The sequence below is a fragment of the Amphiura filiformis genome, chromosome 5 (genome assembly GCF_039555335.1).
Source record: "Amphiura filiformis chromosome 5, Afil_fr2py, whole genome shotgun sequence".
NCBI lineage: Eukaryota > Metazoa > Echinodermata > Ophiuroidea > Amphilepidida > Amphiuridae > Amphiura > Amphiura filiformis.
The window spans coordinates 17,534,166-17,606,254 of record NC_092632.1 but is presented as its reverse complement, the minus strand read 5'-3'; the positions used below and the strand labels follow the sequence as shown (position 1 = coordinate 17,606,254).

At 36.7% G+C, this 72,089-nt stretch overlaps 1 protein-coding gene across 1 annotated transcript; it reads left to right on the top strand.

Annotated features, from left to right (window-relative positions):
• Positions 1–12,189: 12,189 nt before the first annotated feature.
• LOC140152735 (uncharacterized) lies at positions 12,190–46,049 on the top strand. The gene is made up of 5 exons (XM_072175213.1): positions 12,190–12,633; positions 24,087–24,156; positions 36,172–36,237; positions 43,310–43,443; positions 44,878–46,049. Exons 1-5 carry the CDS (start codon positions 12,531–12,533, stop codon positions 45,027–45,029), a joined length of 525 nt encoding a protein of 174 aa, XP_072031314.1. The 5' UTR covers positions 12,190–12,530; the 3' UTR covers positions 45,030–46,049.
• Positions 46,050–72,089: the final 26,040 nt, after the last annotated feature.

Below are 72,089 nucleotides of genomic sequence, written 5' to 3'. Positions count from 1 at the left end.
CCAATGCTCTTGTACTTTGCTCATTTACTCTGTAGTGTATTTTCATACAAAACGTTTAAAACCCGACAGTTAATAACAAGTCCTGTGGGCTACTGGTATTATTTAAGATTTAGAGAGGCCAAATAGTGATTTTGAACTAATGTTGGACAAAGCGCCTTATGGTGTTAAAATGTATCTACACACTCTGATCTTTTCATCATTTTACCCGGCTGACATTTCTGAAAAGTGACGTGGGCTGAGATATTTCAGTTGAAAAATGCAGTTTTTGTGATTTTTTTATCTTTTTTTTAAAAGAAAAATGTAAATTATTAAAACAGATATAACTTTGAAAGTATAAAATATGAACTTCATATTGCTGTGGGGAATACATCAAGATACAAAGACGAAATTTTGTTGTTAAAAATATTGAAAATACATGTGACATGTATTCTGCACAGAAAATATGAAGTTCATACTATATTTACTTACAAAGTTATATCTGTTTTAATAATTGGCATATTTGGTAAAAAAAGGGGGAAAAATCACAAAAACTGCATTTTCAACCCAAACATCTCAGTTCACATCACTTTTCAGAAATGCCAGCCGGGTTAATCAGAAAGACGAGACTCTTATGGTTAATTTTAACCCGGCTGGCACCTTTGTCTAAAAATGATGCACAAAAATGTGGCCTCTCTACCAATAAGGGAATATCTAATAAACAGTTACTAGTAACACAATTAATATTTGATCGAGCGTCAGTAATTTTGACGACCGATGTATTTATCTATTTAATCGATGAAAGAAGATATCCAAATGTCAAAGGGTTGACATAAAATAAATTGGTTTAGAAACACCTCATAGATCTATGGACATGGGGACTTGTTCAAGGTGTCTTTTCCCCCTACTTCTGATCCAAATTGCTTCCTTTAGCATGTTTAGCCAGCGTGTTGTTTTGTCGGATTCTTGATCAATAACCTGAGCCTCTTCCCACCCAATAACATGATTTTTGTGTGCAACGTGTTCTGCAATAGCTGATTTGTGGATTTCTGAAGCGGATGCTTTTATATGCGACCTAGTGAATGACTCTATATTGGGAGTCAAATGACTCCTAGCTGTGTAGAGTCATTAACGGTGACTCCTTAGCGGAGTCAACAAATTATGACTCTTCAAGGGAGTCAGTCGACTCCCATTATGGAGTCATTTTAGGCATAGAGTCGCAGAGTGGCTGGTGCCTTTAGAGTCACGCTTGCTCCAGTTTGGCTATGTGGAGGGACTCTCTGAGAGGGTTTCTAGAGGTTTTGAAAAACATGGCTTTTCCACCAGCATGAAACCACACCGCCCGATACGTAACCCGGGTACGTAACATGTTAGTACATCCAAAAGACAAGCGCGGCCCATTACAATCGACTGAAGTTATCATACGTGTCAGAACTGTCCCAAAACTTACATCGGTGAAACAGGCCGCTTGTTACAGAATATAAATCAAAAAGTGAAAAAGTAAAGCACTAAGAGCTTCCATGATTCAGTCATGTCTACAGTAGAATTCATCTCGACCTTTGCAGGACTTAAACCCCATTAAAAGCTATTAAACCAAGATAACACTCATTGAAACAGCTCAACTGATTAAATCGGATCTTCTCTGGTTGTGTGCACATGTGTCTGTTTTCATGTGCGATATCGCAATAAAGCTGGTATTATAGCTTCAGTTGGGTAACCGATTATAAAGGAAACGAAAGGAAACAATGGTATGTGTACCTTTGTTCACGAAATGAGACAATGGCCTGCTTTTTTTGTAAACCAGCATTCTTGAAAATGAGCAACATAATGATTGTTGACTTAACACGGTTTGGAAATAATTTCTTCATATTTTTGGTGTTATCTGTCGTTTACATATCCTTCCTAAAACACAAAAGTGCGACCCTCTCCAAACACCTAAATTAGCTAAAAATTTAGGACATGTTACAAAACTATATTGTCTAGAATTTTAGAAGAGTACTTTTAATATTGGCCGGTTATTTTTCACACAGCGACGTTAACTAGGCAATGTACTATTACCTATAACATTAACTAAAACACCAAAGTACGCATATTTCCAAACATCTAAATTAGCTAAAAATTTAGGACATGTTACAAAACTATATTTTCTAGAACTTTAGAAGAGTACTTTTAATATTGGCCGGTTATTTTTCACACAGCGACGTTAACTAGGCATATCCCCATACTTTTAACGTAGGGCTATTTGTAGAGGTCACGCGTCAATGGGAAAGAGCACTGTGTATTGTGTATAGGAAAACGGACAGTAACTGCAGTATGCACTAGGTCGCATAGAAAAGCATCTACTTCAGAAATCCACATGATCAGCTATTGCAGAACACGTTGCACACAAAATCACGTTGTTGGGTGGGAGGAGGCTCAGGTTGTTGATCAAGAATCCGACAAAACAACACGCTGGCTAAAGGCCCGGGCTAAAGGAAGCAATTTGGATCGGAAGTAGGGGAAAAACACTAGGAACAAGGACGAGGGGGCTTACAGATTGGACAAAATTTATAACCAGGTCATAAATACTCGGCAACAAGAAAGTTTGGTGACGTCTTCAAAACCATACAGAAGTGTTGACGGTTCTAAAAACATCTAGAAACACCAGTACCAGAGTGAACAAGATTCCTGATAGGAATTGAAATATTTCTGCGTTAGTATAATTTTATTGGATCTGGAAAAGACCATTTCTCAAGTAAATAAACTATTAACAATCCTGATAAATCTGTTTCAAGAATGTTGGTGACGTGTTTCAGATTTAACCTATGTCCCCTTGCAGTGCACATAAAAACTGACATTATCATGCGATGTTAAAGGTGTGTGACCAGATCAACAGCCTCATCCCCCCTCTGTATCTCATAGCATCTCATCAAAACTGACATTTCTTTTTATAGTGGTACAAAAGTGGTGACCACAGCGTTACTTGTGTACTCTTCTATGGAACATTAATATGAACACGTTTTTGCCTCTATATTAAAACCGCTGGAGAAATATGCCTCAAAATCAGAAACGAATTGTTTTAATGGTTGATCTCAATGTAAGATAGAAACACAATATAATGGAAAAATCTGACCACACACCTTTAACATGACTTACCATAATAATGTGATCAGAATGCAGCGTCTTATCGTCTTACATTAATATTTGTCTTTTGCACTAAGTTCATGTAAACATCCGCGCGAATTACTGGCTTCCATTTTCCATTATTTACATAGCTTGGGAAAATATTGACCATTGTAAAGTCACGAACAATGGTTAATCACTTGAGATAGCAAAATAGGATATGGTAGTGATAATGTTTGGAAATGTCACTATGCATGTAGCAACCAATGCATGCATACCAAGACCAGTTCGTGAATAATTTGGCGCCCAGCTCACCAAAATGTGAAAATGTGATTGAAGGATTCCACGTGTCTGTCAAGATTGTTTCGAAATGTTGTTCTAGACCTGGTTCTTCGTTGCTAGGAACATTAAGAATTGTCTTTCTTCATTACATATCATTCGGGCAATGCCATGATATGGCGACATAGTCTAATAGTGTAACAATTATTCAAACATCGCCACTTTAATTGTTTATGTTTTAAAATACTTTTGTGTCACTTAGTCGTTGACGTAAATTACGACAATGGATATAAATCAAAGTATCTAACTTGAAGCTACTTGAGACATTTAGTAAGAGGACGGTGATTATAGAACTGAGTTGAGTACAATGGTTACAAAATGTAAAGTATACTTTTGACTTGGAGCGCGCCAGTAACCTAAGATACTTATTTATATTTATTTACTACCAGTCATGCTACAGTGTGGTGTAACAAAAGATATCTACTATGTCTGCAACTTAGCATTGGGTGTGTTCATCTTTGACCGTCAGACTAAAATTTGGATTGTGTTTCTAATCCAACTATACTCTACTTGTTATTTATCGACATTGAACCTGTGCCAGCGACTATTCTAGATAATAGTGATCAGTATTACTTCGCAACAACAGGAACATCGCGGCGGATATATTGGACATTGATGAATTGGAACTCTCACAAAATGCGGCTTAAACGGAAACATCCCCTTTGCCATTTCAATATGAGATTGTGCTACAACATCTGCAGACACCAATAAACGCAATTCAAGCATTCATCATGTTCATCACTTTATAAATACACACGATGTGATACATGGTTACCTGCACATATGTATAGGGCCTGCGTGACTAAGAGCTTGACTACCGCACTAACATGACTAAGCTATATAGTTCACTGTAGTATAAATATTATACCAAATGACGTTTGATTCGGACACTTTTCCTTAAAGAAACATGGCGGATAAAAGTTGGATGCTTCCCCCAAATCAGCGTAATAAACGAATGCATAATCGCAAATCTAGTACTGATTTTATGGCTGCCGATAGCAGGACACATGAAGCGGAGCTTCAGAAAACATACCAACATTTAGATGAAGCTTACAGAACTTTTCAACGGAAACAAAGAAGAGAAATGACGGAGTTAAGAAAGTTTATGCGTCAGGTCAAGACAGTAATTCATGTTGAAATGCCAGGGGATAAAAGAGACTCACTCAAACCCAAACCACTGACAAGAAAAGAACGTTATTTGGAGAAGATGAGACGGAGAGAAGCAAAAGAAGAGCAACGGAGACAAAGTTTGATAGATGCGAGACGTCCTAGTTTTGCGCACATGGGAGCTGTGTATGCAGCTACTAGTCTTTCTTTAAGCGCAATGAAACCTGAATCTACAGATGTACAAGGGACACTTGCTGATTTAGAGGAACTTCCTGAGAGTGATAATGCATTGGAATACCCAGGACAAGATGTATTGAATCGGTCACTGGGCAATAGAAAAGTGGCAGATAACACTCAATTAAACAACGAATCTCTGTCAAACAACAACCATGATTCGTATGATGAAGCTCATGTGGGAGAAACAAGAAGAACTCGGCGTCGTACTTATGCCAGTACTGTGAGAACCATGTTACCAGATTTAGTTGATTTGAATATATCGACTGGATCTAAGGGACATTCTGTCAGAAGATCACCACGCAACAAAGAACCAGGCAAGGTAATAGATGATCTTAAGCGAACACATGTCAAAGAGCATTTCTTGCCTCCTATAGAGCAAACTTCCTGAAGTACATATACCCGTTCTCATATAGTTCCAGTGCCACATCTGTCAAATATCTTCGCATTGTTCCAAAACAAAACTTTTAACAAGAGTTATTTTGCATCATGGAGTCAAATTACAAATTAGCAGAATTTCGCACAATTGTCTATGATTTTCTAACTGAAGCACAATCTTCTGCGATTTATCAACATTTGGCACAAGTTTTTGCATTTTATCGTCATTTTAGCATATTTTGTTGTGATATTTTGCAGTTATGATTTAGCAGGATTTAATATTGTAGTTGATTCGTGAACACTAAATATCACAAAAATGCAACATTGAACATGTTGAATACTCTTGAAATGTCCAGAATACATAGTTTATGACTTGTTGTTATACAATCAATCTGAAATTATTTGGATCTTATGTTGAATTTTGATGCGTTTGGCTCATCCATTATCAATAAAAACTGACGGATACCAATCATTTTGATACAGCTTGTATTGAATCGGTCACTAGACAATAGGCAAACGGCGGATAACACTCAATTAAACAACGAATCTCTGTCAAACAACAACACTGATTCGTATGAAGATTATATGGGAGACTCAAGAAGAACTCGACGTCGTACTTATGCCAGCAATGTGAGAACCATGTTGCAATATTTAGTTGATTTGAATATATCGACTGGATCTAAGGGACATTCTGTCAGAAGATCACCACGCAACAAAGAACCGAGCAAAGTAATCGATGATCTTAAGCGAACACATGTCAAAGAACACATCTTGCCTCCTATAGAGCAAATACACGTTCAGTCCAAGAGAACGCCAAATATGGATCAGGAGTATTACATAATAATACCCTGCTATGACAATAGCTGCACTAGGTTAATCGTATAATCTCCTTATGTGGTTAGCATGGCTGGGCCAGGAAATCCACAAGGTCAGCCAATGTATGTACATGTATTCGGTACATGTGCCATATCTTTTACTATGGGTGATAAGTTTCTGGTTTGTTTTATTTCAAAACGCAACAGTCGATATTCTAAAGCTTGGTCCAAATCCAAGAGAAGAACCAACTCTAGTATTTATGTGGTTTCAAATTATATCGGTCGTTGCCTTTTTGATAGAAATGGTGTTTGTTGATGTGCACAGTTTCCCATTAGATCATAACATGCTGTTGTACATCCAAGGTCAAAGGTCTTTTAATCCATATTTGGCGTTGTTCTGGGACTGACGTTCTCATATTTCCTTTCCTAGATCTTCATATCTGTTTTGCTTTGTGCCAAACGTTTAACAAAATGTACTTGTGTGTATACTGGGTACAATTGTGCAGAATTTGCTATTGTCTGTAATGTATCATGATTTAGCACAATATTCTGTGATTTATCCAAATTTAGCACAATTTCATTAAGTTTATCAGCATTTTAGCATCTTCTGCGATAGTTAGCAAAGTCTGCTGTGATTTAGCAGAATTTAATATAGTATTTGATTCGTGAACACAAATACTTTTTTATACATGAGTCAAGAATACAACGACACATCATATGAAAATGTTTCTAAATTTCGTATTAAAGATATAGATATTTTCCCAAAAATACCAAACAAATTTAGGTCTATCTAGGAAAAAATATGTATATCTTTAATGTGAAAGGTATAAATTTTCAATTGATCGTCGGGTTTTCATCCCAGCTACATATACATTAAGTACATATAATTAGATTTATAAAGTTTACTTCGAGAACTGTTTTAACAGTAAAAATATTAAAAATCTTGAAAATATCAAAAATTTGTATTATATGGCGAATATCAAAAAATTATTTGATATCAGAAGGCAATTTCTCGTATTCATATGCGATTCGATATGTCTGATGCATTCTCTGATCCCACAAAAATAATGTGCACATGTCATGCATGTGGATATCATATTCATAAGCACAATCTTATTTTATATTCTGTGCAGTCGTGTTCAAGTATGAAAATACTTGATCACGACTGCACAGAATTTGTTCTCAAGTGCAGAATATGACAATACAAGGCAAGTTAGTAATATTGATCATTATTGTACTTGAGTCATAAAAGGTTCCAAGTTCTAAGTTAAAATACGTTTTAAGATAACTCGAAAAGTAATATATGAAATTGAAAAGATTTAAAGGTTATTTTTAGCCTAATTTGTTCATAAAGTAAATTGGTAGCCTGTTTTATTTTACAAATTAATCGAATTCAGTCCCCTAATACATTTTAGAATAAATAGATCCTAGTTTTGGTAGCCTAGAAAAGAAAACGAGCAAGGTACACCAACTTGATGTGGGGAAACATGTAAAATACAGACTAGACAATATGCAGGGGGGGGACCAGCAAATTTAGGCATAGGAAGTAGGCAAAGTTCGATAGCCAAAAACTACCAGTTCCAAGGCTCACAAAAGTGCTAAACCTGCAAAAACAACAAGGATCAATGATGTAAATCACTGTGCACACTCGGTAAACCAAACAACCAATGTAGGTACCAAAACAGGCAAACTTCGATGGCCAAAAATTGCCAATTTCAGAGCCCACAGAAGTGTCAGCAAAACAGTACAAAATAACCTGGAGCAGACAAACAAAACCAAACAGACAAAAAACAACCGACGTTTGGAGCAGATAAACTGCTCTTCTTCAGGGACAGACAACATATACAGACTTCATATTTTGTATATTATATTTTCCCCTTGTATCATTTATTGATCCTTGATGTGTTTTGTGTCCTCGTCCGTTGGATTCACCATTACCACCTTTTTTTGGTAGCCTAGTTAATTTAACACACCCGGTGTCACACAATGTTCCTTTCGGTCACTATAGTTCATTATGCAAGCAAATATGTAGTTTTGAAAGAAATTGAAATTTAGATTGCATTCTGCATCAGACAGCATGATTTGTAAGAGTTGGATGGCCCAAGGTGCAACTTTCAAAACTGCATCTATCCATAGACTCTGAAGAACCATGTGACCGAACGCAACATGTGTGACAGTGTAAATTGGACCAGATGTGTAAAATAAAAAGGTTACCAATTACTTTTATAATTTTGTCATTTCCTGAAAAGTTTTTCGATTAAAAAAATATTAGGGGGACATCAATTCGAAAATTAGAGCTACCGATGGAAAAGTTCTTTCAGGAACAGCCTGTACAAGGTAAATTTGTAGGTGCTTTGAGTCGTATAGGACCGTGTACAAGATAAATCGTATTTTACTTGACACAGTGACAGTATTTGTATATTTTGTATATTGTTTTTGTGTTGTTGAGTCATTTAGATGAAATACTTATACGCCGGTCGAAGGAGAGCTTGACCGAGTCATGCTAGTGGTGTTAACACTTAAACATTGACACAAATAGAGCTGACACACAAAAAGAATAATATTGGTTCAATGTGCATCTTTCGTTGTGATATATTATTGGACTTAACTCAAGAACAGCAGGACTACCTATGGAAATATAAATGCGATTATTTGCTTCCTTGACTCATTTCCTGAACTATCTTTTAGTTAAACGGTTAAAACTTGCAAAATAATGAAAATATGGCTTATGCCATACCTGTTGACTTGAAATTTGTCTTGTCAAAGCTTATTGAAGACCTAGTAAATAAAAGAAGTTTCTATAAAACAACTCGTTCTGTTTGTATAATATCCTGCGGCTCATATGAAATGCACATGAATGGTAAATACATATGAAAATTGAAAATATACAAAACGTGATATAACTGATGACCCGTTCAAGACTGTTTATATTTTTGTGACATAATTGAAAAAATTACAATGATTATATTATGATATGTCATTAAAATCAATGCATGAAATGGTTTGGATATAATGCGCATATTGCTTATCTCAAAACCAGCCAGCGCTAAAATACGACTCGATATTTTCATTTACAGCATACATGTTTCACGGTGTATCATGAGATTTTTATCATAGATGGAGTAAGGAGTAGATTAGTCGCTTGTGACTGATTGTATCGTCCATCCCGCCATCCATAATGTCCAGTCCTACTTCTAGGTCGTTGCGAAAGACGAGGGAATCCCCAACGTCAACCAGAACTTCTCCGCGATTGATGCGCAAGAAATACCGCAATGTTTCCTCACATGTTTACCCAACATCTCCACAAGCTCCTAGAGCGTCTCCCAGCATGACCCGTAAGTTCCTCGATATCGGCTCCTCCCTGGACACAGCACCAACTTCCCCCTGGGCATCTCCTCGCATGACACGTAAGTACTTCGACACCAGCACCATCAAGGACAGCGCTTTAAAATCTCCCAGAACATCTCCAAGCATGGCACGTAAGTTCCTCGACATTGGCTCCTCCCAGGACACGGCGCCAACATCCCCCAGAGCATCTCCTCGCATGACACGTAAGTTCTTCGACACCAGCACCATCAAGGACAGCGCTTTAAAATCTCCCAGAACATCTCCCAGTATGGCACGTAAGTTCCTAGTTGTCGGCTCCTCATTGGACACCAGCTCAACATCCCCAGAGCATCTCCTCGCATAACACGTAAGTTCTTCGACAAAGACACCGCATTAAAATCTCCCAGAACATCTCCAAGCATGGCACGTAAGTTCCTCGACATTGGCTCCTCCCTGGACACAGCGCCAACATCACCCTGGGCATCTCCTTGCACGACACGTAAGTTCTTCGACACCAGCACCACCAAGAACACCGCATCAAAATCTCCCAGAACATCTCCCAGCATGGCATGTAAGTTCTTCGACATTGGCTCCTCCCTGAACACAGCGCCAACATCACCCTGGGCATCCCCTCGCATGACACGTAAGATCTTCGACACCAGTACCACAAAGGACACCGCATCAAAATCTCCTAGAACATCTCCCAGTATGGCACGTAAGTTCCTCGATATCGGCTCCTCCCAGGGCACGGCGCCAACATCCCCCAGAGCATCTCCTCGCATGACACGTAAGTTCTTCGACACCAGCTCCACCAAGGACACCGCATCAAAATCTCCCAGAACATCTCCCAGCATGGCACATAAGCTCCTTAACATTGACTCCTCCCAGGACACGGCGCCAACTTCCCTCTGGGCATCTCCTCCCATAAAACGTAACATTTTCCACGCCGCCTCCACACAAGACACCGCATCAAAATCTCCCAGAGCATCTCCTCACATGGCACGTAAATTCCTTGACACTTGCTCCTCCAAAGATACGGCGTCAACATCTCATAGGACATCTCCTCGCAAGATCCGTAAATTTTTCGACATTAGTTCCTCAAAGGACACGACGTCAGCATCACCCAAGACATCTCCGCGCTTGGATCATCAACATGATCAAAACTTACCAACATCTCACAGACCTCCTATGATATCCCCAAGAGCATCACCCAGCCCCAGTAGCAGATTCCTTTCTATCTTCCATCAAGATACCACATCATCTCCGAATACTTCTCCAAGAATATCGCCTAGAGCATCTCCAAGGGCATCGTCCCTCCTAGCCGGACCGTCTAAACTTGCTGAAGAGAGTAAGCGACGACGAAGAAGAAGAAAGCGGAGAAAAGTATGTATGATTATATTTTACTTACCCCGCAGGCCTGTAGAATCAGGTTGAAATTTCTCAAAAGTAACCGCTTTGGATAAATGCATGTTTTGTTTTAGGAACGTGATTATTATTCATATAAATATTAATATTTCGAGCTTACTTTAGTAAAAGAAGAGTATATCACTGAATATATCTTTTTAAAGTTGCATATTATTTATTTTGTATCATGATATTATACTAGCAGCATGTAAACTGGTATTGGGCTCTGTCATTCCAGGATCTGTGATCATATTGACATAAGCTTTAAAAAGTTACCTTTTCAGAGTCTGTTAATATTGAGCAGCGACGTCGATTTCGACGCCATCACGGCGTCTTCATTCAGCATAATAGATTACACTCCTCCGGTCACCTGACAAGTCACAGCAGATTATCATAGATGGCGGGCAGGTCGTATCCGACATCCCTGTGGAGTGTGGATGTTTGGGTCTTGATCTCTAAGGCTTCTCTGATCTTTCGGTTCCAAAAGTTATCCTCCCAGCCGACTGGAAGGTTGTTTGTTTTGGTTTTTCATCCATTTTTAGACTGGGGATGGTCTCCGTGGTTTAACCTTTCTACCAGTTCAAATGTCAATTTTTACAATTAACCGCTTTGGTTTTGAAATCCAATTTTTTACGTAAGATATTTTCCATGGATTCAATACTTGAAGTATCATGCACTGGTTGATGCACATTTGAAACAAGAACGGAGCAGCTAATTTTCAAAATTAAAAAAAATATGTGATAGTATGTGTTTTATTACTTAAAACCATACATTTTCCGTATTGTTTCGTGGTGGCAATAACGACGGAACAAATCTGTCAGAGGCACCCTGTATGTGTTGTTTAACTCCAACAGAAAATACTGCCAGAATTAAATTTGAAGAAAAAATGTGTTTCATGATCCAAGAGAGATAAGATTAACTCTAGTCAACCAGATAAACATATCTTGGAGCAACAACGTTGCGGCCAGAACCACTGACCTTCAGCTGAGTTGTCATGTTAACTTAACACCTTGACTCCCGATGATCCAATGGTTTTTTGAATTGTTGTTTTGTATTCCTCAAAGAACAATACACTACTTTTAACAATAGTGTGATTTGAAAAAAAGGACGGACACAGGTGTAAGTGCTCCCAATACTCTAATGTAAGTTTATCACATAGTTACGCCATGCCGTTTTTAAAAATGAATTACTAAAGGCATAACTTGACACGTTTATCTTTATTTCCTTATTTTTTCCTATGAACAATGTTATTGATTTCAAATCACGCAAGTATTGATTATGAGTGGTTCTTAAAACTGTCCTTAAATTGTTCTCAAATCTACCTTTTTTGATTAACTTAACTTTAAATAAGTGAACCCTTATTTATTTAGGGCAATCATGGTTATTACCCCTCCTCGCGCTATATCTACAAACCAACTCGACACACGCATGCACCCTTCCATTTGTAGCTATGATAATAGGATGCCCGTGTGTGCATTGATCGAGATATCTGCCTGACTTCATCTTCTATAGCACTGCATATCTTATCAGTTCTGTCGTCGATGCTCGGCTCGACCTCCGCATAAGTAGCTTCTGCTTACTCACGTGACTCACTGCTGTATTGGAATAAGGCTGAATTCATTATGACTATTGGTCGCGATCATAAACCTTAATCACTCGTTTGACGACTATGTGAATCCAAACAGCCAGAAATTGTATTTACTTTTTTCCCTGGATATATATATTTTGGCAAGCAGCTTGCCATATCACGAGCACGTAAAGAGTGCACAAACCATTCTGATAAAGCTTTGTTTCGTACAGAAGGAAAAATTGGGAAGAAAAACAACAATCAGTTTTTTAATTTTTAAGATGGCGGAAGATCAACCACCTGCAAGTCGGCGGTTTCCGAGTCAGTGTTGCAGCCGTCCATTTGTTATTGTGGCATTGACATGGGGTCTTCTTACAGCAGCAAGTAAGTAGAAATTTATATAGCCTAAATCTTTATTATTTTAAACTAAAAGCTCCATTTTGTTTTCCATAACATCATCCCATCCCATAGAGCAATACATGCTTGCAGATTATCATGTCATGACCATGGACGCGGAATGACCATGTTTACAAGGCCCTTTACGAGGTGACAGTTTTTAAGGACATCGCTTCTGATAAGATAAATTGCATGAGCAAAGTCCACTCTAAACCATCACAATATATAGCCTATACATGTATGCCATAACGGCTGTTACCACCTGGAATAAAATAATCAATGCGTTACCTTTTCAATATATGGCCGTATATGGTAGTTTTTAACAATACAGGTGGTACACTATTAGTTAATGTAGCATGTTTATTGAAAAGAAATGAGTGTTATTGCTGCATGGTCAAGGTTTACATTACGCACAATAGCTATTCATCAATATAGGAGCCAATGTATATACAAATGGTATTATAATACACCAAAGACCCTGCTGATGAATACACTCATCTGCATCATTTACAGATTTCAGTGCGAAAGGGCACAGGGCTCTGCACGTTTTATTGTGTCCGGTATAAGCTTTTTAGTATACTAAGAATGTACCCAGCAAACACAAAACGTTTTCGACATAATTCGCGAAAATTTATTAAAGGTTGTCAGAAAACGTTTAAATGTCAGGTTATATAAAGGGTGCATTAATGGTATAAAACGTTTTCATAACATTAAATAACATTTGTTGGTAATTTACTGCACAGCAAACACAAATGTTTTACAGAAAACATTTAAATGTCGGGTTATATAAAGGGTATAAAAACGTTTTAATAACATTCCAAAAACATTTTTGAAAACTTGGTACAAATCATTCTAAACAGAATGTTATTTTGGGGTTGAAAAATATTTTCACGACCTTTATATAACCCGACATTTAAATGTTATTAAAACGTTTTGTAAAAAACATTTTAAAAACATTTCTGTGTTTTCTGGGTGCAAATATTTTAACATAATGTTATTGAAGTGTTGACAAAATATTTGGCCAAAAATGTTTGCAAAAATAGTTTACAATGATATTTCGAAAACATTTTAAAAATATTGTTGTAGTGTGTTGTCATACAAAACGTTTTAAAACGATTTCATGACCTTTATATAACCCGACATTTTAATGTTATTAAAACGTTTTTACCTAAACCCAAACCCAAAATATAACTTATTTAAAACGTTTTAAAAACGTTTTTGTGTTTGTTGGGTAACTTGATAAAGTGACATATTATTACTAAATTCTGTTAAGTTCTCTTTTCTGTATAATGCAGTATATATTCTTTATGGAAAATGTGTCTGAAAATATGGAGTATTATGCTATAGAAATAGTCCCCATTATATATTCATATTTTTATCTGATCCATTTTTGGCCTTTATTCTGAAAAGAATTTGATATGGATCAATCATCTATAGGCTACGTCTTTATATGACTAGCCAATTCGCAAAATATAGATAAGCAGAGGAAAAAGAAGCAAACAAAAACTAGTCCCTAAGTTATAGTGAATTACCTTTAACTGTCTTTTAATTGAAAAACAATACATATACACTATATAATAGATTTCTTAATAATTATACATTATATAATGTATATATTATTGCTAACACTCAGTAAAACACAGCTAACATTTGCACATTGAACACATAATCATGCTAATCTTAAATATGGCTGTTATTTAAAAAGTTATATTCTCTGATATGGTTCTCATATTTTAAATTCCACTAGCGTTGCGTCTGTGACAGAAACAAGAACAATATAAATGCTATCGAAATATCCAATTTTAATTAAAAGGAATTATTGGAAAACAAAGCTATTTATAGACAACCTTTTATGTCAATTTGTGATTATTACTCGACCAAATATTGAGGACCGGTAAACCAAATATTTGGTAGCTCTTAATGCTTATTCAGTGTGGTTGACTTTTAATAATAGCGCACTGAGCATCAATATAATGCCCCTTAATTGCGAATCCATCTTTTGATTTTGATTTGTTTTGGCTAGTGTTGTTGAACTCACAACCTGATAGTTTTATTTACATCTTTAACTCCTCATATATATGTTTTTGTTTTCTTTTTTATTTCAATGATGCATATTTTCGTCTAGTTTAAGAATCATTTAATGAAAATTATTAGAAAAATTGCACATAATTGGATATATCACTTCTTGCAAAATACGGTGACATTATTATTATTATATACACAGTACAGATGCAAATCTTCCCATACGCTTTGAAATGAAAGATTGTACGCTTGAACTGAAATATATGACAAAGCTTATACGGACGGTATGAGCCATGACAAAATATTTAGACGCTTGTGTCAAATGCATACGGATGGCTGATACCTTCAAAATACGTCTAAGATAATACGCCTAACCTTAGACGTCTCTTAGACGCCTAAGATGCAATTAGACGTCTAAGAATTTCGCGGTAGACTTAAATCAACGAATGACAGGACCCGAAATCCCAAACAACCAATCATCTTAGGCGTATTCAATTATTGACCAATGAAATTCTTTGACGCCTAAGATTGCATCTTAGACGCCTAAGAATGCATCTTAGACGTCTAAGGTTAGGCGTATTATCTTGGGCGTATTTTGAAGGTATCCGCCATCTATAAATGCACATGTATCTAACACTGCATTCACTTGACGCCAGACACAATAACCATTTTCCAAATTCCATTGTACAACATAGTACAACATCATAACACTGATAATATTGCTCGATTGTTTTCATACAAAATCATTTCTAATATTGATATGAAAGTTCCTTGATTCTAAGCAGCGACTCGGCATATGAAATTGTAATTTAGAAAAACTATTTCAACTGAAGAGCGTTTCGCATGGATAAATGAATGCACAAACCATTGATCCCCAGTCGTATATGACGATGCTTGGTAAACATGTTTCTTTAAACATTCGACGAATTTTCTTTTGGATAATTCTAAAAATGCACACTTTTATGTCATTTTCGCAAATTTAATCTCTCCGCCCATGCCCCACTATAATAAAGGAGCATATTGATGAAAAGAGAATAATTCACATTGGTATATTTTCATGAATTTAACCTCTCGTGAAACTCGTGAAATTAAACTCTTCGCAAAAAGGTTGTTTTACAGTGAGGAACGCATTCCACCAACATTGAAATGCACACATTAACATGTATTCTCATGCAAATGACTGCACATATTATAAGATGTATTGTCAGGAAAGAGACGGTTTGAGTCTGGATTTAAATGAGTCACCCTTACATTGCTATAGCGCATTTAATGCAGATCGGAGATATTTGTGTCCAGCTCCTTTAATAATAATTATGCACACAGATAATCTGCAAAACACGTTTCATAATTCGATGAAGATTTTACATTTTTTCACTGTGTCAAGCAACTCATTATACGTTTAATACCCTCAAGGATGTACTCCACGCAATAAATGAAATAAGGCATTACAATAATATGCGTGTTTAATATTGCACGTACAACAATATATTGAATGATGCATACGAAGTTTACATTTGATAAGCACAATGATTAGGAAGCAGTTATGATAGGGTAGACGCGGTATTGTTGGTCGAAGTAGCCAAAATATCGATTTTCATTATTTAAATCAATATATTATTGAAAAATAACACTTTGATGTTTTGCCAAAGTTCATTCTACAACTCATATACTTTGAAATCTTGCTTGATATAGTGTTGTTAATGAATTATGTACGTTTTACAAAAGTGTTGTTGTTTCAACCCTCTTTACAACATAACTCAAGAACCACAGGACCTACAAAAGTATAGCTGTGATATTTGAATTCTTTTACACACTCGCTATGAAATGATCAATGTATTTATTTATTTATTGGAACATACACTTTTATATCAGTGGCACACGCCTAACCAGCGGTGCGTTCAAAAACAATATACATATAAAAACGAATTTTAAACACAACTGAATATACATGCAAAATTACAAGATAATAACAAAAGCAAAAGAAACTGCCTGTCTCAACCCAAGTTGACTTGAAATGGGTTGTAAGCATGAAAATAAAACAAAATATAAAAATATTCAATTATACAGTTTAGCTAGCAACGCAGAATTCATCACATATAAATAAATACATTAAATATCAGTAGCGTTCAAACTCAATTCGGATCTTGCCTTCCATGCTCTTTTCACGAAGGATTTGCAGAATTTATCAAATGTGTGATAGAAATCTTATGCCTTACTTATATTTATATCAAACAATTTTACACTTCCAAGGGTCATATTATACTTTACGTCTAAGTTACCAGAGATGAATAATTCCCAAATATCTATACCATTTAAATTAATTAGCTCTTTCTCAAGTTTACAGTAGGAGCCTATTCATCAGCCCTGATTGTGTTAAGTGAGTTACATGTGAAAAGGAAGTGTTTTACATCCTCGCGATCAATATTACATAATTTACAAATACCATCATTGTCTGGTGTCCATTTACACATTTTAAGGTCTAACGGGAGAGTGTTAGAGCGAATTTTGAATTTCAACGAGGCGCCATGAAAGTCAGTTGCATCTAAAAGATATGTCTCCATAATATGGAGCGTCTTTAATTGCTAAGTAATCAACGAGTGAAGATTTAGTTTGAGCGTCCTCTTTCCATTTGTTATTAGAGATGTTATACTACCTTTAAGGGATCTAAAATGAGCGTTTATTGCGTTTCGACAGTATTTTTGTGGCACTTGAGAGCACCTCAGACCTATCGAATTGTATTCTGAATACGAAGCATGTCTTTCTGATATCAAATAATTTTCATTTTTTGAAAATCACACTATAGTACAAATTTTATGACAAATTATAAAAATTTGATATTTTTCGAATTTTTGATATATAACAGTCCTCGAAGTAAATTATATAAATCTAATGATATATTCTTAATGTGTATGTAGCAGGGAGGAAAAAGCCGACGATCAATTGAAAATTTTGACCTTTCATATTGAAGATATGGATTTTTTTCCCAAAAGACCTAATTTTTTTGGTGATTTGGGAAAAAAAATCCATATCTTCAATACGAAAGGTCAAAATGTTCAATTGATCGTCGGCATTTCATCCCACCTACATACACGTTAAGTATAAATCATCAGATTTATAAAGTTTACTTCGAGTACTGTTAAATATCAAAAATATCAATTTTTAATGATTTGCCATAAAATGTGTATTACATTGTATATGTTTGATATCAGAAGGACATTCTTCGTATTCAGAATGCGATTCGATATGTCTGATGTGCACTAATGTCCCACAATAAATACTGTCCAAACGTTCATACCCCAGCCCTTAAGATATTTTGGACACTATTTAAGAAATTGTAACGCAGCTTGTTAGGCTCGATGTTTAAGCTCATCATCGTGTTCAAAAGCAATTTTGGCCAGCAATGGGATTCCAAATCAATAACACGAGCAAAATATTTTACTCTGAAATAATTCTGAATCGTGGAAATAGGGACCCATCCCGAGCGCTGCACGTGGTGTATTGCGGGGGGCTTTGAGAATGTGACGCGCCATCTGAAGCTGAAGATTTTCAAGCTTATCAATATCGGATTGACTACTGGGAATCCACACTGCACTAGCATAATTAATTGACGGGAGCGCTATTGTTCTCCATAATATATCACCATAATAAACACGATTACAATTGTCGAAATTACCTATTACAGACTTGATATATGCAATAATTCTGAACATTCTGAATACTATTATTTACAGCAGAAGAACTTGGTGAAATTAAAAAAGGGGCAGGCCAATTTTGACCTGTGTATTTTCAGTCTACTCTATTGATAAACCTTCATGGCCCCGGCCACATTTTGTACAATGTTACCTCTAAAGTTGCTTTGTATTTTCTCTTTTGGGGCAAGAATGTGACACTGAAGTTCATCTATATCAATAGTATCAGGATATTTTCATCTTTTCTGTAGACCATCATCATACAAAAATGACTATCAAATATGGAAACCTTGTACGTGTTGAATCATTATTTGCCTGTTGGTAACGCTGTGCAAGGAACATACCACTTTAAAATGAAAAAACACTTCTCCATGACCCTGCTTTCCTTCCACTTCTTGTGACTACAACATGATCTTCAAAGTTTTCCTCGTGCGCACTATCACTTGTGTCTGATCCTACAACACCATATACTTGATCACTCTCCTCCTCAATACTTTCACTTTCAACTTCTTCATGGTCACTGTCTTCACTCTCCTCCTCAATACTTTCACTTTCAACTTCTTCATGGTCACTGTCTTCACTCTCCTCTTCAGCATTCTCAGAGTCACTTCTGGGCGCATCTTCCTGATTCTGGATGTGCCTTTTAATCAGTTGTATTTTTGCCCGCTTATTACCTGTGGTTTGAAGATTGTGTTTCTTGAGATATTTAGTAAGTTCACTAACTAAAAGTGTGGAAAGGGAATCATTGCCCACCAGTTCATGCCAATCGTAGTCATCATACTCCAGCCGCTCCCTTTCATTCCGTGCCATGTCCCGCTGCCTTTGACGCATCTCTTCCTTGCATTGCAAATGGTGAAGGTGCTTCACATATTTTTGGACTAATTCATCATTGACTGCAAATTCTGATGCAAATGCCTTTATGGCCTCTCCATTTGAAGCTGCTAGGACCCCTTCTCTGAATCTGATCTTGATTTGTGCCCGAGGAAGGTAATCATCAACTTGGCGTGCACTGTCGCCATCCATAGAAGGGGTATTAAAGACATCCATGTAGTGCCCTGGATTTCCTCTGTCTGGCATAGGTTGAGGAAAACGTGATGCAACAGGGCCTATAAACTTGTGTACATGACAATAATCACACATTTGGCCATGCTCTTCCTCACAGCTGCCTTTCAGATATTCCGTGAACAGTTCACCAGTTTTGTAATGCATGGAAATAAAGTTAGTGATTTTCTGGTAATAGTGATATCCAGGATGGCTAGGTTTCATTGAGGCTTGTGGTGCAAATATAGATTCATTGAAAAGCATACACGTTGGCTTTGATAGGTATGCTGTAATATAGCCTGACGGTGCTTTCGCATCATCGATTCTCTCCATCACCTCTTGAGCTACCATCCAGGCGTTCCTCTCCATACGCTTCTTGTCATATTCATGGAATTCATCAATAGTCATTGCTTGAATTTGCTCCTCAGTCATCCCATGGAATAATTCCTCTCGCTCCCACTCTATTGTAGCACCATCAATGACTGCATCTCCAATAGCATTATTAGTCCTTTCTGCTTCTCCTTGACCAGAATCATCTCTGGACCTGTGGCACCTAACTCTATAATCTGAATTAAGCAGTCTGGCCATTTCTGCATCACGGAATCTTACACTAAAGTTTGATACGCCTACCCCTGGTCCGGCATCTGTAAGATCGGCCCATCTTGGTTTTACTTTGGGAAGTCTGATGGTCTGAAGATTAGTACACAGAGCTGCATATGCAGTGGCAAATTCTTGGCTGGACTGTAAGATTTCAGTCTCCTTCTCATCTTCATTTTCACATTCATCTGACTCTAGACTTCCCAATATACTATCCAAGGCACTTAAACATCCCGTTATCAATTGATTTATATCTTGATGGAACAAGATGTGATCTTTCTGTGCATCGGGATCGGTCTTAAACTGCTGCACACTCATTTCAATGAGTTGTTGTGCATGTTTGACTCTAGCTTTCTCATATTTCATGCACTCATGAGAGGTGATAGCATTACTAAGATCTTGCTTGTCACACATGTCGACATAGAGGAAAACTGCATCATGCACTTCTGCACACAATCTTCTCAAGCCGAAAGAATAAGATGGTTGATCTTGCTTAGGTGAGCATTCAAAAACATGTGGATGCATATATCTTAGTTGCATTGTTTCACTAGCCCAGACACTAGCACTGCTACCAACAAATGCTTTTGGCCTGACAAAAACATAGTGATGGTCATCTTGGGTTATAAGTACTTCATTGCTATCCTGAACTTCACCTTTCTTTGTGAAAATTCTGTGGGCGGCAGGTGTAATGTACACCAGCCGTTCAGGCCAGTCATATTTAGGTAGTTTCCTTGCCTTCTCTTCGTCTGATAGTGTGAATATTCTTACATTCCTAGCTTTTTCAAAACCTTCACTGGTTCCGGGACGCAAGTAGGCCTTATCGTCTGTACTCTGCATGAAGCATAGGTGTCTTGTGTCCTTTGTCTGCTCTGCAAAGAATGCCCTCTTGATATTATTTATATGTCCACGTTGTAATGGTAATGTGTGTTTTCATTATCTCTATCCTCAGCCTTTGGGGGCTTTTTGAAGCAAAATAATCCCTTCCCACAGTGTTTACGTGCTTCAACTGAACGTATATTACGAGGTCTTGCCCTATTGTGGACTGTGGTAGCACTTTAATGTATGATTTGAGTACATAACTTTGAAAGGTAAAACTTGACAGCATTTTGTATTTTTCACAAAATTTAGGTTTGACGTACCCCATGCCCCAGCAAAAAGTAATTTACAAGCCAAGAAAAGTAGTGGGATCTGTCCTTTTGTCAAGATTAAAATTTGAATAGTAATAATTATATTTGTCTTCATATACTGGTTAAAAATTCAATTTACTTTTGGATCATATCAATAATACACATTTTTCATTCAAGAAAACAGTTTAGAATTGTGGGTTAGTACATTGATACTTTTGTATATGATTAATATTTTCCTGGGTTAGTCAGGCTGTAAGACTTTTTTCTCCGTCTGCTTTCAGATTTGCACATACATTTTGTATTTTGTACTTTAATGGTTTTGAAAGAGTGTACTGTGCTGTTTTGTAGGTGTAGAATAGTAATAACAACATCTGTATTTGTAGCAAAAGCAAAAATGAAAATACTTTCAAATTTGTTTCGAAGCTTGTGGTGAAAGTGCTGGCTGCGAGGCCATGGTGATAATTGCGTAGCACCTAACATGCACGTACATTGCAAGTATTTGCACATTTTACACATTAAAAGAACGAGGCCCTGTAGCCTGCACTTTCACAAACCTGGGAACAATTTTGACTTTCACTGTAAAAATCAGTAGTGAATCAGCCTTGTTTGTACATTGTATTTTATGTTACATGTAATCCAAGAAAACATGTCATGCCACCAAGGCTGTCAAAAGATTAAATAAAGTAGTGAATATGCACATATGCTTTAATATCAACATGTACTACCGCTCTGTCACTCTGCTTTTCCTGTTTTACAGTGGTTTTTTTTTTTTTAATATACTGGGGGAAAAATTCATGTTCCCCCCAAATGGAATAAATATAATTCGTGTTCCCTCCAATCATAATAGAATTTTTTCGTGTTCCCCCTTCAATCCTCCATCCCCTGGCGTAAATAGTGACTGCCCCTAAGAGTCTACTTCTGATATGAATTTATCGCCTAATTTCCACAACTTATTTGCATCAGTACGTTGGTCTATTATTAATACATTAGATTTGTCATAATTAAAGCTTAGTTTCCATTCATCAGCAAATGCTGCTGCTAAACTTAACATTCTGTTCAACTCGTGTTCATTGTCGGCTAATAACACTACATCGTCGGCCCAAAAAAGGCTACCGACACATACGTTATAAATCCTTACACCAATTTCATGCTTTTTAAGCAATTTAGTAAATTCATGTATGAAATTACAGAATAATACAGGTGACAATACACAGCCTTGTTTAACACCTTCAGAGACTTCGAAAAAATCAGTTTTAATATTACCGCGCATCAATTAATCTCCACATTCGTCCCCTTAACCCCGAGTTCCAGGCTGCCAAAAGAAGACCCTCCCTCCACACCGTATCAAATGCTTTACGGAAATCTAAGAATGCCATGAATGTTTTCTTCCCCTCCGCCGAATGCATTTGTTACAAAATCACACTACTATTCGCAAGATGCTTTGAACCAACGCTCTGCAGGGTCTATTGTTCTATTGTTTCCGATTAGAGCGCTGACATATTGGAAAATGTTGCCAATCAATATTCATGAGAGTGTACATTCAACGTCCAGTTTGCGAAATTGGGTGAGTTGTGTTTGGTAGGTGTGAAATACATCTGACTGGGCGTTTTAATTACGTAACGAATAAAGGCATTGACATAGTCGAATGGCTGCCCAGTGCTGTTATGTGTTTAGTTATTATATAGGCCTAATAATTATTATTAAATGTATTCATCATTCCTTTCTTTTCCCTTCTCTGTACTTATTCTTTCCTAGGCCTACATTTTATCACTCCCTCGCTCTCATTGTCCCCTCTCGGCCTCCCTCTCTCATTCCCATCATTTTCCTTATATTTCTATTTATCTACTTGTCTTTATTATATCTTTTTATTTCTCCCTTCCTCCAGCCCTCTCTCATTCTCCATATCCCCTCCTCCCCTCTTCCTCCCTCCCTCTCCCAAGACTTCTCACAGAGGTGAATCTGCCCCTCCCCAACACCCTCCCCTCTTTGGGTACGCCACTATTTCTATACCAATCTCCTTAAAATAAAATTAAATGGAAATTTCTTAAAAACAACCTTTATAGGCCTATACTTATACTTACATGTATACGTATAGCGATTACCATTATAGTGTAATATAGATATATGGACTGGACATGGCAGCCTTTATACATTCTAATGTGTAATCGATCACCAAGAGCATTCAATTTATTTAAATGAAACACCTATCGTCAGGTGGGTGGTAAAGATGATTGCAACGACAGCTAAAGCCTCCTTATAGTCTTCAGACCCACACAAGCACACATTTGGGATACATGAGTACAATGGTACCACTTTGCGCATGACTGCCCTTACACATGACTGTAGTGTGGTCACTTATTGATACTCGCCTGCTGTGTAGAGCGTTAATATGATGCCGGATCAGTGACCAATTTAATGGCGGAACCCTTTATTCGAAACAATGGTACCACTTTTATGAATAGCCTGTCGCAACTTCTAATCGGCATCAAACGAACAAAAAGATTATATAATCTATTGCGACTCTATTTCTATTTAAAAGCTCTTTGCTTTGAACTATCAAATCGCAACAGTTTAAAATAGCTGCTAACATTAAATAAGCAAATAGATGACAAAGTGCTAAATTATAAAAAAGAATAACACATTTAATTCTGTGGCTGAAAATGGCCATTGTTCTACAGGCCATTGTTTTTGTTTTGAGATTTTAATATTATTTGAAACAAAAGTAAATACCTTACAATGCCGCAGTTTGAAAAGTGAGGATATATTTAGCTTCCAAGATGTGATGAAAATAATTATACACGATATGCCGGTACAAGATGTACTTCATGCACACAGTGTACGTATATCTTGTGATGTGAATTGTTGCATAATAATAGGTATAATACTTACGGTTCTGCGTTCGTTTAAAGTTAATGCCCAAAACCATTTGACCTTTTCTATTTCTTGTATTTTTCATTTTGTTCAGGTTTGATTGCTGTTGGTATCCATACACTTATACATAATACAAGAATTTTCTGGATTGCTATATATCTCATGTAAGTATAATCCTACTTAGAAAAAGACAGTCGAAATACCACAAATAGGGGCCTACTCACAAACCCCAAACACACACTATATGAACTGTGTCCTAACACCATGCATGAACACCATGAAAATAGACTTTCCTTGCTCCAGATTTCCAAAAATATCATTTTAGTATTTTACAATAAAGTAGCACAAACAGTATTTGAATAGAATAAAGACACTGAAAAGAAAAACAAACAACACATAAAAATGATATAATATTTACAACAAATAAAAATACAATAATTGCAACAATTAGAAAATATGTAAATAATAATAATATGTAAATATGTAAAAAAAAATTACAAGGTATAATGGAAATAGCCACACAAAAAGAAATAAAAAGCAAATGTTGAGATAGACAACTATTACATAAATGCAAGAAAACATGGTAAGTACAAAACGAAAACACTGTTTTATTTTAAATTAAAATACTAAATTAAATTCTTGAAGTGCTTCATGGCACGGCACAGCAAGGTTGTGTTCAATGAACACTGTCTTTTTATTTATTTATTTATTTATTTATTTATTTATTTATTTATTTATTTATTTATTTATTTATTTATTTATTTATTTATTTATTTATTTATTTATTTATTTATTTATTTATTTATTTATTTATTTATTTATTTATTTATTTATAACATTTGGCACAAGGCCAGGCATATCCAATATTGAAAACACAATAGATTAAAGGATTGCCCATACATTAAAATCAAGATAATACTAGAAAATACATATAATCAAGACAGAATAAAATAAAACAAAAAATAAATTATGGCGAACTGATTAGAGGAGATGGGACTGAATGGCCAATTTGAAGGCCTGGAGGGAAGAAGCATTGACAATAGCCTCAGGGAGATAATTCCAGATGGAGGAGGCAAACGGATAAAATGATCTCTGGGATAGTGAAAGCCGGCGGAAAGGAACTAGAACAGCGGTTACGTAGACCGGGTCTGGGGTGTGGCTGGAAAGGGTTTGGAGAAGAACAAAGATTGGCACAGATTTTAAATAATTGACACAGTGAAGCAACATAACGACGCTAGGTCGGAATCCAAGAGAAGGTCCTCATAGGGGAGGTTCCAAGACTGAAGAATGACACGACAGGCGAATCTTTGAGTAGACTCAAGGCGGTTGGTAAGGGTTATGTTCAGCGGATGCCAAGTAGTACAACCATACTCCAGAATACTCCATCTCGTAGTAATGCGATTCAAGGTAATCTTCATAACCCTTAACTTAGCTGGCAACATTAATTTTGTAATGACTGATATGTGCTATAGACATGGTGCCCGGGACATGGTGTAAGCATAAATAAAAATAAAAATGTCGTCTACGGATCATATTTCACGACTGTGATCATGATGAAGACATGTTATTCCAAAGCAAACCTTTTATACCTCATTTATACAACGGTTATGGTTTTGTAACGTCTGCTTCGGTGGCTATAGCAGACATACTGCAGTTACTGTCCGTTTTTCGCCAGCGCATAGGGCGCTGGTACCTAATTCTGAGATGGGGTTTGTGTACACTAAAGATTAGCTAAGATTATAGCCTTCTTCTATTGGTATGAATTATTTTTTTTACTTCTCGTGGTGGAAATGTTTTTGATGTCTGCTAATTCGATTTGCAAGGAAAAGAAAGTATGTTTTGCCATTTCAACGAACAAAAACGATTGAGTATTGCCAAAGTTATGTTTGAATTAATTATGACTTAAAAAGTTATCATAGGTTAGGCCTACACATATAAACATAAACTTGTTCAGCAATCAGCATATCAAAAAAATGACATGGTCAAAGCGGGGAATGATCACGAGGTCATATCAGTGGACTACTGCATGAGCATAGCATGATGTTTGGTTGCCTGTGAGTGCATAATTGATATGTTGATAACAGATCTAATAATGTTGTGGAATCAAAATCTTCATTATATGGACCACATTGAAGTCAAAGTAATTATCTATCCTATCCTGTATCGTTTTATGGATAAAATTGACTCAAAATGTTATTGATGATATTATTGCTATCTTTAACATCAGTTTTGTCTTTTCAACGGGAAAAATCCAATTGAAAATAAAGTTTTTAGGGGCTAGCTATAATATTGAACAATATATCCCATATTTTGACATGCACTTATAGAAAATAAATAAATTATTGTCTTACTTTATAAATGATAAATACTGTAAAATGACACATAACTAAAGTGAGGCCAATTTCTATCTTTTTTATTTGATTCATAAAATTACATTCAACAAAATGATTGAAGACTGAGAAAACACACAATGCAGACTACAGAATGGAGTAGGTAAGATGCCATGTCCATAGCTTTGCAGGAGTTTCGGACTAACAATCAACACATTCAAAAAATACAGTTTAAAAGTGAAGATTGTAGTGAATGATCAGTCCTTTATCATGTGCTTGCCACTATCTACTTTATAGTAAACTATACATTGCGAAATAATATAAAATAATTTTAAAATAAAATGTGCATGTAAGTTGAGTTAACATAGCGAATTAACTAACAACTGCAGTGTATTTCTTGATTTTTATAATAAGCATGGGTAAAAAGCAGTAAAGACAAAAATACAGAACAATTTGGAGTAATGAATTAAAGAGTTGACAGGAGTTATAGGAGTTAATGTGTTTTGCTGTTTCAGTGTGCATGTTCTCACCATTGATGGTTTGGTGAACTGTCATGTAACATGGATGTAAGCGTGATCCTAAAAATGCCTTTCACGGTGACCCAAACTATTTACAAGACCTCTTCTGCATTGACGCTGGCCTTCCCTTTTAAAGGGAATTTTTATCTATACACAATACACAGTGCTCTTTCCCATTGACGCGTGACCTCTACAAATAGCCTACGTTAAAAGAATGGGGATATGCCTAGTTAACGTCGCTGTGTGAAAAATAAGCGGCCAATATTAAAAGTACTCTTCTAAAGTTCTAGAAAATATAGTTTTGTAACATGTCCTAAATTTTTAGCTAATTTAGATGTTTGGAAATATGCGTACTTTGGTGTTTTAGTTAATGTTATAGGTAATAGTACATTGCCTAGTTAACGTCGCTGTGTGAAAAATAACCGGCCAATATTAAAAGTACTCTTCTAAACTTCTAGACAATATAGTTTTGTAACATGTCCTAAATTTAACCAGAGAAGATATGATTTAATCAGTTGAGCTGTTTTCAATGAGTGTTATCTTGGTTTAATAGCTTTTAATGGGGTTTAAGTCCTGCAAAGGTCGAGTTGAATTCTACTGTAGACATGACTGCATCATGACTTATTTTGAAATCAAACAATAAATCTATAGGTAAGGACTAATTTCGTCGTTTGCTTTTAAGTTTAAACAGCTGAAATATCGCGGAGGTGATAATCAGATACCCTTGGAATGGGTTTGTTTAAGGAGGCACACAGGATCACTAATTATCCATTATTATTCACCTCATAACTCGAAAACTATTTATGTAAAGTATATAAAAGTATACATTTTTTGAACGGAAATGAGCTCATAAATCCATTTAAAATGTCAGTTTTGGGTCAAAAAGTACAATTTTCGAGAAAATCCAAAAAAACGGCTTTTTTGACCAAAAATTTTTGGTCCGCCATAAAAAAAAAATTTTGAAAATCAAAAACTGTAAAACATGAATTTTATTAATTTAGACGAATAAATCTAGAAAGTGTTTTTTATTTTTTCGAAATTTTGCTTAGTTTTTAAAATATAGGCAAAAAATCAGTAAAAAGTGTGACACGTGTTCAAATTTTTTGAATCATGGGTGATAAAAAAGTTCTAGGCCCTAATTTAAAAAATGAAAAACACTATCTAGATTTTGGCCATATCTAAACGTTTGACTTAAAAACTTACCTCAGTGATGCTTCATTTAGACGCTATGGCGGACCAAAATGGTTAAAAGTGGTCAAAAGTGAACTTGCCGAAAATCGCGATTTAGAAAAATACAGCCGATTTTAGGTCCATTTTTGAAGATTATTCCATAAATATATAATCCGGTGACTTGTGACGTTTGGTCAAGTTAGAAAATGAGAAGGGGCGTCCATCTGCAGCAGATTGGCATTTTTTTGGTGATTTAGAAGGTAAAATATACAATATGACAAAATTATCCGTGCACATTCGGCAGATGTTTTATCCACATGGTGCAGCCATTTTATTTACTGCAGTCTTGTTTCCATGGTGCAGCAGAGCTTCCGGCAAGGCCGCGGCGTCGCGTCGGCGTTTGAGGAGCGCCAGGGCGCGCGGACAGACAGACAGGTTACGCGAATGAGTTGCACAGTGCATGGTCGTGTTGCCGCGAACGAAACCATGATTATTTAAGCACAATTTTGCCCTGTTCCGTATAAAAAAAGATCATGCTCTCTATTAAAATTTGCGGACATCAGAACATTAAAATTAGCATAGAATAGGCCTATCTGACAAGCAATTATTAGCAGATAATCAGGAAGTTTTATGAAATGAAGAATAAATTGAGACATAATCATGATAATTGCGATTTCTGTTTTGTACTAATTTTCATGATTTTGTTTTAAAAATGCAATGTTTTTGGTGATTTTCTTTTTCTTTTTTTTTTCTTTTTTTTGTGGTGTTGACAAATATTGCATTTTTATGTTCATTGTTCTTTTCTGAACCGCAAACATGATGTTGTTACTACTCGTTGCTTTTTCTTTTTAGTTGGTGCTTGAGAGGCACCACAGCGGCCCGTCCGCGCCAAAGATAGGCATTTTAACGCCCGTTAAAGCTAGGCCTACACCACAGGAATCCCAAGTAAAATTTTAAAAGATTCTGATGTGTCGCATTACTCAATATTCCGTTTTTGTTATTGTAATTGTTTGTTGTTATCATATTTTATTTTTAACTTTTTACGGAATATCAAAGTTGTAAACTATTTTGTACCGCATAAAAAGTGAATAAAATACAACAACAAAAATATAAAAAAGTGTGTCGTTGTGTTGTGTTGTTTTCAATCAAATAAACGTGTAAAAAGTGGGGTAAAAGTTGTAATATGTCTTGAATAAACTTCTTGTAAAACGGACAAAAAGTAGGCCTATATATGTTAAACGGGCAAAACACGGAGAGGTCACAAGAAAACTGAAAAACACGGAAATTTACATAGCCTAACAAAACTGAATTTCAAAAGTAGAAAACGGAACACTTATGGCTTTAAATTAGATTGTGGTTTATGCAGTAGGCCTACCGTAGGCATAATAGGCATCATGCTATAAAGAGCGTTTTAAAACACTGCATGAAAACATTCACGAAAAATGCTTTAAAGCAGTTTACCTTTTAAAGTATGCAGAAAACGTGAAAGTTGAAAGCCAGACAAACATTGCAAATAAAAAGGCATTCGGCCAAAATATTCGCAAAAAGTGTTGTAAAACCAAAAGCTTTTATCGCAATCATGGCATGGTAGACCTAATAGGCCTACTATAGTACTAATGGAAATGTAGTTAAAATGGGTTATAAAAAAGCACGAATTTGCGTTTTCGATTATATTTCTCGTTTGAAATTATTATTTAGCATTAAAACATTCATGAAAATGCTTTCATAAACGCGTGCTCGCTATGCCGATTTCAAATATCGACATTTTTGACAGTCATAGCCCTATGCCTAGATGGTCGACATGATGTAGGCCTATTGAAATGTCAACGTTTTTGACATTGCGTTAATGGTCAATCAGGAGTAGAGAACGTTTGAAAACGAATCTTAAATCCGTGTTTTAATAACACTTTGAAACATTATTCGGGTCCTTTAGGTATCTAATATAGGCCTACCGGTAGTAACTGCTTGCCTATTTTTTATGGTCTTCAAAATGAAGACGAGACTGAACGACCGCAGAGGCTCCCGAACCAAGGCTGGGACTGCATAAAATATAAGCTAATATAATAGGCCTATATTATTGTCCAACTACACCAACTTGGTAAATCAAATAATAACAATGAAATGAATGAATGAATGAATGAATGAATGAATGAATGAGTGAAATAAAACAAATTTTTAAACATAAAATAATAAGCCTAATGATGTAGGCCTACTATACGGGCTAAGTCTAGCCTACTAGCAAAATATTTAAGGCCTACGTTTTCTATAGTATCTACCAGATTGCGTCATCATTACAGGGCCTCTTACGGGTAACTAGGCTACTTCTTACAGATAAATTGTATCTTTTCAAGTTCAGAATGAAACTTGAAAAACAAAGCAAAAACAAACAAAAAATTCACTACTATGTTCATATAAAAAAACCTATAATTTATACCACTATATCAGCACTTTTTTGGCGAAATTTATCGAGTAGGCCTACTGATTCTGGGACGGGGACGGTGGTGGTCTGTCGGCCCGCAGTTTTGCAATGCAATGGTGCAAGCTTTACCTACCTTGGAAGAGATCAATACGATAAAATACGGTAGTGATCGCGATTGGCGACTCCAGCGCCTCAATCAGTAATCACCTCGCCCATCCAGTTTACCATGTGTGCGTGTCTTTGCTAGCTGTACGCCGCAGTACGCGTTACGAGAACGCGATCTATTGCGGGAAAACAATGATTTATTTGCTTTTGCATTTTGACGAATTTTTAATGAAAAAGGGTCTTTAAAATAGCTTTTCTTATGGTTCAAATTTTAAGATTTCTTCAAAATCTGTTAATGACAAGATAAAATACGGTTTGAAGATGACATTAGTGATGAAAACTCAATTTTGGCCATGTAACACTTCAGTGATCCTGTGTGCATCCTTAAACGATCGCTCCGTGTGGAGACACGCTTGGGTCCTGATGGGACCAGGCTCAAACGAAATGCTCAAACCGGGCTAAAAAGCCTATAAGCATGCTGGCCTGTATGGAAAGAGAAGTGAGAAACAGATTTGAAGACAAAGAACAAGGAAAAGAATGCCACTCCCAACAATCAAGTTAACAATTTTACTGTCAGCCTTTGGGTCAAGAGAAAGGAAGTGCTTAGACCTAATCCAATCTCAACTGCCACTGAGGTTCTTTCTAATGCTCATTATACATGCTATTATTATAATTCATTTTAGTAGTCAATTTAGAATTTGTCACATAACGTTGAATATTCATTCATTCATTCTATCTTTATTATAGAATAGGATGTTGTTTAATCAATTTGTGCAAGCAGACTTTGTGTTTCAGCTCAAATTAAATATCATGAATATGGTATATACATGTCGTAATTCTATATATAAAATAGAGTTAGAATTACATTTAAATGGCATTAAATGAGAAGTTATCGATATTCGTTTATTTTTCTAAGTAAAAATCGAAACTTTATTATATACTGTTTTTAAAATAAAGAGATAGACTGCCCCGAGAGATTTCTGCAATTTCTTCTTGTACCTCGAATAACGTATTGAAATGCTGCCCAGGGCTATATAATGTATTCCTTTTCCGAGTTCTGTTGCCGAGTGTCGAATGGAACAGTAATATTGGTGAAGATAAATGAAATGATTTGACTTCTTTAAACCAGCTGAGATCTATTATCACGATAAAACTTCAAATTCGATATTAATATATTTTTGAAAATGCTTCAAGAAAAAAATGGGAAGCTTCTTACATCGTGCTCAATGATACCGGCATAAATAGTATATAAAGCAAACGTGTTGGGTTATGTATACAATAACCTGTGCTGTCATAAACAAGTTGGCTATGTGTTATAAGTAAACTTGTTTTTACGGGCTTTTATGTGAAATTAATATCAGTGTATCATGTGTATAGCATAGCAATCAAGTGCGAGATAGGAATTTGTTCATTTTCTTCTAATCTTTAAAATCTACACGTCTTCTTAAAAACTAGTTGTTAATTTTATAATTACTGGCACTATTCTGTGAACAGCACTGACTAATACAGACTTTTTTAGCTCCGGAATTCCCGGCAAAAATATTGTTATACATGATGATGTAGTATTCTGCAATCGAATGGTACATACTGTAATGTATTTCATACAGGCCTGACAGGCACTGAAAAGAAAGATAAAACATAAACAACAACAGAAATTTTTATAAAGGGTATGATGGAAAAGCGTCGTAAAACAAAGTAAAAAAAGTGCAAGATTTAAAGAAATAGCGTGTTGGTAGATTAACACTACAATGGTAAAACTTATAACAAGCAAATTATAAAAAGACAACTGTAAGATATATAAATGTAAGAAAACATGGTAAGTACAAAACGAAGACACTGTTTTATTTTAAATCAAAATACTAAATTAAATTCTTGAAGTGCTTCATGGCACGGCACGGCTAGGTTGTGTTCAATGAACACCGTCTAGTGCTGTTTTGTATGTGTATTTTTGTAAAGTGATTTGATCAGGTTCTGGAAATTGGTGCTGTTTTACAAAATAATGATGCATGACGTCTCGTAGTAATGCGATTCAAGGTAATCTTCATAACCCTTAACTTAGCTGGCAACATTCATATTGTAATGACTGATATGTGCTACAGACATGGTGCCCAGGACATGGTGTAGGCATTTTATTTCCGTCAACTATCATATAAAGTGGTTAAATAAAAATAAAATTGTCGTCTACGGATCATATTTCACGACTGTGATCATGATGAAGACATGTTATTCCAAAGCAAACCTTTTATACGTCTGCTTTCGGTGGCTATAGCAGACTTATTTTGATATCAAACAATAAATCTATAGGACTAATTTCGTCATTTGCTTTTAAGTTTAAGTTTAAACAGCTGAAATATCGCGGAGGTGATAATCAGAGACCCTTGGAATGGGGTTTCTTGTCTAATGCTTATGTACAAGCTATTATAATTCATTTTAGTAGTCAATTTAGAATTTGTCACTAACGTTGAATAACATGTTGCGTAATCAATTTGTGCAAGCAGACTGTGTGTTTCAGATAAAATTAAATATCATGAATGTGGTATGGTAATAGTGATTCTATGAACTATAAAATAGAGTTAGAATATTACATGGCATTAAATGTGAAATTATTGATATTCGTTTATTTTTCTGAGTAGAAATTGAAACTTTATTATTCCGTTTTTAAAATAAATAAAGAGACTGCCCTGAGTGATTTCTGCAATTTCTTCTTGTACCTCGAATAACGTGTGGATATGCTGCTTACGGCTAAATAATGATATTCCTATTCCGAGTTCTGTTGCCGAGTGTCGAATGGAACAGTAATATTGGTGAAGATAAATGAAATGATTTGACTTTTTATAAAACCCAACTGAGATCTATCATCACCATAAAACTTCAAATTCGATATTAATATATTTTTGAAAATGCTTTAAGAAAAAAGGGGTAAAGCTTCTTACATCGTGCTCAGTGATACCGGCATAAATAGCATAAAGAAAACGCGTTGGTTTAGTTATCAACGATATCCTGTGCTGTCATAACAAGTTGGCTATGTGTTATAAGTACACTTGTTTTTACGGTCTTTTACGTGAAATGAATATCAGTGTATCATGTGTATAGCATAGACTATGTCATAGTCGAATTTTATTTAAAATATGTTATTATCAGCCATGATGAACCCATTTCGTTGAACTCAAAAAGTATACTGATGTTTATTAAAATTAAAGTATTCAATAGTAAAATGGTCATAAACAGTTTAAAATATCAGATAATTAGTGACAATAAAGGTAACTGAATGCAACATTATCTTGCATCTTATCTGAACAATTTTGATTTTGGAATCTACCAGTTTATTGATAGCGAACCTCGAACACCTGGGAAGCTAACAAACAGAGGGAGTGTGGTGACTGAAAAGATCAGATACAGATGTGAAAATCTATCAGTTGCACACAAATCAATATAAATCAGAGTTTTATGCTTAAATGTAATGGCCAGAGTATGCAAAATGTGGGCAAGTGGACTACGGAGAAGTCTAGTATATAGCATAGCAATCAAGTGCGAGCTAGGAATTTATTCTTTTCCTTCTAATCTTTAAAATCTACACATCTTCTTTAAAACTATTTTTTATTTTTATAATTACTGGCACTATTTCGTGAACAATGATAAAGACAAATTCTCATCAATCTAGAATATGGGTGTTCACACGACTTTCTGAGATGAAACGTGTGAATGTGTCTCGGAAAACCAAAGCTTGTGCAATCATCAGTTGACTTCCTGTCACCGACCGATTCGACGATTTTCACTAGACTGTCAGATTTATTTAGTTGTAGAGATGTAATAGATTGAATATAATATGGACGATTCACTACACCGGGGGATTTATAAATGTTAACACAATATAAACTGCGGTGTCTCTTCCATAAAGACAAACATAGACCCTGTAATGTTGTGGTACTGGAAAATACCAAAGGCGTACCGACCGAGGCCATGGGGTGGGGGAGAGGGGGTCCGTGGATTTTTCCAGGGGGGGGGGGCAAGCCTGTATGGGGCGGGGGCCCAAATACACCAAATTTCCCTGCACTTGGGGGGGGGGCAAGGGGGCCCAAATAGACAATTTTACCAGGCTTATTGATATTAATCGTAAGGTATTGCATATCGTATGGCTTCCTCATCTTTCTGCCCCTCCTCTCCCTCTCTCTCCCTCTCTCCTCTCTTTTTTTTCTTTTTTCCCTCCTTTTTCCTCTTTTTTCCTTTCACTAGGGGCGGGGGCCAAAAATAGGCAATTTTTGCCAGGGGGCGATTTCCCCCTGCCCCCCCCACCAGCTACGCCACTGGTCCCACCTGACTCGGAATACCGGGACAAATTGCAAATTTTCACCTCTTAAATTAAAGTCATTTTAGCATTTTAATCCTACTGTACGACGTCGAATATGTATACACAGTGGAGCACTATACAAGAGATGTAGAACGTTTTGTTGTGATCTTTAAACAAGTTCAATAGGAATGTTGATTTCAACTGTGAATTTTGTTCCTTATGAACAATTCCAACTAAAACCAAAAGGTAAAACGTCACTAAAACGTGAGTAAATCACCTTCGTTTTTAGTTGTTCATAACGAACAAAATTCACAGTTTACTACTTTACACTAATTGGCCATGTCTTCGCTTGTAGATTACCAATTTAATTGAAACAAAGCTCATGTAGTATCTTAAGAAATTACCTTGACGACCAAGTAAAACTAAATATAATCAATAGGTGAAAGGTTTGCCTCATACTATTTTTTGAATTGTATACATTTTTTGTTACATCCTGTATGAATACCTGTTGCGATACTTGGATTAACAAAAACACAACAAAGTTACAATAATTGCGCATTACATCGAAGATAAATCTGCTGGTTGTTGCGCGAGGCAGACGCTTGAAAAGTTAATGCAACAACGGCAAATCACAGTTCCGTACTGTAGAACACGTTGAGACTTGTATCGTTTCGTCAATTATTCATAATCAAATATCTAATTCTAAAATCATGATTAAAAAAAAGCAGAGCAAATCGCATATCAAATAAGAAAAGATAAAGTAAAAGCAACCTACAAAACAGTAAGATATGTAAACCAATACTGCACGGCTATATAAGGATAACAATTGTCAAATTGAAAATGGACTAACTTGCCTTTTTGCGTTACCATGGTTACAATAAACTAGTAGTATAGTATTATTATAGGTTTCGAATCAGTTTGCTGGGTGCACTGTATGAGGCACTTATATTTTGAATTTGAAAATGTAAAAAGAAATACATATATACACACACAGAGGAAAAATAAGTACCCCACTCCCAACACACCCCTTCTATAGAAATGCTCATATAACTCGTCCATCTCAGTAACCTTACATTTAATATATATACCATAACCTGCCACCAAGAGAAAGTACTGTGTAAAAAATAATTCGAAATGCAAGTAATTTATAACAGTTTTAGACTAAAGTAGACTTTCGATGCTCCCGAGTTCCAAGTAAAAATATTTGTGTAAATTTATTACATATTTAACCATGCTATCCCGGGAATCTAACACATGATGACTGGCATGACTGATATACTGTCCAGGCTCATTGTCAGCATTATCTATAGCGAATGTCAATGCCATTGCTTTTGTTTTTCCCTTTGCAGTGCCTCTGGTTGTCTAGTTACACTTATGGAATTGGTTTCATTACTAGCGTGTTGCGGCATTTGCAAGTAAGTATAGCTTCCACTTTGTCTGTTCATTTGTGTTTGTTTGAATGGTCATTCCTTGCCGAAATATGTTACTTTATCCTGTAGCAAAGTGCACGTATGTCGACTTAAAGGCCCATTCAGTGATTTGCTCATCCGGACGATCGTAAAAATCATCAAAATTCAGATTTTGGTACCTGTGCCATTGTCATAGATGTGCTAACATAGCCTGCGAGTGGTTCAGCCAAAAGCCGTGTATTTAAGACAAAATAAGACATTTTACAGAAATCTGTAATTTAGATACTGACAGTATCTAAATTAGCTGCATGTATTTGAATGGTGCTTCAACTTCGTCAATACTGCTGTTTTCTTTGTTTTTGCCAAATTTGTCATTTCAAAAATACCAAATGAAAATTTGAATGACTTATCCTTCACTTTTAAGCAATGTATAAACATTTTTAATTTTTTTACACTTGCGCTGGGATCACTGAATGGGTATTTAAAGGGGCATTTCGTGATCCACAGCCTCATCCCCACTTTTCTCAAAAAAAGTTGAGATTTTTATATCACTGGAATACTCTGGCTACATAATGTTTATGTACAAAATATTTCTTGCAGATTAATTCGTTTAGCAAAGATATCGCGAAATTTGAATTTCGTTCTGGTGCACCAGAACGAAATTACAATTCTGGATCAGTATGATTTGCAACTTATGGAGCAGTGTAATACACATAATCATGCATAACTCGCAAACGCAAAATCGGAATCAACTGAAATTTTGGGAATATGCTTTTTCGTGGATATGTACTGAAAAATGTCATAAAAAGAGGATGCTATGATCACGAAATACTCCTTTAAATACTGGAACGAGTAAAATAGGAAACAGTTGAATGATGCAAACTAACAGTCATCTTCTTTTGTAACAACCAACTTAGTTTTGTTAATTCGTGTATGCTGAATGCGTTTCTGCCAAGCTGTATTGGAACTCCATCACTCCAAAAACGGAACCCAAAATATCTATATATTATACAATGTACATGGGGCAAAACTTCAACTTGCTCAAAAACATAGCACATTACCAATTTAAGGCTCAACAGGTTCAAGGCCTGTTTGTATGTTGTAGTTCACAGGATTCAGGAAAAGAATAGTTTGTACTATCTGCGATGTGAAGTTCAGAAGATAAATGATAACTAAAAACAAAAGCAATTGAATAATATTGAATCCTTTTGACCTTTTAACTCTTAGATGTGCAACATGCAGACATCTCAGATAGTGCAACTATTCTTTTTCTGAACCTCTTAAGCTAGGCGAACAATGTGCCTCAATTTAAAAAAAAATGTGAGCAATTTTGACTTTAACAATAAGTAAATCATCTGAGACCTTTTGTGCCCCATAACTACCGGTATCGTATACGCACAAATCTTACATTTCTGGTATCCATAGAGCAGACGAATAATTTGACATGTTTCAAAGGGTTATTGGAATCAAACTAATTTTTTACCTTGTACTATCTCCTTTGTGCGCCACTTTCCCAAAAAAGATATCATTTTTGGTGTTTTGGGAAAAAATTTACATCTTCAATACTAAAGGTCAAAATTTTCAATTGATCGTCGCCTTTATATCCCAACTATACACTTTAAGTACATATCATTAGATTTATAAAGTTTACTTCGAGGAATGTTTAATATCAAAAATGTCAATTTTTAATCATTTGCCATAAAATGTGTATTATATTGCGAATTAAAGAAATAATCAAAATTATTTGATATCAGAAGGGCATTCTTCGATTCAGTCCAGAATGCAATTCGATATGTCTGATGCGTTCTCATGTCCCACAAACGTTGCTACCAGAGCCCTTAACTAAAAACTTAAAATACGAATGTTTGGGTGGTAGGAAGAAGTTGCAAGATCCTGATACAAAGGAGGAATTTCAGCTGGAGCTATCAAACAGATTCCAGGTCTTGAGCATGGATGACACCACACCCATCTCTGATAGGTATGAGACCTTCGAAACAGCGGTTCGTGAAGTTGCTGAGAAAGTTATTGGAAAGCAAGAGCCATGCGGACTACCAAGTTGAGTATCAGATGCAACCATCAGACTTAAACTTGAAAGGGATGAGAAAAAAAAGCGGTACTCCATTTCAAAGTCTCGTCAATCAACCTTGAAAGGGATGAGGAAAAAAAGCGGTACTCCATTTCAAAGTCTCGTCAATCTAGAGAAAGATGGAGAAACTTGAATACCAGCCTTAACCACTCTTATAAATTTGATGAGCTTGCTACCCTCAATAAACAGATGGAAGACCTGAAGCTGGCCGACGAGATGGGGAATTATACCACCACCTGGAAAATTATACACTCGCTTTCTGGGAAGAACTCAAGGAAAGGGGTGAAAGTCGAAAAGAGAGATGGGTCAGCTCCAACCAGTGACCATGAACTGCTTGAGGAATGGAAGGAATATTTTAGCTCAATCCTTAACAACGACAGTGGCACAGTAGCTTCAGAACTTCCTGCACCAGCCATAGGCGTAGATCCGGGGGGGGGATTTATCCCCCCAATATTTTGCCAGGGGGGATGGTCCATACAATCATCCCCCAATGTTGACGCCTGATAATGGGTTTCTGACCAAATTAACCTCATATTTGCCCATTTTAGCCCCAAAAGTGCAAATTTTCGCGCGCTTCGCCCGCATTTAATCTACTTTTACACCATATTTCATCAGTTTATCTTCAAAATAGTAAAATTTTTCGCGCGCTTCGCCCGCATTTATATCATAAACTAAGTCTGTCGCCAAAGGGTGCTGGATTGACTATACTTCAAGATTTTTTCCAACTTCATCCCCCCCAATGTCAAAAAGAAATCTACGCCACTGGCACCAGCTGTTGAAGATCTTCCTATTATCACTGAGCCCCCAACTCGTGAAGAAGTAGTCGAAGCAATAGCAGCCATGAAGACCAACAAGGCAGCAGGATTGGACTGTGCTATAACTGCAGAAGCACTTCAGGGAGGAGGGGATAGCATGATTGATATGATTCTCGAATTCTGTATGGAAGTATTCTCAACGCTGACACCGCCACGCCAATGGGTTACGAATGTAATCATTCCTCTACCAAAGAAAGGTCACCTCTCTCTCATGACCAACTACCGTGGTATTTCGCTTATGTCCATTGCCGCAAAAGTGTACAACAAGATCCTTCTGAACAGGATCCGACCTCACATTGATCCTTTACTGAGAAGCAGTGTTGGAGGACTCGGGACTCGGACTCGGACTCGAGTCCGGACTCGAGTCCTTTTTTCAAGGACTCGGACTCGGACTCGGAAGCTAAGGACTTGGACTCGGACTCGGACTCGGACCCCAAGGACTCGGGGACTCGGCTTCGAGTCCTCCTCGAGTCCGGCAAAATAGGGTCTTTTTAGGTCTTTTATTTTCGTTCATAATCTTCTTATGCTTGATCAATGATCACATCATGTGATTTAATTTAAGTAATTTTGCATGCAAATAAATTCAGTTTGTAGTAAAAGTACAACTTGTGACAAGTTTGTAACTCAAAGTACCAGCAAAAAGCAAGATTGCTTTCAGTTATATCTGTATTTGGTTAAATGGATTTTAATCATAATCGTTTGTTTTGACATGATTGCTTTGTTAGACGCAAGTTTATAATGTACATGAATAATAATTCCCTGGGGCACTCAAGTTAAATTTTGGTAGGAGTATGCGGAGCTGTTTGGGAACTAAGAACAAATTTGGGGGCAAAATAGGGGCTTGATGAACTGAAATTTCAATATTTTTGTGGAGGTCTGTGAACTAAAATTGGGCCAAATTATAGGCTTTGGAGCTAACAAATTCAAAATGTTTCCAAATTTGAGCTAAAGAGCTAGAATTTTCAGAGTGTTAGGCTCAATAAACTGGAGCATGATGCAAATGTGGGTCTTAAGGAATTGCCGGAGAACCTGAAAAAGGGACCCTTGACCGCCGCACATACCCGTACCACCTTAACAATTGAGTGACCCTCACCCCCGGAATAATACTGCATAGGCCTACAGCCAGATCCAACACCCTTTCGTTTGCCACCTGAATTTTGGTAGTGACGTCATATTTTGATTGTTATATTGCATCTTTTGCCTCTTAAAAACACAAGCCTAATAAGTAATATAAAACTTAATATAGTGAGTCTGCGATTATACTTTGTTTCCAAGGTATGCAATAGGGGCTGAGCAAAAATTATGTAGCCTTTCAACAAGGCTTTGCCTGGAGCATCGTAGTGGGAGCACCATCTATCTTATTCTACTGGTGCTCGCTGTCGCGGCTTCGGCGTTCCGCACGCGGCTCGCCCCCCCCCCCAGGATCGCAAGGTCTTTGACAAAATTAAGACTAGGGGCTGAGCAAAAATTATGAGCATTGGGGAAGGTAACATTGGGGGTAAGAATTTTTTGGCCGATCAAAAGGGAGGGTGGAAGCAATTTTTGGCAAGCCGTGAGGGGGGAACAAGCAATTTTGGCACATATGGCATGTGCAAAGGGGGGTGCAAAGATTTTTGGCAGGCTGGGAAAGGGGGGCATGCGATTTTTGGCAGGCCGAGAGGGGATAAGCATTATGCAATTTCACCCCTCCCGGGTTCCGCATAATTATTGCACAGCCCCAAAACAATACTAGCCTTGATAGGTGGGACTAGCAAATTATGTATTTACAAGAAAATTATATTGAACTAAAATTCTGGTCAAGTATTAGGCCTAAGTTGATAAAGTATTGGTGAAAACCCCGGGGATTGAATTTGATACATAAGGACTCGGACTCGGACTCGGACTCGAACATTGAGGACTCGGACTCGGACTCGGACTCGGACTCGGACATCAGAAATTGGCAGGGACTCGGACTCGGACTTGGACTCGGACACCAAGGACTCGGACTCGGACTCGGACTCGGATGATGAGGACTCGACTACAACACTGCTGAGAAGCAACCAGGCTGGCTTTAGATCGGGTCGCAGCTGTGCTCAGCAATACACATTTTGAGGAGGATCATGGAAGGCTTCAAGGAGTACCAACTTCCCTTAACAGTCACTTTTGTGGACTTCAAAAAAGCTTTCGACTCCATCAACAGGTCCGTCATGTTTTCAGTGCTGCGGCATTATGGAATACCAAAGGTTGTGGTCAATGCCATCCAGGTGCTCTACAAAGACTCCAATATGGTAGATGGCAGTATCTCAGAGCCTTTCCAAGTAACAACTGGAGTGCTTAAGGGTGATGTGTTGGCACCATTCCTGTTCATTATCCTGGTAGACTACCTTCTGATGAAATCAACTTCTGAAATTGACGCTGGAATTGTTACCTACCCACGCCGGTCAAGCAGGTATCCTGCCAAGATGTTGAATGACCTGGATTTTGCTGATGATATTGGCCTGCTGGAATCTTCCATAGCCCGGGCCCAGTCACAGCTAGGACTGCAACTGCAGCAGCAGATCTAGGCCTTGTCATCAGCGCACCTAAGACAGAATATATTACTGCAAACTGTAATGCTCAACCAGCACTTGAAGTCTATGGTAGTACCATCAACCATATCACAGACTTCAAGTATCTGGGTTCCAAGATGGGCTCTAGTGTTGGAAACCTAAAAAGAAGAAAAACACTAGCCGGGCAGCTTTCTGGAAACTGGAACGCCTTTGGAGAAGCCCGTCCCTGCCAATCGAAACAAAAATCAAGGTGTTTCAGACAACGTGTGTTACTGTCTTTCTGTACGGGTGCGAGTCATGGGTAATTACCAAGGACATGGAAAACAAGATCAATGCATAGTACAGATCAATGCATTTGCAACATCTTGCTACAGAGTCATGTTAAACATCAAGCGTGTGGATCGGATTCCAAATGAAACCATCTACAACCTGACCAACACCACTCCACTGGTTGTCAGAGTCAAGATTCATCAACTCAAATTTCTCGGCCATATACTGCGTCTTGAAGATGGCGAGCCTGTGAAAGAATATGCGCTTTATATTCCACCACATGGGAAGAGGAAACCGGGACGGCCGCGCACACTGTACTTACAGTATGTCCAGCACCTCCTGGGAGATACTGAAGGGATGCTGCAGCCAAACAAAATTGTTTCGCTTGCCCAAGATCGCATTAGCTCCGCAGCCGACTGATGATGATGATGATGATGATGATGATGATGGGTGGTAGGTTTTCAAGTGACGTAGAAAACGCCATGTGATATAATCGCTCCGCAAATTTTGAATATAGAAGATAACCTATACAAATGCATATAACGTTATTCGCCATGCACGTCACACTCATAACACTATTTCTGATTCACGTCCTTAATAGATTCATTGACCTTTACAAGAAGATCCTTTCATTCTCTTTCTTACATTTAAGATGCAGTATCAAAACCCTGGGATCTAAACACCTTCCTTAATTCAGCACCCTTTTCATCTTAATGTAATTAGAAGCAGCTTTTAACAATATATGGGCTATGTGTTGACTCTATTGGGTTAATTAAATCTACTCTCAGCGTAAGCGTCGACAGTTAAGAGCATATATAAATTCAAGTTGCGTACAGATTATGCTTTAAAACACCCTTCTGAGCGTCTTGATTGTTTTATGCATAACCACGAGACGTCATTAGCGCGGATAATTACCTTTAATTAATCACAACGAATCCCCACAAAATCACCATGCCTATCAGGGATTTTACTTTCATAGCTCGTTCTAATTTCATAGTTCATAGCTGTTCATTAAACCTTTATAGTTCGAAAAGCAAAAGTTAACCTCGAGTGGAAGAGTTTTGATGAAAAGTTCACCCACATCGATTTTTCTACCCAACAAATCCCAACCGGCAAACAACCCAACTTGAAAAAAGCAAGGGAATGTGCCGGCATGGGAATCGAACCCACGACCTTCCGATCACTAGACTAGACTAGCTTCATTAAGCTCCCAGCTCCCACTGATAAACGGTAGTTAAAACTGGGTCTAATGTGAGCAGTCGGGGTATACAATACACACAAACAAATATTACGCAAGTACACAAGTACAGGAGATCATAACTGATGCTTAATCGTTTCCCCAGTCTAATATAAGTAAACATATCTTTATACTTTTACAGAGAGGAAGGATGCTGTAGAAAAGTAGCCAAACCAGTCCTGTGGGTCGAAAACTGGAAAAGAGGCATTGTCTATATTCTTCTTGGTGCGCTCTGTTTCTTGGGTCTTTTCAGAACAAATCTGGGTATTATTTGCGGTGAGTATTCGGATAGTATATTATCATCATTAAAAATGTGAGTGACATTTCCAAGGAAGGAACCAGGAAACTTTCTGCGTTTGAGTGTCTTGAATTTGAACATGTTGATGCAGATGATGTTCAGAACACTGTAGATTTGTGATATAGGCTAAATAATATTTTCATGATCTAGATATGTGAATGTGATTATAATGATGATATTTGGAGGATGTACTTCAAATACATCCAACAAAATGTACCGTACTTCCAACAAAATCATGCAAATAAAATAGTTGAAAATTGTACTTCAAATAATGTAGAGTTTGACTTGAGTAGATTTTTAAATGAATTATGTGATTTAAGCGGTCAAAAAACCATGTCACGTTTTGAGAATGCAACCTAATAATTGCTTTTTGTTCATCTCAATGCAAAACAATGTGAAAAACGCAATTCTTTATGGGAAACTTTCAAAGCAGTCTGACCTACCAGTTTGAGCTAAAGCGTATGGTAGTAGGAAATATCAGACCCGTAGCCATGTAGGATTTTATTATTATTTGGGGGGTGCGGCTGGCTCAAAAGTATACCTTTTGTGGAAATTCCTTCATAAAAGGGCAAATTTTAACGTTTTTACCGAAAAAAAGCGGACCTTTTGTGAAATTTTTCTTTAAAAAGGGCTGATTTTCAATGTTTTTTTTAAATAGAAAAACAGTGCACCATTTTAATCGGTTTGGTCTGAGAAAGATGCACAATGACGATAATAATTATGAACACATGAGATAAAGAGATATTATTGGTCAGAACATGAAAGGGTTATGACAGACTGCACTGTGGAAGAGGTCATGGGATGCATTTGTAATGCAGCTTGTGATTTGTGTAGAAGGCCGAATAAGAGTTTACACTAACCCGTCCCTCTCTAACACACGAAGTGCCTTACGCGATTTGCCGTATATGAGGCACAAGCGGCTTTTCAATGTAAAAAATCGGAAACGTCACCCCTTGTTGACAGTTTATAGTTGGATCCAACTGGGCAATATTCGTGATCCAAAAGAATTGACCTTTGGCCAAATCTGCAATAAATAGAAAGATTCAAGACATTTTAGAAATGTATACCTGGATAAAAAAAAAATCTTAGACTGAGGGGTATCATCTTGAGTGCCTGGCTTTCACCTGGGTGCGAGGATATGCGGCAGATTCGGGGTTGCATTTTCAGTTAGTTTAGACGCGGGGTGCATTACATTCTGTATGTTCGGGTCTGTTCTTCGTCAAATTGGTTTAAAGTCGGGTAGTTTTTTTTAGCTCCCAGCCGCACATCCCCACGCAAACCAAAGTTGAGAACCCCCGGATGCATGTAGTTAGTTGAAGATGGCTATATTTTATAGTCATGATAGTGAAGATGAGAACAGAAAAAATCTATGTAATCGCTCAAGTTCAAAATCTCTTGTTATAATTATACAGGTTGTATGCTGGTTATCGCTGGACTCCTCTACATCGGCAAAACATGCAAAGGTCGTTCAAGGCGGCCCTCATCAGAACCACAACCGGAAGACCCCGATCGAAAACAGCTTACTGAAGACTTTATTGAACAACAGAAAGACACTGGAAACTAAAACAATTATTTCTAAACGGAGAATGACTATGATGTGGGCGCGTGTGCGTGTGTGTAAGATGGGAAGAACCTGAACCATATAAATGAATGGAAGAATGACGATTATGAAGATGGTGACGGTTGTCGGTTGTCCACCGTGCGTATTTTTACCAGCGACTTCAAATCATTTCAAGTCAGTACACACCACCGTAAGCTGACGTATCAGAGAAAGGCCACCCTTTAGTTTGCCGGGATTCTTGTTTGGGCAATTTCGAGTGGTTTTAACCGGAAGAGACCTAAAATATTGTGGGAATATGGAATGTTATTCGTTAATCAACAATTATGCATGTCTTACGAGGATTATGCAAATTGTGCTGCTTCGTCATCAATATAGGTCTTTCTGAAAACGTATGATATTCACATCGTAGGAATATAAACTACCGAAGCGATTCAAATTATATTTACAGGTTTAATGGTTCGTAAGACGAGTATTGTGGGATACGTCAGATTTGAGTGTCAATCCAGCCATTTTGATTAACTAATTAACATAATTATTACCTAAAACTAAAATTTATCTTTCATAGTCATGATTTTATTTATACAATCATCGTGTAATACCTTTTAATATAGAGCTCGTAATAGGCTTTCCTAATGCATACTTGAGAGTTTGCGATTTTCACGCCAACGCTAACTTGTACCGGGACTTGTGCGCCAAATCAATTCGCTGAATCAATCAGCCATGGTATCAGAGCGATTTTGAATTGATTCAATTCATACGCGTAGACGTTAGCGTTGGCGTGAAAATCTTACAAGAGTTTATATTGAATTTAAAAAAGGAAACCTTTTGTTTAATATTGAAAATATTTGTAGATCTATCAAATAAGTCCAGTGCAGGAGTCCTGAGATGTGGGGATATACTGCCCTTTTGGTGACCTTTGGTGACCTTTGTTAGAATCAGGACATTATATATAAGAATGGCAACCACAGTCTACAATCACGATCTACTAGTTGGTGTTTTTTTCTGATTTCGTTGATTGATTGATCGAGACAAAACAAAAATCATCATACTGTTACATGTGAATCGTGCTCAGGGCTATGGTTGCCATACTTAAATGCCCAAAGGTCACCAGACTCCTGATGAGGGCGTGTTACAGGTCGAAAATCAAGCTGAATTTCAATTGTTGTGCTGAAAGTGCGTTTGGTTTTGGCAACTTCTGTGGCTATTTGCTATATGAGCACGTATAAACTTTAATACATCGACTTACATTTTGCTAGACAGTATATTTTGACGTAATTTTAATGTATGCCTCGTAATGATACGAGTACACAAACATTTTTGTATCTATCACAGTACGTATGCATTGCCAACATTCATATTGCTCTGATCGTGTGAGCCTGTCAGCAGTTTAGTGACTCAATTTATTACCGCACTAATTTAATAAAAAATATGGCATTAAGACATATTGCTAAGAATGCAACAGTAAATTATCAGTAATCATAATGTGCTTTTACAAAATATTTATACGCTGTAAATAGATTTTGTATTTATTATTGAGCTGTATATAACTGATTTTCAGTACAGTCCACAGGTATGATTATAAAGTGGCCATGGGTTAATTCGGTCGATTCAAACTCTTTTAGTTAAAGGGTCTACAAATAGATAGATTGTAGGATTGGACTAGGTTATCTGATGGATGACGTCATACTCGTTGAAGTTTCGCATAGTGACGAAACTGTTCCTTTGCTTTTATACTGCCTGACTGAGAGTGCGACGTTATTGAATATTATTGTTCCAGTTCAAATTCGTCTTTACCGTGGTTGCTATACGCGCGCTAGGCGAATTGCGTGTAAAATAGGGATAACAATTAACATGGGAAGTATGAGCTTTTTCGTCACTATGCAGAAATCGAGACGAATTATGAATACTACCTCACTACGTTTGTAATTCTTGACTGGTCTAAGAGTCATTCTTAATTGCACACTGAGAATAGTTCCATGCTATAGTTACTTATTTCGGAATGAACCTAAACCATCTGTCAGTTAAAAAACGTCATAAAGGTACTGCTCTGCTAAAGGTACTGCTCTGCTGTACTGCTCTGCCTCTATACACTCTGAAGTAAAGATAAATTGGCTGTGTAAAATTTGATGCAATAAAGCAATCTGAAGCAAACACAATCTTTCATGATTTATCCGTAACACAGTGTTTAGACTAAGAGACTTTCAATAATAGTTTCAGAGAAATTAGGTTAGGTTAGTACATAATACTGAGCAGAATCAAAACATGACTTGAATCACTGAGAGACAAATAATTTGTCCCAGGATGGTTTACTAGAACTGTAAATTTTTACATTTTAGTCAGTAGGTTATCAACCAGCAGCTACAGTGCATTGAATTACACTCCCTCCCTCAATATTATCTAACCCATGACACCTGCATTAAACCCATGTGCACATTTAGTTAAACCATCTCCGGCAATTTGGTTGTAATTGTAGAAAAGTACTAGATTAAAAGCCTGATTTTATGTTAAAAAAACGTGATTTTTTTTTTAAAAACCAAGTTGATTAATACATGTATATGTTTTCTGATATCAAACCGTTTAAAGTAGCGTGGTTACATTTTCGTGCATGATTTGTTCGTAATCATTGTAAAAGCAAATAGTCGGGTAAACTTGCTTGTGAGTGTAAAGTCAGGTATGACTAACATTTTTTGCTTTAATATTGATATCTGAGGTGTATAGAATAAAAAAAAATAACGGATGCCCAATGGGCTTCCTTGAGCATTCAGAGAAATCCGGGGTCAAAGTTTACACAGGGGTCACAAGGATTCAGAAAATATATAGTTTGACCTACCTACGACTAATCAGTCAGGAGTTGTTGGCAAAAAGGTCAAAGGTCGAAATTTGAGCTCCACGGGGGTCAAACATGGAAAAATTACCCAATTTTGCTCAAAATGGTGTCAAAATATTTGTCTTGATATAATAATTCAGAAACGAAATAGTTTGTACTACATACGATGTTTCATTACCATGGTAACACAACAAAAAGAGTTACTGTCCATTGTGTCCAATTGATGTTGAGGTATTTTCCCGCGTTACCTAGGTATCGAAATATCGCACATAGTAAAAACTATTCTTTTTCTGAATTATTAAAACAAGAAAAACATTTTGAGACAATTTTTTATCAAAATCGGATAAATTTTCTGTGTTTGACCCATGTTGAGCCCAAATTTCAACCTTTGACCTTTTGCTAACGACTCCAGACTGATTGGTCGTAGGTAGGTCAAACTATATATTTTCTGAATCCTTGTGACCTGAGGAATATTTTGGAAAAGGTGTTAACAAAATCGGAGCAGTTTTGAGTTTTGACCCCTGTATAACCTTTGACCTCATATTTCTTTTATTGCTCAAGAGTGCCCACTGGCCACCTGTCATGTTTGACCTCTCAACATATTAGGCATCAACTTTAAACAAGAAAATGTTAGTCATACGCAACTTTACACCGAAGAAAAAGGCAAAAGGCATCTGCTTAAAATGTTGCACTTTCATTGTAAATCTTATGAAACTGATAAAAGTGGCGTAGCTATAGGGTTGTGGCACGGGGGGGGATTATTTGACCGTAGTTAACATTTGAAATTTTATAGGGAGCCTGTTTAAGCAACTGTATACGTGGTGTCCCTCCTATTAGGTTTAGGGTTTGGTTTAGATTTAGTGTTAGGGTTAGGAAACTTAAAAGTATGATTAACAGACGACTTTCTGGCAGAACAACTCGGACGGTAGCACATTGGTATATATCTGGACTATGGATCCATAAGTTGTTGGTTCGAACCCTGGTAGTGGTAGAACCCTGGTAGAATTTTAATTCTAATAAATTTCTTTCCTTTTTGGTAAGTATAAGAGGAAATAATAATGGCAATAAATTTGTGTTATAAAACTGAACACCACGGAATCTAACCTCATTATATACTTACGTATATGATGTATGCGATGCAAATGTTAACTGCGGAAAAAAATACCGCACCCGGGGGCAAAGATACATAATGTCACCCCCTTCATGAAACAATTACATGCGAAACACGCAACATTTGCACAAATAACACTAATTTGGTTATAATCGAAATTGAGTCTTAAAACGGTCCTTCAAATAACTGTTTATGTGGAAAAGGCTGGAAAAGTACCCGAGTAAACATTTTGACTGTCGCCGCTTGAAGGGGCGCAAAATTGATATAGGTGGCGCTGAATATTTGGTTGATTTGGCCTCCCCCTAAGACAGCGCCCAGATCACATACCGTCCCTTACCCCTAGTTACATACAACTGAACTGATTCATAACGTTATGTTATTTGAAGGAGCCGTGATAAACCCATATGCAATTAAATTAATGTACCACAGTTTACGAGTTTACCGCTATAAAATATCATCATGAAAATCAATATACATGTATACATGTACCTCAAGCCCGGGATCTCAAGCAATGACCCGTGCTAAACAGTGTACTGATTGTTGAACTTAATTAATTATTTCAAATGTGGAATATCAAATTTTGTATGATGAAATCAAATCAGTACTTATTTTTTAAAATAAATGTTATTAAGGATTTATGTAAGGGTATGTATGTTAAAGGTTGAACAAACAAATACAGGTAAATTAAAATTTACGGGTTTTAAGGTGATACATTTTGTGACTAATTTTGCATTTTTCTCAAAAACTAACTACACACTGGTAGCAAAAGTTATATATATTACAGGGGCAACGAATCCAATTACTTACTTAGTGTAGTAACTGGATTCCTTGCCTCTATCATATACATACATTTTGTTACCAGTGTGTTATTATTTTTTGAGAAAAATGCAAAAATAGTCACAAATTATTAAGGGGTGTAGTACCACACCTTGATTCAACAGGTAATATCAACGCCTTTGTGGAACTTATTTATGTTAGAGACACTGCAAATTCAAGTCATATTAAAACTGTTGCTTTGGTAATGTGTTTGGCTATCCAGTGATGTTTGGGGCAAAATGTTACGTAAATGAACAATATGCTCAAGCCTTATTTATATAATTTAACATCAATAATGATGATTCTTTGTTAACATTGTGTAAAACATTCAAAGTAGTTGAATTAAAACAGTACAATGTCATTTTAATGACAAGCTGGTGTGAATCTATTATTAAACCCAGAACTATGAAGGGGAGGGGATTTTTATCCGTCACAAAAAAGCACGCGTTTACGCCCAAACGAACTAAGCTAATCGTAGATCCATCCTTTGCGCTCATTTTAGTGATAACATTTTTACCCCAGGACCTTACCCGGGGGTAAGACCAGCCGTCATAAATTATCATAAAGGTGGGGTGAGGCCTACCATTGGTTTGTTGTAAAATCAATGATTTTCATTTGTGAAATCATTCCAAGGGCTACTGACTTTTTATTTGTTCCCTTGTCCGCGGGCCTTAGCATGCTTGAACGTGTTGAATAAGTCTTTTGTCAACAAATTCGCCGTAAAAGTAGTGATGTAACAGGATTAATTACCATGGCAATATAGGTGAATACAATTTTTTAATGTTTTGCCCTGCACTACAAGTAGGCTGCGCTTATCACCTGTCATGTCTGTGTTTGTGTGCAATCATCATGATCATAGATTAAATATAATGCAGCTCTTTTCAAAGACACTGATCGTACAATCGTGAGTGATGTCATCATAATTTGAAAGTTCTTTAGAATTACGATCCAGAACCATTATAGGTTCCTGACATAACAGGGTAACTTTTGAAACTGTACCTGCTATAAATCCATCGTAACTGAGCTTAACTGGGGCATTTCTTATTTCTGTATTATTTGCCGTCACTGATATTAAAGCAAACATCTTTGCGGTCATGGTCACCTTGATGTTCCAAATTGACCCTGACTATAAACAAGATAAAAAACATCATGATTCATGAACCGCTACCTTTAATATATCGTCCTAACTGTATATCTAAATTCGAAATCTCAAAATACAGTTATCTGATTATCACGATAGTCCCTTTATCAGGATTGCAACTTTGACCTTTGACCTCAAACCTTCTTTCAAAACAATATCACGAATATACATTTATATTATTATTGTAGGCGTCTGTGTTTGGTGAAATAATATTTTAATTCGATGAAATCATCTGAACTAATAACGTAACATTGTGTCAATCATGGTTGTGAATTTGAAAACACTGTTATTTCTGACTGTTACAGCATATCTGCTATCAAGTAAGTATACTATGATAAATAAATACATAGGCTTCCTCTACGCGAATTCATAATAAGTTACAGTATTTCTACGAGTACACCGTCTGTTATCACAGTACCAGTGCAGCCAGTTCTTGTGTAAGAGGCCAAGCTTTCGTCAGATGTGTATCTAACATCACCAGGATATAATGAAGTCAAAGACACCCCTGACGAAAACTCGACCACTTACAAGGGGAACGGCTGCACCGATACTGTAACAACCGGCGGTCTACTCGTAGGAATACTGTAACTTATTATATATATATATATATATATTGTAAAAGAATGAACAAGACGGTATTTCACTCTAAACCCTTGCCAACTGTGAACACTGTATCATGGAGTGAAATGACAGGAGTGAAAATTGAGTAAACGTTACTCTGAAAAGTATGTAATTCACTCTGGAAATAGTGAAGAAGGAGTGCAATTCACTCTAAAATTAATGGGTTTTAGGCAATTCTTAAAAGAGGGAATTTTGCTCCTTGATATTTAGGGAGTATGTAAAGTTGTTTCAAGTGATGTTTATGAAAACAAGTATAATTGTATACCATTTCCGCTTTATCACTAACACGATCCTAAGTTTATTATACAAAGACAAATTTTTAAATACCACGGGGAAATTAAATCTTGGTATCAACTCACATCTTCACATACACCACACTTTATTGACTCTTTCAGGCCATGTTATACTATCACAGCCATCTGTAGGTGCATATGAAATGACATTGCACTCAGTTAAGGGTCTTACCATCAATATTACCCAAGAAGGGGTATATAAGGTTCTTGTTAGTGGGTACCAATGGCTACATAGTGGCAATACGTTCTTCACGGCCGACAACAAGACCTTCTCTATAGATGCTGGTAATCTGAAGGTGTCATTTTTAACCCAAGTTACTCCTGGAGTGGACCACCTGGGACAATTCACGTACATCAGTTTCACGTGGAGAATGGAAAATGAAAAGAAGAGTAAAGTGATCACGTCTTTTAGAGCGTACAAGCAGATTCCAGCTATTGTTTTTAGCCAGGTAAGCTACATACATGACGTACATAGTCATATTTTGCTAAGGGTTTGGTGTGATCCAATCTACATGTCATTGATTTTAGCACATATCCTCAATGGGATCTGTGATTTTAGAGACGGTTGGGAGTTTCCTCGTTGAGTTACCCCCTCTTTGTTGACACAATTCAATCAATCAAATCGGAGGCATAGGAACTCGATTTTCTTTTATATTAAAGAGAGACCAATTATTGTTTTGTCTATGTGGTTGATCAATCATCCTAGACGTTAATTTTACTTGTTTGGTTTACCAGCTTGACGAATGTAGGAATAGGAATTCGAAGCGTTTTTAACAACGTTATAATTCGCGCCATCCCTTAGTCTATATGCATTGTGTCTCTTGTGTAGATATTGGGTATTATAGGAAAGTCATGGAACAGAGTATGCTACAAATATAAGCTAATATAGTATTGTATTCATTATTTTTTGATTCCGTATCTTTTGATTCTCAGGCAAAGTAATAGCCTACAGGTAAGGGAAAGAGAAGTTTATGAAAGTTTTTAGCAAGACAAGCTCAGATGATACTTTTCTTGATGTACTTAACATACTGTGATTACTGGTCTATGATCTCGCTTATCTGACCTGGGACAAATACTGTATACAACATTATATATAGTGGCATTATTACTAACCATTTCAGTTATTACTAATATTATTGAAGATTTTTCCAGAAGAGTTGATGGACACTAGTGTAGATGACGCTGAATCCGTTTGCAGCGGGTTTCCTACATTTCAAGTTGGAGGAAGAGATATGGGGTTTATGTCTTACGGTGGACGTTTCTTAATAACAACGCAGTTTGGAAGGTAATATTGTTCGTTTTCAAATTTTTCACAGTCTTACACAATTTGTCCTGCTTTATTCACGTCTTCGGTCACAGAACTATACCGGTTTTATTTTCCTTAACACAGATGGTCGCCAGGAAATGAAGACATACAATCTGGTTTATATGGAGGCCCATTAGTTATTTTTGATCAAATTCGACGGACAATGGTCCTAGCTCCATTCAGCCAGTTCATGGCAGGTTCCATTTATAATGATTTGAAAACTAATTCAGTACAATACGGAATTATGGGAAGAGCTACGAGCATTCCTAAAGGTTTTAGTTACGAGACCGTACTGATGTTTGGAAGTGACATTAAACAAGTGAGTAAATATATTGTATTATTGTACCTGACATTGTAATACAGGATCTCCTTTACCAAGCAACCCTTAGCATAAAATCTAATGAAAGGGATTGTTATCGCGCATGATCCGATATGAGATATGTGTTTGAATAAAATGTGAACAAAATATTAATTAGTGACGAATACAACATATTCCCCCTTTTAGGAAACCCATTGAAAGTATGACCATTCATTTGACATTTTTGAACTACAAACATGACAAAGTAGGAATTATCAGATGGCACTGAAATCGCATACACCATGCTGCCCTCCATAAAAGTCGCTACTATCATAATACGGTCAATGCTATGTCGCCATCTAACGCTTTATAGTTTTCCTCATTGCGTTATGGCTTTCCATAAAATTCTACACAATTCTTCTTGACAACCAACCTCAATTTCCCCAAATATAATAATGTTGAACAGTTTACCAGTTAGTCTAGTCATATAGCTAGGAGCAACATTATGTATATGACCCATGTGGAATTCAGTTTACATCAATGACCTTTTCGAGTGTTCCTTTCCATGAATTGACATTCGCCTGCAAATGCTGACAGCGGCCAGGTGTCATTATGGTGCAAGAAGTTTTGGCCGGGATATGGTAAATTAATTACCCCTTTTTAAAAATTAAAAACACGGGTGAAATTGGACAAATTATTTAAAAGGACCTGCAATGTAACAAAAGATAATACTAATTTGTTGATGCCAAGATATTTTGTTTACCTGATCGTGCGCTATTACTCATTACACATTCATAATCAAGTAGCTGAATACCGGATAGTAAAATATTTTGATCTTAGTATTAAAATTGTGAAAAATTGTGTTTCTATAGACAATTGCAGATTATGGAGCAATGTTGATGAAACAATATGGAACCCAGAGAGCCCCGAAAAATGATATGACAAATACGGTCCTGAGCTACTGGACGGATAACGGTAAAAGTAACATTTGGCAATAATTTATTTTAAAAAGTTGATAAAACTCCTATATATGGTATAAAATTCGGGTAAGAGAAATAATATTGTCGTGTTTTTCTTTGGTATGAAGGTGCTTATTACTACCACAAAACGGATCATACAAAAACTTACGAAGAAATATTACTGGATGTGAAAAAGTACGCGGACCAACAGAATATACCATACAGGTAAAGTAGCACGATACGTGTACCATGTGTACCATGATGATTTAGTTTTTGTTTGTTTTTAAAATGAGTTAATAAGCAGGGCTCTGCTGAAAATCATTTTTTATTGAGCAGGTTACCCTGTTGAAACATCGCATAGACAATTGAAATCACCTTCAGCATGTTCGAAGATGTTACGCCCACAATGCAGGTCTTGGGAATACCATCAATGTACTATACATTCCACAACACAAGTCCCCCTAATACTTTTTTAAAATAAGTCCAAAAATATTTTACGCAATGTAAAAATGAAAAAAGGTAGATATAGCCCTATTTGTTTTACACATGTGGTGCAATTTATAGCGTCACACGTCATTGCGTTCAGTCACAATGGTTAATTGTGTGAGAAAAGAGTCCATTATTTTCAGGTTTTCTTTAAACATATGAATAGACCTGGCCTACTGTATTGTTTGAGAGCTGACTCCTATGGCCTCGAATGCAACTTTTAACACTGTTTAAAAACGGTCTCTTTTTTACATAATGAACCATTGTGACTGAACGCAATGACGTTTGACGCTATAATTTGGTCAATATGTGTAAAACAAATAAGGCTACCCATAACTTTTTACACGTTTTTTCCCGATTTATTAAAAAAAGTATTTAGGGGGAACTTTTAAGTTGTGGACTCTATAGTATTCGGTGATATCCTGTATGTTTAAATATGACCAGGGTGGCCTTTGGTAGAAAAATCAAATATGAGATAATACTTTCATGTTACAATTTTATCAACTTTAAGATGAAGGTCATTTGGTTTCATTTATCATGTCTTGAAATCGCACATTATTGGACAAACTGTAAAAAATTCATGTTCAGTGCACATTACTTTGGTTTTTAAACACAGTAAAGAATAATAGAATATGAAACTTTAAAAAAAGGCATCCAAATTTACACTATTAAAAGATAAATACCGCTTTTGCTACCCATCAGATATCATGGTAGACCATGGTTTTATATGCATGTAGGACCCTTTCAACTCACCGGGTCAATTGTTCTGGTGCTTTTCACTTAAATACATTTCTTCTGGGCCGGGCTTCTGATTTAAATCTCTTAGGATAATACCAGAGGAGTGCACTCTAACCACGTTCTTTTACATTTATCTGTTTATTTAGCTCATTTCAACTAGATGCTTGGTGGTACTACACTGGAGATGGAGGCGGCGTCAAAAATTGGACAGCAATGCCGTCTGTTTTCCCTCATGGATTAAGGTGGGTATTCACAAAAAAAATAAAATAAAATAAAATTCGTACAATATTTGTATTTTCTATGAATACCTGCATTCTGTTTTTATATATATCTGACACAGCTACTTTAGCTCACAACTGCATGGAATAGTATTGGCAGCACATAATAAATATTGGTAAGTTTTCAAGATCAAAGAAAATATTGAAAATTATCATGCCATGTAACATTCGGTTTAACATTTAATTAAACTAAACAGCATTTTACTGAAAATATCATGTTACGCACAAACGTGCACACACCAACAACACAACCACCCCACCTACCCCTACACCCCACCTACCTCCCACACCTCACACGCACCATATCTTGTCCACCCAGCAAACACAAAAATGTTTTTAAAACGTTTTAAACGTGTTATATTTTTTGGTTTTGGTTTAGATAAAAACGTTGAATGTCGGGTTACATAAAGGTCATGGAAACGTTTTAAAACGTTTTGTATGAAAACACACAACAACAATATTTTAAGGGTGTTTTTAAAATGTAATTGTAAAATATTTTTGGCAAACATTTTTTGCCAAATATTTTATAATAACACTTATATAACATTATGTTAGAATATCTGCAGTAAGTTATCAACAAATGTTTTTGAATGTTATGAAAACGTTTTATACCCTTTATTATGTCCTTTATATAACCCGACATTTAAACGTTTTCTGGCAACCTTTTCTGACCTTTTGCGAATGTCGAAAACGAAAACGTGAAATTATTTCTATAATAATCGTCTTGGACTATGTTTACATAATAGTAATAACTTATAGCAATGTACATTACGGAAGTTCTTGTTCAAAGATATTCGAAGAGCATATTAAAACGTAAAAATGTTAGAAATGCATTTGTCTCATACGGTACATCCTGGTATATCACAACCAAAGTCAGTCTACAAAACTGTCGTCGCCCTTACAAATCTTTGTTACAAAATAAGCATATATGTTGAATATATTGTTCATTAAGGGCATCGAACACCGATTACGCCAGAGTTAACGGAGGGAAATGGGATTTTATTGTGGAGAAACAAAACAGCCTTGCTTTACCCCTTGATGAGGTATGTTGACCTGAATGCGCCACTTTGTAAATGTAGACTAAAGGTTGGTTTGTATTTTCTGTCAATACTGACAAGTAACAACCACCAAAAATGCTTTGTTTTTAGCTTTTCAGGTGCTTTACATTCTATATTCTGCCGAGAAATCAGTTTATTGAAGTATCGAAATATTTCCCCACACAAACAGTGCTTTCCTCCCATTAATACATAATGGATATTTGTTTTATGTTTCAGGATTTTTGGAATTACTTGTTTGGATCATCTAACAGAGAATGGCCACTCATACTTTATGAGCAGGTAATTATAAACATTGTAATATAGATGACATTATGATTGCTAAACTCTCAAAACGCTGGCTTAAATATTTGTTGGTTAAACATTATAACTAACATTCAGTTATTTAACCAACAATTGGTCAAGTTTAACCATCTATTGGGTTTTTCACTTGGTATAATTATGAATAGCTCCAACCGCATTACTTTCAAGCTTCTGCTCTATGTTTACAAATCTATGCATAATCTCCCTCCACTGTACTTATCTGACTGTTTCACTCAATATGTTCCTGGCCGACCTCTCAGATCATCGGGTGATACCACTCGCTTGGCAATTCCGATGAAAAGCGATTTCACATCATTGCTGCCCATGTCTGGAATGAACCCCCCCCTTGCAATCAGATCTGCTCCATCCATTGATACTTATTTATATGATATTTATTCTGATGTATCATGTATTAGATTTGTTTTCATGATATTTTTACACGCTAGGATACTTTTGTGTATAGCGTTCTAAATGCAGTTTATTATTATTATTATTATTATTATTATTATTATTATTATTATTATTATTATTATTATTATTATTATTATTATTATTATTATTATTATTATTATTATTATTATTATTATTATTATTATTATTATTATTATTATTATTATTATTATTATTATTATTATTTTTTTTTTTTTAAATTATTATTATACATTATTACCTTTAGCTCCGTTTCATTCATGTTGTAGGATTTTCTAGACAAACAGTTCTCTGAAATGGACATTTGTATGGAAAATGTGACTGTTGGACGTCAATGGTTGATGCAAATGGGTTCTGCAGCAAGCAACAATAACCTTCCTATTCAATATTGTATGCCGATGGCTAGACACTTGCTGCAGAGTGTGGAAATTGACAGTGTCACTCAGGTACATGTCGTCAGCCTGTTACGCTAATTGCCCAAGTCATTTTTTGTAATTTTGAGAACAAAGTATAAAATATGGTTCAAGCATGCATTTAAACATATTTATTCACCAATCTTTGCACAAGAACAAATGATAATGACACAAATGAAAGGGAATAATCCAAAATAATTAGAGTGATTATGTAACTGATGCATGCTTGAACACATTTTGTTCTTTGTTCTCAAAATTACAAAAAATGACTTTTAGCGTTGCAGGCTGACGATATGGGGCGTGATGTTTTGTTATTGATGAGGATGAGGAACACGACAGCGGAAGGGGATGGTGATGGGGGTGACAGTGGTGGTTATAATGAGCAGAAGAGAAATAGAACAAGAAAGAGGAGGAGGATAATGATAGCGATATTTAGAGTCATATTTAATATCGTAATTATTTATTTGTTATGCAGATATTTTACATACCTATAGTAGGAAATACTGAGTAAAGCTTGCAAAGATTCAGTGGATCACTTTATCAAAGGTACCCCATTCAACCACAGATAATCTGTGATTAAACTCTGTATTATTAGCGACCAAGGTCAAAATATAAAATGGCCCCTGTAGGGCATGGCTTCAGAAGAAGGGAAATTACGGGGTGAATATTAAAGTGCATATTTATGTATTTAGATTAATTCCATTACAAACAGCCCGTCACCCATGGCCATGCAAGGCTCTTCTATCTAGAGATTAATTCGATTGCCTAAATATTTCTAGTGGCGTATAATCAGGTAATCTTTTTACAACTGTTTACTATCACTACACCACTTGAAAGATCTTATAATTTAGGAGCCCCGCTGGGCAAGAAAGATAACTGCCCTAAAATGCTTAATATTAACACTTTAGTAGAGAGTCTCATGGTGATCCATCATTAATACTTATAGCTAATAGCATGATCCCTATAATAGCATGATCCCATTTCACAATCCAAGCAATATACAAATAAATGACTGTGCAAAAACAAGTAAAGCGTTTGTCATAATATATGTTTATAATGTGTTTGATTCAGGCTAGAGCCAGTGACGATTACGCCCCAGGTAATTCTCAATGGGACATAGGATTATCATCTATTCTTCTCCACGCTTTAGATATTGTTCCATTTAAAGACAACTTCTGGACAACGTCACGGCAGCCAAAGAACCCGTACTGTAAGCTTCTTTCTTACGTACCTAAATCAAGATAATAAGTCAAGATAGTAAGTTCTTAAGTTAAATCCTTTATCACTGTTTATTAGCCGCACATTTCTTTCTGTCGTTACTGTCAACGTCGAAATGACTTCTTCGTCTAAACACACAAAAATATACAATTTGAATTAACATTTAGAAAATTGAGTATAAAAGTCACAGTAACGAATAATGGCAAACGTTTATGTCCTAGATTTAAACTGCACCTGAATACGTATGAATGAAATTGTTTTTTGTTGTACGACGTATCTACCAGGTTAATATGTTAAACAAGATAAGAAGAAATATGATTCGTGTTCTCTCCTTTTGTCTCAAATATGTACAGATCGAATTGAGCCTTACCCTGACCTGGAGTCTATGGTTGCTACATTTAGTACAGGTCCAGTTGGAGTAAGTGATGCAATCGACATGTCCAATGTAACATTAATTAGCAGGTATGTCAATTGTATCGTCGAATAAATGCTTCTTAATGTCTTTTTGCGAGAGACGATCATGATTATCAATAATAAATCATTTTTCTGATGACCAATTACAGTTAATGAAGAGAAAGGCAATATATTGTACAGTAACCTATACTAGGATATCTAATCACGAAACCTTTCCTCTTGAGATCAATTTTGTGGCTATATTTTTTAACAAGATGAAAAGCCATGACTTTAAATGGTACTTGATTGTTTTGTTTTACATGGACTCACAGGTCGGTTAGTAAACATGGTGTTATTCTGAAACCAAGCCACCCGGCAATGCCTTTGAATGGTTATTTACAACACGTAAGGCCTTCCCTTCATCATGTTCATTCCGTAACATAGTTGACATTATCTAACGTCATTATTATTATTGATTTAGCAAATGTCATGATTTAGTAAACAGTAAAATATCACTTGTGTGGCCTTGGGTAAATAAAGAAAGAAATCGTTTGCAAAATAGTCACAGCCGGTTTGTGCTCCTTCGTCACTAAACAAACCGTTTGGCGACAACCTCATAGTACGTCTTTTCTGATTGGCCGAACATCATCCCTAAATAAACCCAGGATGAATTGACTGGCAATCAAGCACTGAAGCCCGGGGGCTTCAGTACTTGATGGACAGCCATGCGGTGATACTGCACGTGAGTACGCGCTGCGACTTCTCTGGCAGGAATGGCGATATCAGACGATTAGCCCTTTAGTGACTGCCGCCCCCGACCACCGCCCTATAATCTAGTCCTATTGTAACTATTGTGCATTTTGCGGTTAGCTACAAATCTGGGCGGTATAATATTTACTGTCACTTCTGAATAAGTCACGTCCTAATTCCGCAGTCACGCGGTCCCATAGCCAATTGCAATCAGCGATCGTCTTTTAAAGGTTGTCACAAGACGGTTTGTTTAGTAACGGAGGAGAACAAATTTGCTAAGACCGAGACTAATAGGGCCAGGCCCACGGTTCTCGGTAGACTGCAGTGCCTATTTTAATATCGATGTGAGTCATTTCGGCCCTCGTCTCTAGACGCAACGTTCCCGGAACCACCGCTAGGTGGCAGCACACGGCGAAAGCTTTGATAGAACACCTTAATTACTTTCATATAGAAAAACCAGGTAATGCTCTGAGATGCCCGAGATATCTATGATGTAGCCACAATTTTGACATTGTAGCGCATGGATGCCTTAGAATGGTTTCAAAAGGGTTGGAAACGCTGATAAATATACGAAACAGCATAGATCTGGGCCAAAAAAGTGCATTTAAGCGACATATCTAATAGACCCGTGACGTCTGCGTGACGTCACGGGTCTATACATGTACAGGTCATTCGGGTATAGCACCCCTTCATCTGGCCAGACGCCACCAACGGCATCTATCTCTAGTTCCGAAAAACTCTGGATTCAGCAGGATTGTGAAGTGACTTCTGTACAATTACGTACATGACGAACACTGAGCTGTACCAAAAGGGCGCGTATTTACCGAGAATAGGGCGAGTAATATGGCGCCCTCTATGACAAAAATAATTTATCTATAGATCTCCCTTTCACCGTTGAAAAGGAAAAAAGAGCTTCGCCCACTACCCAATACGGGCCTTTCGTGGCTGAACGTCACATCGTCAGCTCATTACCATAGAAGATCACATTTTGTCTACACTTGAGCTCTGTAGTCACGTGACACTGTCCTCAGCTCAGCTTTGCGATCGGAATGTCGCCTCTCATTATTTAGTTCTCAGATACTATCGCATTCGTAACAATCTATTATTCTCGCTCCACGAAATAATAAGAGACGAAATTCGAAATGAAAAAAATACAGAACACAATGTATTAATGCAAGCTCAATTTTATTAAAATTATTGATATAAGTGGACAGGTTATGAAAATAATATTTTCTTACATAAAAACAAGTTTTGAATTGATTGAATTCACGTTTCATTTAATTTGGTTTCGATGTTTTATAACAAATTGGTGAAGCAAGTAATTGAATGTCTTGTTTTATTAGCGAGCCTTTGGTTCCGGAGGTACGAGCGGATTGATATGGTCAACTACAAGTGAGATCTCAGTTTCCAAGGCAACCCAACAGTTTGGGCATATTCTGGCATTTGAAGTTGATGAACCAACAAGTTTGACACCGGGTACAGCGGATCTTGACGGGGTACGTGGTGATTTGTCTTTCTGTCTTTGCCCCATCTCTCTCAATAACACATCCACACATCACTTGGCGAGACAGCCAACATTAATAACATAGAGCAAAATTATAGCAATAGTATAGCAATTTGGTTTGCCATTGTATACGAATCCGACCCGTTGTGTTAAAATGAAAACACACCCTTACATGCGCACCCCTACACACAATCACCCCTACCCACAAAGCATAGCGTAGTTTGAAATTCGATTTACATGTATTTTGTTGTACAGATTGGCGAATCATGGGCATTTAATGACAGAGATCCTATCGCCAGTTTACAGAAGTTTAATGGTGACAATCCGATCACGTTACCTCTGCTATTACGAAAAGAGTTTCAATTGTGGCATACTACACCTTTGATTACATTCGGGTAAGTTACGCACTCATGATAAAACAAAGAATCAATGTCAGATATGATGTGCATGAAAGACAAATTGTTATTAAAAGAGTGCCCAACGTGATGTGCCCAACTTAACATGATGCGATGATTCAGCATGCATCTTGGTGATGTAAAAAAAACTAAAGCCAGCCTCAGCATTACGTTTCAGAGTCCTCCTTGATGAAAGAAGTGATATAGTTGTGCACTAAACCCAAACCACAAGTCTCAGCACACGTTACATAAATCGCTGGTAACCATACTCCCAGACACACCAAATTAGGTACCGCGTTTAGCTTGGTCCTGTAGCGCTATCGTACCGTAGAGCTGTAATAAAAAGAGCCGTTGGTACCTATCGGGACACCAATAGCCCACCTTAACGTGGTGCCTTATTATCAATTAAATAAAGATATGAATAAGATAACATGATATTATTGCACCTAGTTTACAAAAACAGCTGCTAAAGACCTGTGACGAATTATACCATTGAGGGATAAGAAACATGCACTGTTTTGCTGGTCATCTCTGCCGCGGCGTCATTGTAACAAAAAATTTGTGCTAAATATCAGACAAACTTAATTTAAAATCACAAATGCACCGGGAGACAAAGGTATGTTTACAGGTTGTCGAATTCTGCAACCAAAATTGCTCATTTGGAATATCACCTTTTGGAATATCATGTTATTTTTTGAAATTCTGAACTTTTGCACCATACATCTAAACAATATATTGGTATGATCATCGCTGCTGACATACAGTCGTCATTCATAGGTCACCGCACACATGAACGGACACGCTGAACAGCAGTTGGTGGTCGCATTGCATTCTCTAAATTCAGTAAATTTTCATCGTCAACCGTGTAATTGAATGGGATTATCTTGAAATTTTAAAACGCTTGAAATATCAAAAACAAATAGGCCTATGTTAATAAATAATATAAATACATGCTAAAACCGTTGGGGTTCGATAATGAACCCCACAAAACTAACCGAGTATATGGAAAATGCCATACGGCCGGGCGGTTTCACAAGTTGCCGGCTCGATCATGCCATTCGCCGCCTGCTGAACAGGGAGCTTCGTATCACTTTATGGTATATTTTTGTCCAGCTAAGGTTGTGCGAAAAGCTTATTAACCCTAACACTGACCCATGCTTTTTGGTATCGGAAGTCAGAGAAGATCCGAATTTTTCAAGAAGAAGAAGAATTTTGACTTTGCACCCCCGGGATTCGAACCTTTGACCCCTCGCATGCCAAGCGAACGACCGCGGACCGGTAGCTGCTCGGGTTATTGCTGCCCGGCCAGCAATTCCGTGAGCATATCACACTTCGGGTGATTGCGTCATCGCAGACCCTGGGATGCATGCATGTTATGAATTTTTCATCGTGGTATTTTGTGGTTTTACTGGTGTTAGGGTTAAGGGGTAATTACTGTGTAGACATACCATTGTACTTCATGGTTACAATGAAACTTTTCTTAAACTTTGCAGGACAAACGACGTACTAATTCTCGGAGAATTATCCAAATGGGTGACAGTATCTCCTCAACGTATTCTACACGTGGAACATACAGCTCATAATATCACATTAACACTGGCAATGGGTCAACATGAGACGGTACACATTGATCTTATGTTAAACATGAAACACATGATGGCGTCGTGTACTAGTACAAATATTCACAGCTTTAATATGAACATGACTATTTCTGGTTTGAATAAGGTTCATTGTGAATACGAATAGATAAGTTGTATTAATTATTACACAGACTGTGATCACTGTTATCAACATACTGCCAACCGCAAACTTTTTTTTGTTTTCATAATAGGCCTAAATCAGGGGTAGTAATATTATCACGAGCTTCATGATAATGTGTTAATTTGATGGAAAATTGTTTTGAATAATGCCTGCCATCGATTTCCATAATTAATTTAATAATAAACATCATCGTGTTGCAATACGATTTAAACAAAATGCAAGCTTTTTAAAATGAACTGTAAGCATGGTAAGAGCAGGGAGATCCATTGATCCAGTCATTTTTAACATCAATCCCTTTTTCATTCAATTTTTTTCATCTTAACAATTTAGAAAATAGTATAAGGCAAACATGTCACTTATTGATTGTATTGAATTTTGCTTAGTCGTCAAGGCAATTTCTTAAGCTACTACACAAACTTTGTTTCAATAAAATCGGCGGTCTACAAGCAAATAAATGGCCAAAGAAGTCGTAAATCAGCTTGGGCTACTTTCGTGTCTTTGTGTAGCAAAAGTGACTGAATTGTGTACAATCATGAAGCAGAGGAACGGCGAGCAGAAGAAAGAAGTGGCACATATTTTCCAATATACGGTATCAAATACAATTACCAACGAGGGTTAAACTAATGAGGAAATGGGTAGCACATATGTGGCGGTACACTACGAATGAGCCGTAAAGTCGGAAAATTGTATTCTGAGTTACAGTGTAAAATATGCGTGAAGGTCGTATTCATAGGTACCTTAATTTGGTGCGACAAGTATCTCATCAAACACTGTTTAAACCAATCAATAATCCTATTGCTGAAGAGGATAATAAGCTTCTACCTATTTCTATAGAATCCTTTAATAGTTCTAGTCTTTGTTTGCTTTGGCTAAATCCTGTTCAAGTGTTGGGTAACTAGGTATGTATAACCAGCAATTAACAATGAAAGGACATTCCTGAGCCTCGTTGACTTGGGGATGATTTGAAATGACCGCCAATTATAACTGTTTGATATTTATTACCAGAAATGTGGAAAAAGAGACACATGTAGAACTGAAAAAAGGAACAATTTTGTTGAAGGAACAGGGTTCAACAAACCATAACCCCGCTTCTTCTGGATATCGTTTGAAGTCAAATGATATACCATGTTATATATTTTCTAAACACAAAATAAAACAAAATTGACTGGGGTCCGACTTTACGGCTGATTCTTGGTGTCCAGTCACATATTCCAGTTTAAAAATGAAAACGACAAGAATCTTACTGTTTGCTACGATATGCTTCATATTGTTATAGATTACATCTTTGATTGCTATTTCATTCCAGAAGATGTCACTATCCGAAAGAATTTTAAATATCACCAGGTTTCATTTCCATTATTTGTAATTGTGGGCTAACAGCCGTTCCTTTTCAACACTATAAATCATATAACAAAAATATCTTGGAAGTGAGTAAAATTAAGAAACTACCGATAGCTTAAAATTAAAAAAGTTGGAGACATTTGTGGACCCATACACTAGATTACAGGTAATTGGTCAATATACGTTAATAGTTTGAAAATAATATAATCAGGACATTTCGTATCATGTATTTTATCACAAAACAATGAAGAATTTAATTCAGATAACTTTGTTTTCTCCTTTTCTACTATACCTTCCTGAAATAAACGGGTCAAATTTGATCATGATTAAATTAGATGCGACCTAAAAGAAAAGTTGTATTCAGCGTACTAGTAATTAAGACACGGTTCTTGAGAATACTATTTTTCTAAATTTAATTGCTACATTACTGATGGACTTGAAAGGAATTGTGACACACTTTACTTGATCATATCAACTGCGGCTTGGAGGGAGTTTTGTATGAGCAGGAAAAGGTGCAAATGTGACCTGATGCTAGCTACAGAACACCAATACTATGAATACTACCAAACCTATGGAGGGTTTACTCTTATTTTCGGATGATATCTTGTGTATTGTATTCAATTCTTTGTTATTTCTTGTTGGTATACCAGGCAACTGTCTCATCATTCGAGTATATGCCGTAAAGAAAAATAATTCAAGTGCGCGAATATTCATCATCGGATTGGCAGTCAATGACTTGATGCTGTGTCTTTTTCGACCTTTTCACATCTTTGAAGACCTTCCTCTCTCTGATGACTTAGTGGACTTAAACTGGTTTTACTGTAAATTTCAAGATCAGTTTGAACTTTTTTTTGTATTTATTTCTGTTTTAATAACAGCATGTATCGCTTTAGATAGATACTACGCAGTTTGTCGTCCTTTCGATCGAGTTATCACTCCACAAAAAGCAATTTATGCTTTTGTTTTGTGCATCATATTGTCCGTGCTAGTTCTGCTTCCGGACTTTTTCAATTTAGGTCTGGTACCAAATTCTCCAACACATACATCAGGAAAAGCGTTTGAATGCAGAAGACATGTTTCTTATGGACTTTACTTTTTCCAACTATCTTTGTACTACGTGATTGTTGTCGGCTCACAAATTGTTGCAACAGTACTGTGTATTAAAATAGTTTCCGTGCTTCGTTTACAGCGATCCAAGGTTCTACCAGTCTTGAATTTAGCAACCGAGCCATCTACAGTGTCATCAAATGTATCATACCCACCTGGAAGCATTGTGCAGGCTGGCATAACAAATAACGCACAGAGTGAACGAAAAGAACGGGTAGCAGGACAAGCAAGTGGTACACAATCTTTTTCAAAAAATGCTCAAAGCAGAACGACAAGAATGTTACTGCTGACCACTATATGCTTCATACTGTTATGGATACCAGCCTTTACATTTTATATGATTCCAGGAAATATAACAGCCAAAAGCAAATTCAAAGATTCACCAGGCTTATTGGCGATTATTGGATTTGTAAGCGAAGAGTCATACCTGATAAATATTGTGGTAAATCCTCTTCTTTACAGCTTGGCAAACAAACGATTCAGAGATGATAGTAAAACTGTCATTAGAAAGTTATTTTGTGTTAAAAATATCGTAGAATCGAGTAATACGACGGAAGTAAATTCTGTTCAAAATTAATTATTCTGTTATTTGAAACAAACACAAAGATATACCAAGTATACACAAATACAAGTATATTCAGTTTGGAAAACAAACTATTTTGCAATGTCAGCAAACTTGTCAGTAGGAAAATACTTTGTCGTAATAATATCTTGGAATCGGGTCGAACAACGGACGTATTTTCAGTTCAGTTTACTTGCAGATAAATTCCAATATATATAAACTCCTCAACAAAAGTTTGGAAAGTTTTTTTTCAAGCATCTATATCTCAGATTATTTGTGATATGTTCATAATCGTGTTGCATATCAATGGATAGCTACGTTATTTCCCTTTACAATGACACCACATTTTAAATAATCACGTTTTCACGGCGAGTACACGTCATGTGAATGTAGTGGGGTCTTAAACAGAATGTGCCAAATTGACCATTATTCTGCTCAAACAACACTAGTCAACTAGCCTCAATAGTGGGTGGAAAACAATACTCAGCCACAACAGCCAGGTGCATTCTCCTCGTGCTGCTCACCAGCCTGGTCACACATTGCTGTGGAATGACATTACATTGTTCAACCAGGATTCATCGCTGGTCATTCAATGTGGTTGCATTGACTACTCTGGCACGCACAGCACGACCAAGCTGGTCTCTAAAGTTTCATATTTTTTCATATGCTAGTCCAGGTAAAACACACTTACGTGCAGACGTTTCGATAGCTACCAGCTATCTTTCTCAATGCTACTGTTGATGTGATGGTCGTTGAACAGCTGTTGTTGACCGCTGCTTGGCAACGGAGTTGCCAGACGATTTCTCCATCAACAGGGTCTCTAAAGTGTTCAATCGGGTTGAGGTCTGGGTTGAGAACAGGACACTCCCATATTCTGCCCGGGGGGGGGCACTCAACACAAATGACCATACGGATATGCTCCCCCGGAAAGACCCCCCATTTTGGGTTTCACAGCTCCGAAAGACCCCCTATATTTGACCAAAATACAGCTCCGAAAGGCCCTTGATTTTGATAATTTCAGCTCTAAAAGACCCAAAAATTGCTCATTCCTCATATTTCTTGTTTTTTCAGGCGATTTTCAACCAAAAAGCCAAGAAAGACCCTTGATTTTGACTTTTCGCAGCTCCAAAAGACCCCATTTTACTTGTTCACAGCCCGGTTCGCAGCTCCGAAAGACCTCTTTTACCGGTACGCCATCAGCTCCCAAAGACCCACCACCTCAAAATTCCGGGGGAGCATACCCACCAAAAGTTTTTGATGTGCCCCCCCCCCCGGGATATTCTGTAGGTAGTCGTTGACTACCCTGGCTCTGTGGGGGCGAGCGTTGTCATTAGAGGATTGCATTAGGTCGAAGATTGTGAAAATATAGAATTGCAGCTTGCTGCACAGAATAATGGCACATTCGGTTTGCGACCCCACTACATTCACAGGCGTAAAAATGAGATTGTTTCAAATGTGGTGTCATTATAATGGGGAATCTCATATCCATTGATATGCAACACGATAAATTATGATCATGTCACAAATAATCTGAAATATAGATGCTTGAAAAAACTTTCCAAACTTTTGTTGAGGAGTTTATAATGTAAATATTTGAATGTGAAATGAAGTAAACACAATAGCTTAAAATTAAATAAGGAGTAGTATTCAGAGAGCAAGAACATAATGTAATATACAGGTATACGTACGTTTGCAAGATGTAACGCCACTATCCAGGAAGTGGTTATCGCTGTACTTAGTCGCAGAATTTATTTTTGGATCGTTTTCGTCAACTTATTAGAGTAATTTGATTTAGAGTAAGTATCGCTAATTGATAATATTGTGTATGTCGAAAGAAATTTAGATTAATAAATAACCATCAACGAAAGCACGGATTCGTCGCCAGGTGTTACATGCGTTGACAAAACTACTATGGATATCGTTTGGAAAATACCAGTGAAACCGGATTTGACTGTCCGCGCTAACACGGTCATGTGTGAAGAATTAGACCAGCGGCAAAAGCCATCAGTTCAACTAAGTACAACAGGTGCCAAAATACCACGCTTGCTCCAGTGAATTCCTCCTACTACTGGGAATATGCTAAAGAACAAGAACACATCCCCGTCTACAAAGGAAAGGGATCGAGAAAGGTTCAAAATGTGGAAAGGTAGGACAAATTTCAGGGATGAAATCAAAACTCGACCGCCGGTTCCGGGATTCCGTCCGGTTGGAGCAGGTTTATATTGTTCTAAACAATGGAACGCGGTTCAACCACCGGTAACCACCGTCAACCGCCGGTCGAGTTTTGATCTTAACGAGTGTACCGGCTCAAATTATTTAGCGTTGGCAAGTGAAAGCTGCTGGTGTTTCTCCAAATTCGACTAGACAGGAATGTCCATCACACCAGATTTAGAACACATCGGCCTTTTGGAAGGCCTATCCCTTTTGAAGCGTGTTCCTCTCTGACCTCTAAGAGTCCTAAATTGTTTTGGTCATTCTGTCTGTGAACTTGATAATACTTTGCAAAGGCAATACTTGAAACTCACCGCTCCATCTCCCGGTCCAAACTTGAAATTGCTCAGAAAGTTTTGTTTTAAAGCTTTTTAACTTCGATTGCTACATTTGCTTGGCCTCCGAGTCACAGATTAATGGAAGTTTGAAGAGGTGCACTGAGGTTTCAGCTGCTTGGTATCGTAATCACGACTGTTAGGCGAAGCATTGTCAAATTCACCGCACTGCTTGTAGGCTCGCAGCAAATAATTGACGAGTCTCTGCAAACTCCTCCTGGACCTAAGCATGGTAGTATCCCAGCAAACACAAAAACGTTTTTAAAACGTTTTAAATAAGTTATATTTTGGGTTTTGGTTTAGGTAAAAACGTTATAATTACATTAAATTGTCGGGTTATATGAAGGTCATGAAATCGTTTTAAAACGTTTTGTTTTGAAAACACACTACAACAATATTTTAAAAATGTTTTCGAAATGTCATTGTAAACTATTTTTGCAAACATTTTTGGCCAAATATTTTGTCAACACTTAAATAACATTTTGTTAAAATATTTGCACCCAGCAAACAAAGAAATGTTCTTAAAATATTTTTTACAAAACGTTTTAATAACATTTAAATGTCGGGTTATATAAAGGTCGTGAAAACATTTTAAAAACGTTATTGTAAATATTTTGGGCAAACATTTTTTGCAAAATATTTTTTCAACCCCAAAATAACATTCTGTTTAGAATGATTTGTACCAAGTTTTCAAAAATGTTTTTGGAATGTTATTAAAACGTTTTTATGCCCTTTATATAACCCGACATTTTAATGTTTTCTGTAAAACATTTGTATTTGCTGTGCAGTAAATTACCAACAAATGTTTTTTAATGTTATGAAAACGTTTTATACCATTAATGTACCCTTTATGCAACCTGACATTTAAACGTTTTCTGACAACCTTTTATAACCTTTTGCGAATGATGTCGAAAACGTTTTGTGTTTGCTGGGATACACTCCCAAAATCTCCAAGACAATTCTCCTCTGACTCTGATGACAATGACTTAGATCTGGAACCTGGTAATGAATACTGTCCCCACCTACCTTTACTACAGTGGATATACAATAAAAGTGAGTGTGCTACCTAATGGAATAAGAGAGTGTCGCTTGTATGAATGAATATATTGGAATACTCCTTGATACTGATTGAATAGATAGTGATAGCTCCTGATCAAGTTTATCTTGGTTTTTTTTGCTGCTGCCATCAATATAAACTTTTTCTTTGTATTACATATTTTGATGTACTATAATACTTGTTGTAACTTCGTGTGATTATTATAATTTTATTTGTGGGAGTGAAACTTCGTGTTGCTGGGAGAGTGTGTTGAAAACTTCCACGAACTTAACCTTCTCTTCAAGGAAGAGGTACTCCTATACAAATACAATACGTAATGCCTAATGCGTAACGATGCCTGTTAGAAGGTTTAGTTTCCTATACTAGTTCTGGAGGTCCTTCAGCAGTGTTCGACTGCTCTATCTGATTAGCGCGTATAAAGAACTAGATCACGCGATACTACGCAGTTTAATCAGCGAATGAGTTGTCGAATTATATGTTGACGTGATTCAATTAACCAATCAGAACCCACTTTCGTGTTTACGCTATAAATAGCGCCAAATCGGCAGAGCGCTGTAGAACCTTGCCGTAAACCTTAGTGTTCCGCCTTGCATTCTTTGGCCTTAATGGTTGTTTCTATTATGTCTTCTTCTTTGTTGATTTTCCACTATCTAACAATAGGCACAAATGCATGCGATAGTTCTTTGATTCTCAGTTACGCATAAATGTTTCCGTTGCAGCTAGCCATTGGATTAATCTACTACATAATGGCCAGGAAACGCATGCATTAGGTTACAGGTAATTAGCGTGAAAAAATATTACAATACTTTGACAATAATATATATAATCAGGTGATTTTGTATCCTGAATTCTGTCATCAACAATGCAAAATTTAATTCATATAACTTTGTTTTCAATTTTTCTACTCTATTACCAACCTGAAATAGATGGTTTTAATGGGTATAATTTTCTTAGACATCGGTAATGATTCAATTAAATACGACCTAATCCCACGTTTAGCTTTACGACACGGGTCTTGAGAATAATATTTTCTAAATTTAATTGCTACGTGAAAGATTGGACATCAAAGTTATTGTGACACCTATGTTTGATAAAATCAACTACGTCTTGCACTTTTGTAAGCGTACAATAGCATATAGGTGGTATAGAAATCTTATATGCCAGTTGCTAAACACCAGCATTATGAATACTACTAAACATACGGAGGATTTGCTCTTATTGCCGTATGATATATTGAGTATTGTATTCAATTCTTTGTTATTTCTGGTTGGTATACCAGGCAACTGTCTCATCATTCGAGTATATGCCGTAAAGAAAAATAATTCAAGTGCGCGAATATTCATCATCGGGTTGGC

Excerpts from the sequence above, each read along its gene's own strand:
- LOC140152735 (XM_072175213.1), top strand. The coding sequence starts at position 12,531 with ATGGCGGAAGATCAACCACCTGCAAGTCGGCGGTTTCCGAGTCAGTGT. Across the intron at positions 12,634-24,086 it reads GGGTCTTCTTACAGCAGCAA|GTTTGATTGCTGTTGGTATC; the intron begins GTAAGTAGAAAT and ends CATTTTGTTCAG. Across the intron at positions 24,157-36,171 it reads TGGATTGCTATATATCTCAT|TGCCTCTGGTTGTCTAGTTA; the intron begins GTAAGTATAATC and ends TTCCCTTTGCAG.